General features: G+C 41.3%; 4 protein-coding genes across 12 annotated transcripts; 3 read left to right on the top strand and 1 right to left on the bottom strand.

The window, feature by feature from the left end:
• Nucleotides 1-11,479: 11,479 nt before the first annotated feature.
• dazap2 (DAZ associated protein 2) lies at nt 11,480-13,841 on the bottom strand. Of its 2 annotated transcripts, none has more exons than XM_024005676.2 (4): nt 13,675-13,841; nt 12,958-13,076; nt 12,585-12,827; nt 11,480-12,211 (listed from the first exon to the last, which is right to left on the bottom strand). In XM_024005676.2, exons 1-4 carry the CDS (start codon nt 13,685-13,687, stop codon nt 12,083-12,085), a joined length of 504 nt encoding a protein of 167 aa, XP_023861444.1. In that variant the 5' UTR covers nt 13,688-13,841; the 3' UTR covers nt 11,480-12,082. The 2 variants fall into 2 exon arrangements, with proteins under 2 accessions (XP_023861444.1, XP_023861445.1); XM_024005677.3 differs by having other exon boundaries at nt 13,482-13,833.
• A 1,062-nt stretch (nt 13,842-14,903) lies between these two features.
• pou6f1 (POU class 6 homeobox 1) lies at nt 14,904-24,467 on the top strand. Of its 7 annotated transcripts, none has more exons than XM_024006534.2 (11): nt 14,904-15,262; nt 16,404-16,499; nt 17,806-18,019; nt 18,153-18,298; nt 18,420-18,660; nt 18,804-19,012; nt 20,493-20,651; nt 20,881-21,123; nt 21,297-21,432; nt 21,625-21,793; nt 22,092-24,467. In XM_024006534.2, exons 2-11 carry the CDS (start codon nt 16,446-16,448, stop codon nt 22,438-22,440), a joined length of 1,920 nt encoding a protein of 639 aa, XP_023862302.1. In that variant the 5' UTR covers nt 14,904-15,262; nt 16,404-16,445; the 3' UTR covers nt 22,441-24,467. The 7 variants fall into 7 exon arrangements, with proteins under 7 accessions (XP_023862302.1, XP_023862301.1, XP_023862300.1 ...); XM_024006533.2 differs by having other exon boundaries at nt 14,905-15,262; nt 16,385-16,499; nt 18,801-19,012; XM_024006532.2 differs by having other exon boundaries at nt 14,905-15,262; nt 18,801-19,012.
• A 1,239-nt stretch (nt 24,468-25,706) lies between these two features.
• LOC111977038 (transcription factor CP2) lies at nt 25,707-43,566 on the top strand. 2 transcript variants are annotated; one of them, XM_024006296.2, is made up of 18 exons: nt 25,707-26,014; nt 26,459-26,692; nt 28,563-28,714; nt 34,520-34,596; nt 34,729-34,834; nt 35,057-35,163; nt 35,390-35,542; nt 35,648-35,758; nt 36,028-36,116; nt 36,333-36,381; nt 37,362-37,388; nt 38,583-38,627; nt 39,522-39,615; nt 39,734-39,824; nt 39,940-40,046; nt 40,957-41,099; nt 41,314-41,365; nt 41,486-43,566. In XM_024006296.2, exons 2-18 carry the CDS (start codon nt 26,571-26,573, stop codon nt 41,521-41,523), a joined length of 1,563 nt encoding a protein of 520 aa, XP_023862064.1. In that variant the 5' UTR covers nt 25,707-26,014; nt 26,459-26,570; the 3' UTR covers nt 41,524-43,566. The 2 variants fall into 2 exon arrangements, with proteins under 2 accessions (XP_023862064.1, XP_070304069.1); XM_070447968.1 differs by lacking the exon at nt 37,362-37,388.
• Nucleotides 43,567-44,422: 856 nt separating this feature from the next.
• Nucleotides 44,423-54,397, top strand: csrnp2 (cysteine-serine-rich nuclear protein 2). The gene is made up of 5 exons (XM_024006333.2): nt 44,423-45,112; nt 46,948-47,120; nt 48,688-48,950; nt 49,128-49,424; nt 52,801-54,397. The coding sequence occupies exons 2-5, from the start codon at nt 46,961-46,963 to the stop codon at nt 53,773-53,775; spliced, it is 1,695 nt and encodes a 564-aa protein (XP_023862101.1). The 5' UTR covers nt 44,423-45,112; nt 46,948-46,960; the 3' UTR covers nt 53,776-54,397.
• Nucleotides 54,398-71,424: the final 17,027 nt, after the last annotated feature.

Consider the following 71,424-nt stretch of genomic DNA (forward strand, 5'->3'; position numbering starts at 1 on the left):
AAATGTATTGATAGTGAGTGTGTTACTACAAATATCTGTACTACTCCCCTCACAGACCATAGGGCCATTTACATTGATATCAAAATATTTACCCATGATACTAACCTTGGCAGAGCATCCTACTGGAAGCTAAATAGCTCATTATTAAATAATGATATAGTTAAATTTTAGGTTAAAGATCTGCTCTCACACTTTTGGGAAAGGGCTTGTGAAGAAAAATCTTATTGCAAGAACTGGGAGCTCTTTAAATTTGAGGTGTCCAAATACCTTAGAAAATATGGTAGTAATCTTGCTAAGACCAGAAGAGCTGAGGAGGAAAAGGTGATCATTAAGATAACTTCCCTTTCTCAGAGGTTTATTAGATCTAGGAAAAAATGGATTGAGGAGGGAGAACAGAATTCATCCTATTTCTTTAGACTTGAGAATTTTCACTCTAAAAACAACACTATCCATAAATTAAACATTGATGGTGCAATTTTTACAGAAAATTGTATAGCTCTACGTACTGTCAGGAATCCACAGATATGTTTTTTAACTCACTGAATAATGTTAACTCTATCAGTGATATAGAATCTAAACAGTGTGATGAACCCATCAAAGTTGAAGAGATTATAGAGTCTATCAAACATCTAAAGAACAATAAATCACCAGGTGTTGATGGAATTACATCAGAATTTTACAAATTATTTTCTGAACAAATAGCTCCCTTCCTATTTGAAGTCTTTTTAGAGAGTATTAAAAACGATGTTCTACCTCCTACAATGAGTCAGGGGTTAATAACACTGATACCTAAGCCTAAAAAAGAAGTGCTGCTCATCGATAACTGGCGTCCAATTTGTCTTCTTAATAATGACTATAAGATATTAGCCTTACTACTTGCAAAAATAATTAAAGAAGTCCTTGATGCAATCATTGATGAAACACAGTCTGGCTTCATGAGGAACAGACATATTTCTAACAATGTCAGACTAGTATTAGACATACTTGACTACTCAGACCTAATAACTGAGGATAGCTTCATATTATTTTTAGATTTTTATAAAGCATTTGACACAGTAGAGCATCAGTTTCTCTTCCACTCCCTTGAGAGACTTGGCTTTGGGGATTTTTTCTGTAAGGCTATTAAGGCTATTAAGACTCTCTATGCAAATGGTAACAGCTCTATCAAATTGAAATACTCACCTAGATTTAAGTTAAAGAGAGGAATTAGGCAAGGTTGTCCTATCTCCCCGTACCTGTTTTTATTAATCACCCAACTTCTTGCAAATTCTTTAAATAATAGTCCTGTACAAGGTATTTCCATAGCTGGTAAAGAAATTATTATAAGCCAGCTGGCTGATGATACTACACTTTTTCTGAAAGACGCTAACCAAATTCCCATATCGATCAATGTGATACAATCCTTTTCCAAAGTGTCTGGTCTATACCTTAACATTAATAAATGTGAACTCATAGCTGTCAAAGATTGTGTGACACCTTCATATTATGGTATTCCAGTAAAAGAAGAACTTACATATTTAGGCATAACCATTACAAAGGATCAGAAGTCTAGAGGCGTACTAAATTTTAACCCTCTTATTAAAAATACCCAGAAGAAGCTGGCTACAGAGGGACTTATCTTTAAAAGGTAGAGTCCTAATAACCAAGGCCGAAGGTATCTCTAGACTAACATATGGCGCTCTATCTTTATATCTTGACAGTAAAATAAGCAAGGAGATAGACCAGATGCTTTTCAACTTTCTTTGGAGAAACCGTACCCATTAAATTAGGAAAACTGTTTTAATGAACACTTATGAGAATGGTGGACTGAATTTTCTGGACTTTACTACTTTAAATAATACTTTTAAGATCAAAAACAATTCCTAAGAAGACCCACTTCTATCTGGAATTTTATTCCTCATCATGTCTTCTCTACTTTTGGTGGCCTTAACTTCATGTTGTTTTGCAATTATAATATTGACAAAATTCCAGTGAAACTTTCTGCTTTTCATCGGCAGATTTTCTTGTCATGGTCCTTAATTTATAAATACAATTTTTCTCCACACAGATATTATATATGGAATAATCGGGATATATTGTATAAAAATACTTCTTTGTTTTTAGAATATTGGTTCCGAAATAATATCCTATTCTTGAGCCAACTGTTAAATGCAGAGGGTCTTTTACTCAGTTATAAGGAATTCTTATCACTTTACAAGGTCCCCGTAACACCTAAAGATTTTGCAATTGTTTTAGACGCCATTCCCTCAGGTGTTGCTCTGTTATTCAGGAACGTGTCAAGACCTGACCCTCAGAGCCTACCTTCTATTGACCCCTTTGACTCATCAGTAGGAAAGATTTGTTTCTCTTTTGGTCCATTCAACAACAGAGCGATTACGAACCTTGTTTCAGCAGGATGTTGTATCTATACCTTATGTCATGCCTTATTGGAATGGATTTATTGATAATATCTGTTGGAAAAAAGTTTGGATGTTGCCASACACATACCTACTTGTTAACAAAATTAAGGAKGTTTCCTTTAAWATTATTCATAAATATTATCCTGCCAACCACTATATGAAGAAGTTTAAGGAAAACATCAACTCAAATTGCTCCTTTTGTAATGACCACCCAGAAACAGTGTTGCATCTTTTTTGGCATTGTATTCATGTAAGAAAACTGTGGCAAGACATCAGTAGGTCTATAATTGAACACATTTATGAAGATTTTACACTATTGTGGAGAGATGTACTGCTTGGATTCTTTACATACGATAGAAATAAGCTGAAACATTTTTATGTAATTCATTTCACTATTCTTTTGGCCAAATTTCATATACACAAATGTAAATTTACAAACAAAAAAAACACATTTTCTTACCCTACAAAAAGAAATTGAACTGTATTTTAAAACAGTTAAATACGCTACTAACAAAACAGCTGTTAGAATTGTAAGTGTATGTATGTCCCTTAAGGTCCTTGTGTAATTGTAATGTGATATTGTACCCCCTAGCTCGATTGTCCATTGTATATAATCTATATATACTTATGTTCCCTTATGTACTTTCTGTATTGATTTGTTGTTAATAAAATAAAATAAAAATAATAATAATAATAATTTAAAAATATATATATAATATATATATATTTTTTTATATATATATATATTTTTTTATTTAAACAATTAAAAAAGTTTTAAAAAGCTCTACTTCCATCGGCTAAAGTAGCTTGGGAAACCTCAACTCCTTTCTCTTATATCGCCGTGGAGATTTGATGACTGGTCGCGCGATATGCTAGCAACATTGTGTCATTATCAGTCGATTCTTGTAAAAATGTCAATTCTGAAAATGCTTTCCTGTGCCTATGTGTGTCCTGTACAACAGCGGTCCCTTCCACGGGGTGCTGAAATTCATAATTTTAATTTTAAAATAATAGCTAATAAACCCACCAACTTTTTGCCCGTACTATGTAAACATGTTCAATTGGGTCCATGCTATCTGGGATCATTTGGGATGTCTCTACCCCATTGAAGTTGACACGTTAAATGGGTTAGGTAAGGTTTAGGGTAGGGACGTCCCAAGGATTCCAGATAACACGGACATAATTGAATCTGTTTACATACACAGCTGCATGACGAACAATGGCAGCATTAAAAGTGTGATGTACCCAACTAGCCAGTAAACATGCTGTTCCAGGCTACAGCTTGAATAAATACCTTGATTGATATGCAGAAATGATACCAATATTCTACCCTTTATTGTATTTTTTATTTCCCGGCTATGGCAGTAGCTAAGTCATTTTACCCTAGAGACGGTTCTTTATCTGCATCGACCACATCAAGACAATGACTCATTGCATTTCAGTATTTGCATCCGTTATTCTTATATGTTCTGATTTTGAAAATTGTATTTAACCCTTATTTAACCAGGTAGGCCAGTTGAGAACAAGTTCTCATTTACAACTGCAACCTGGCCAAGATAAAGCAAAGCAGTACGACAAAAAACAACACAGAGTTACACATAGGATAAACAAGAGTACAGTCAATAACACAATAGAACAATCTAGAACCTATTCAATAGATAGAACCTATTCAATAAATAGGCCATAGTAGCGAAGTAATTACAATTCAGCAAATTAACACTGAAGTGATAGATGTGCAGATGATGATGGGCAAGTAGAAATACTGGTGTGCAAAAAAAGTAAATAAAAACAATATGGGGATGAGGTAGGTAGTTGGGTGGGGCTATTTACAGATGGGCTATGTACAGCTGCAGCGATCGGTAAGCTGCTCAGATAGCTGATGCTTAAAGTTAGCGAGGGAGATATAAGTCTCCAACTTCAGCGATTTTTGCAATTCGTTCCAGTCATTGGCAGCAGAGAACTGGAAGGAAGGGCGGCCAACGTGGGTGTTATGTAACGGTTGTCGTCGGTGGAAGGAGAGGACCAAAGCGCAGCGTGGTTAGTGTTCATCTTATTTAATAATAATCCAAAACTGAACACTTCAAATACAAAACAACAAAGTGAAAACCGAAACAGTTCTGTCTGGTGCAGACACACAAAGACTGAAAATAACCACCCACAAAACCCAACAGAAAACAGGCTACCTAAATATGGTTCCCAATCAGGGACAACGATTGACAGCTGCCTCTGATTGAGAACCATATCAGGCCAAACACAGAAATAGAAAATCATAGAAAAACTAACATAGACAACCCACCCAACTCACGCCCTGACCATACTAAAACAAAAGACAAAACAAAGGAACTAAGGTCAGAACGTGACATGTTAGCTTTGGGGATGACCAGTGAGATATACCTGCTGGAGTGCGTGCTACAGGTGGGTGTTGTTATGGTGACCAGTGAGCTGAGATAAGGCGGGGCTTTACCTAGCAGAGACTTATAGATGACCTGGATCCAGTGGGTCTGGCGATGAATATGAAGCGAGGGCCAGCCGACGAGAGCATACATGTTTGGCAGCGTGAGTGAAGGAGGCTTTGTTGCGAAATAGGAAGCCGATTCTAGATTTCATTTTGGATTGGAGATGCTTAATGTGAGTCTGGAAGGAGAGTTTACAGTCTAACCAGACACCTAGGTATTTGTAATTGTACACATATTCTAAGTCAGAACCGTCCAGAGTAGTGATGCTAGTCGGGCGGGCAGGTGCGGACAGCGATCGGTTGAAGAGCATGCATTTAGTTTTACTAGCGTTTAAGAGCAGTTGGAGGCCACGGAAGGAGTGTTGTATGGCATTGAAGCTCGTTTGGAGGTTTGTTAACACAGTGTCCAAAGAAGGACCAGATGTATACAGAATGGTGTAGTCTGCGTACAGGTGGATCAAGGAATCACCAGCAGCAAGAGCGACATCATTGATATATATAGAGAAAAGAGTCGGCCCGAGAATTGAACCATGTGATACCCCCATAGAGACTGGCAGATAACCCATGATAATTGAATGAGATTCTATTCTTTGCAGTAAACTAAGGTTTTATATTTTGATAAATTACATAATAAAAGACAAATAGGTTTCAGTGAAGCCTGTTATTATGAGAAAGTGAGTGGGGGCTAGATATTTAATGAGACTGGTTTCCAGGCTTACCAGGTCTAGGCATATTTCTAGCCGATGCCTGAACTAGTCCAAACATTTTTCACAGGAAGAGAGGTGTTTGCCACATTTATCCAATAGGTGTCTCCATAATGACAATCTAAATAAAACTGGTAAAATTGCTTTACCTTGTTCTCAGCATTTCTCCCTTTATTGGTTCATCACACCAAATTATTTAATCTGAACTATAGAAGTGATTGATAGTGAATGGGTGGCAGGTAGTTTAGTGGTTAGAGCGTTGGACTAGTAACTGAAAGGTTGCAAGATCGAATCCCTGAGCTGACAAGGTAAAAATCTGTCGTTCTGCTCCTGAACAAGGCAGTTAACCCACTGTTCCTAGGCCGTCATTGAAAATAAGAATATGTTCTTAACTGACTTGCCTAGTTAAATGAAATGCTGTTAACACATTGTGAAATAGTGTTAATAGAAGTCACATTTCTCTAAAATAATCATATTTTCAATGAGTATAAAAATTGAAAAGCCCCCAAAGTTTTTGGCTTATTTTATTCCACAAAAATGTCAATTCGTGTGGCTGCAGCCTGATGTCCCAGTAATCCATCCCTCTGGAGCAAGATGGAAAGGAAAGAGAGAGGAGATCCATCATGAGTCCAGTACATCAAGAGTTTAATTTATTTTTCTTTAACCATTATTTAACTAGGTAAGTCAGTTAAGAACAAATTCTTGTTTACAATGATGGCCTACCCCAGCCAAACCCAGACGACGCTGGGACAATTGTGCGCCGCCCTATGGGACTCCCAATCACAGCCGGATGTGATACAGCCTAAAATCAAACCAGGGACTATAGTGACGCCTCTTGCACTGAGATGCAGTGGCCTAGACCACTGCGCCACTCGGGAGCCCGAGATTTAATGGCTAGTTTTATTCTACTATTAATCGCTACTATTATAATTTGATAGTCAGTAATGGAGTTAATCGGTTCCTCTCTGTGCCGTTGCGCACCACTCCTCTGACTTCAGCTTCCTGGCCAATGTTAGCTAGCTTGCTGCATACAGGGCTCGAGACTAACTTTTTTCATCACCGTCTCAGAATCATCCCGAAGTGAAGATGAACAGTCCCAAATTTAAAAAAATAAATATATTTTTTAAATGTTTTGATATGCCAACATGGGTCTACTCATAGGACCTACGTCATTCACAGTGATTTAAAATTCTAATAAGAGTAGCCTACTACTGAAATAGATAAATGGGTCTGTCAACTGAGTCAGAAATTCACATAAAACATTTCTTGCCTCTAAAAAAAGCCAACATTGGAATAATATTTAAAGTGGCAATATGTCACTTTTTGGGCGACCTGATAAATTCACATAGAAATGTGAGTTATAGATATCCTTCTCATTGAAAGCAAGTGTTAGAAGCGGTAGATCTGTTCTGTGCTCTATTTCTATGCTTCCGATTCTTAATGGAAAACTCCACCCAAAACTATATTTTGGTCTTTGTTTCTTTAGTCCATTGTTGACATAGTCCCAAAATGTTTTGCTTGTCAGCACTCAAGTTTTGAAGATATATAACTTTTAAAAAACAGAAATGATCCCGTATGAAGGATTTTGCATCATACGAGATGATTTCTGTAATTTGAAAGTTATATATCTTGAAAACTTGAGTAGTGTGTAGCTAGTTAGTACTACTTAATTAGTTCATTGTTCTCACATCACATGTCATGACTGCCTGCTGCAGCGCTCTCTCAACACCAATGACTGTGCTCAACACACACACACACCCCTTCTGCCCTCCCCACCAATCACTGACTCAGTCAGAAACAGCCTGCATCACTGACTGATAGTCAGAAGTAGCAGGTCACAGTGAAATTAATAAAACATTATAAAAATATAAAAAAAGTGGTGCCATTTAGATGTAGCAACCAATACACTTTCACCCGCAACATCGTTTTCAAAGTAGCCCAATTTCTGTCTTCTCATCTATGACTTCTACCACTGTAAATAGCTTACATGATTCAAACATTATTTTTTTCTACAAATCTCTACCCCGAATGATTGTAATGTTACCTGAATTTAGTACTGTTGGTTTGGAATACAGGGCTTTTTACTTATGAGTTTGTTTGTTGTGTAAACAATGACTTAGCTTGTGAATCTGACATCAATCACCATGACTTCTATTCCACCCATGACAGGTAAGTGGGACATGTCATTTTTGTGCTAGAGAGTTGCCATTTTATGTGGCACTTATTTCACAAAGACAAAATACATTTGGTGATATTTGAAGTCAGCGTGTCAATAAAATACTGTAGCCATATTTTCCTTCAGAGTTGATGATGCCCAACCCTTTTTTGTGATGGCTCTGTTGTTTACCTCTGATTATTAAGACATTGCATAATGTCATATAGATTTAGAAATTCAACTTCGGCATTACTTGAGGTTCTGGCATGTTTCAGTGTAGCCATTCATAAACAGATTTTTGTCATATCACAGTTCAGATTGCAGTGTCACAAGTTAATACTAGCACAGCCTACAGTATTAAACAGATTGTTTGTGCCAATGCTTTGTCTTCAGCAACAGAGATGAGTCCAACAACATCACTTCCCACACATACAGACTCTCCTGTCATTGGAGGTAGGACTCATTTATTTGGACAATTTTCTTTTTACTTCACTATGACAAAGAAAATAAAAAGAGAACTGGCAAAACCCTGTTTTAAATTATCTATCATTAGCTAAACTTCACAGTCCCTACTCTAAAAGCAGATGACTCTCTCCAGTGGTCATCGTAGTTGTACTGCTGATGCTAGCTGGCCTGGGTTTCCTTCTGCATCGGTACTTGTGCCACAACAAGGGTGCCTACAGAACCACAGGAGAACCTGCCCCGGTGGAAGACCCTGATCAGGCCCACGGTGAGATGGTAACTGACGAAAAGGAGTACTTCATTTGAACTTGATGAAAGGATGAAAAGGAGGAATGCGAGGAGAACTGTTTGTGGGTGTTAACAAAATGTTATGTGCCAAACTGAGAGGAAACAGGAAAATGATAACCATCTTTGAAGGCTATCTACAGTATTTCTGCAGTCTTGAGGAAAACCTACATAGATTTTACCCAAGAAAACACTCACTTATAGGCACATAAGCTGGACAGGAGATGAGATGCATTAGTTAAAGAGGTCTGTGTGCACACACTGATGGACTACGTAACAGTTGTGTGCACATAAGAGATCGTTGTGGAACACTGGTGGATGGAAGACTTCATGAGATTCTTGCAGGTAAATGTCTTAAGATGGCATCATAAATATGCCTCCATTTCAGTGTCATCACAATTCAGTTATACATCTGCTCCCCATGTCACCTCTGAAGGCTTTTAATTTTATGTTTAACTTTTTTAACTTTTTCTGTATTTAATGAGTATCTCTGGGTGCTAAATGGGGAATTGTATTTGGTGATCAGTAGAAGGCACTGATGAAATTGTATTATTCTTATGCCATTATCCATACTTTACCAGTTTGTCAAAACTGTAAGGATTTTACTATTGTCTATCTGGGCAGCAAAATGGGAAATGTTGTATTGAATCTGCTACTATTACCAGCTAGAAATTGTATGATCTTATTGAAGTATCTGCCAAAGGTAGTAAGTGACATGACAGACCTCAAGACTGCAGGTCAGATATGGCAATAAAGCTTTTTCCTTTTTTCAGTCATTGTTGAATGTCCTTACAGCTATAAGTGATGGGTGGATAGAACATTGAAGTGTCAATCTCACTCCGCGCAATGTGTATTTCATACATGGCTAGTTGTTCATTTTCATCACAGGGAAGGTATTTATGCACTGTAAAAATTTCTTAAACTCTTACGATTCATACAGAGCCACTTGAGCAGCTTGAGAGTCCTGATGCTTGTAAAAAAAAAAAATCTAAATGACGGAGAAGAACTCGGAACAGGTAGTATTTCAACTGTCCAAAATATATTTTACTCTATAAAAAAACATGAAGTGCACCAAAGTTCCTTTGCAAAGAGTTCTTTCTTCCCGACGCATGTTTCAGCAAACCAAAGTGACTCATCTCCTTAATCTTAAAAGAAAGTGTACCATAGACCATCAAGTCACTTTCATACATTTGTTAAGAGAATCCCTGAACAATAAATGTCCATAAATCCTTTGTTTACTCCACACTGGCTATGGTTGGCATGGCATCTACTGGTAAGCATTACAGTACATCATATTGCTGGGTCTAAGCCACCATTACGTTGCTACATTAAACAATAGCCAGGTCTTGGACAGAAAGAAAACAAAAAAAAATTGCATTTGAAGGAATATATTTTTGTGTTTACATTTTGAAAGCGGTGACAGTTTTTAAACGGTATGAAGCATCAGCGTGTATTTGGGAATGGGATACACATTTACAGCTGCGCAAAATATGAGTAACATGATAACCATGTTTGGAATGGTGGCTGGTCATGTGATCAGTGTTACCAAGAACAGATGCAGTCTGATAATACATGTGCAAACAGGTCGCATGCTTGGCTAGCAGTTTACCAGACAGCTGGTCAACTGACCAAAGTGACCTGGAATTCACATTTCAGTGAAGACTACATCTGTTTCCATGAGGGCTACAACTATCAAATCTAGTCTATTATGTCAGATACCCAGTGACATTAATTTATATCCGAACAGGAGGAAAAATAAAAACCTCAAGGAATCATGTTTCAACCAAAATATCAAATTATTGTATGCAGACATGGTCTCACAAACTAGATCAAACCTAGTGTTAGATATTTATTAAAGTTTATACAGTAGTTTAATTAGCAGCACAAGTGTATTGGAAAATAAACTGTGTCAACAGTTGTAAGCTCCACTGATGCAATGCATATTTTTATTTATAAGAAAATGTTCAGAAATAATGTGGCTTAACACTATATTAAACAAATTGGGAACCATAAGCAAGTGATTTTCTGCAGTCCTAAAACATTTAGGAACACCCCCCTTTTGGAGTGAAAGTACATTTAAATGAATTCTAAAAAAGTTGGACAGGAAAGAATAACATGCATAGCACTGTATTTGCAGGTTATTAGCATTTGTACTAAAAACAAGTAGCAAAATCTATTTCCAGCAGTGCACATAAATTAATGCTTGTGGTATTTCTATAAAAATTAGCAATGATACATCTTTACAAAAATCAAAATTGTACAGAGCAAAAGTGCAAAAAAGCATGCAGAACCACCTAGTCACATTCACATTAAACATTTAAGCACCCCATTAAAAAATACAGCAACAGCAATGCCAGATCGAAGGTCTTTAAGCACCATCAAACTCATCACTGCATCCTTAAATCTGATGTTTGCTTTTCAAAATGTGCCATATTTCAATTACTATAATTATAAGTCACAACCAAACATTTACTAGTGCAGTCTAGACCATTTCTTTGGTACAACCAGCTAATTGGTTATACTAACATTAACTAATAATTAATTCAAACAAATCACTAAGATGTGCCCGAAAGTGATAAATATTTAAAGTAAACAAACCGGTTACATTGTAATTGAACCCTCACAGTCCTTATAATGAAGGATTAAAGTAAAGTGTTTAACTCTTAATAACCTCCTGATCTTAGATGATTCTCGTTTACATGACAGTGCTTGTAAGTGTTTAAGAACAGGTGGGTGTCATTTTTTTACTTAAGGAAACCAAACACTGGGATGATGTACAAGTCTGGGTATCCGATTTAGGAGGAAAAAAACTAAAACGGCAAAAATTAAAACCAATAACTGCACAAATGTAAAGCCAACCAACCCTTTCGACGATCCAAATCTCAACTTCATTATAAGTATTTTAAGTTAATTTGCTTTTATTTAAGTGACGGTGCTCTTTGGGACGCCGATTATGTTCATCTACGGTTGCCCAAGAAGGTACAGTAAACCACCATGGCATGTTATAATCTGGTAATCATTTTGTGATCCATTCTTGTTTGGGTTCTTGTTGTTTAACATACCAGTATTCTATTATACTACAGCACGCGTCTATTTGATCCGATTGAAATTCATCCAGTGGTCGCAGAAACTGATTTTAGATAGGCCAACTGGGCCTATTCTACATGCCATGCAACGGCGAAAACTAAAGTATATATGATGCTCTACTTGGATCAGTAGCACTCTGTGAGGAAGACATTAGGCCAAGTCCAACGAGTGTTTATAAACATGAACATTAGTTATCAAGTACAAAATGGTGACAGTGTTAAGAGTGTAGATTGATGTCATGCATTAAAAAATTTAATATAACCAGTAACATGTGAAATGTGTTTTGACCGAAGACAGCAGCACTATACTTGTAAGGTCAGGGAACCAGTTCAGCAGCCCAAATTATGAATCAGTAATTAGAACTGTTTTGCTTCCAAAGTGGAGTACTGCACCTTTTATCAGGGCTTTAAAATATTACATTCCGTTAGATGATATCAGTATCCCCGAAAGGGGTTGGTGGATGGGACAGGAGAGGGCGTCATCATTTTGAATGAGGGAGAGGAGTAAGGGGAGAGGTTGCGGAAAACACTGGCTGTTACCAGATGGTGTACCCGCCATTGGAGCCACCCACAAAGAAGTTGTTCTTGCGCTGTGTCATCATGACGTTGGCACCCTGCATGGCGGCCAGCTGAGCTGCATTAGGCATGTGGCCAGGAGGTGGGGGCTGTGATGCGTTTAGGTGAGGGGGAAGAAATAGTCACATACATGAGTAACTTTACCAATATGTGTTAATCAATTACACAGGATATATATTTGGCTCCAGCACAATATGAACATTGATTTATGATATAACCACATGACATTGTGTAACATATAGGCCTGGGGTGTCAAACTCAATTCCTGGAAGGCTGAGTGTTGGCAGGTTTTCGCCCCTCCCTTGTACGTATTAAGGTAATTGATTACTTCCCCTCATCAGGTTGTCTAGGTCTTAATTGGACACGTATTAAAAGGAAATAACAAAAACCAGCAAATTCACTGTCTTCCAGGAATTGATTTTGACACCCCAGATATAGCCTAGGCATTTTGAGGATACTCACCGGGATGGAAGCACTGTTGCTTTGACCAAAGCGAGCACCAGCATCATATCCTCCCTCCAATAGCACAGTGGAGCCAGGGGGATACATGGCTCCCATGGGGTAGTACGCCATGGGGACGTTGTGGCCCATTGGTCCAACAGCCATGGACTGTGGCAGTTGCATGTACATCTGAGTGCCAGGGTACTGAGACATTTGCTGTAGCTGGCCAGCCTGAGATGGGTGCACATACCTGGGCTGATAGATCTTTGGCGTAATGGAGAACATATGAAAAGGGGAGAGTTAGAGACAGTCGGTCAGTGCGTTTGTATTGATATGATTGGGAATACTCTTCACGAAAGTAGATAACATGTTTATTCCAAGTATAAATGGCTACCTCAGAGTATGCAGGTGGGGCGTCTGAATAAGGTGGTGCCTGGGGAGACACTTGCATAGCAGGTGGGTAGATGGGTGCACTACTCTGCTGAGGGTACACAGCTTGCTGGGGATAGGAACCTGTGATACACAAAACAATATTCTACTATTATCAATACGCACACTTGCTTTGTTTTACTCAATCATCACACAATAGCAAAACATTATTGAGGGCTAACGTAGTTTGTTAATCTACTACCGACCGGTCTAATTAAATAAACGTATAGGTAGCTAACATAACATGCAGAAAATACTTAATTCATCAATCATGATTACAGTTAGCTAGCTAAGTTAATATTGTCACAACAAAACACTTACCCAACTGACAAAATAGTGACTATGACAAGTCCTAGAGCTAATTGCAAAAGCTAACTGGATAGTGGTATTGAGGTCAGAGTACACGGCTACAAGCTAAATAGCATGTAGTAACTACAGCAAGCCTTCTAACGTTACGTATTGGGTAACATTAGCTAGCCGGCTACTTACATGTCGACTCCATCACGATTTAGACAGCAGTATCTACCTTAGTGGTTGGGCTAATTTATAATGAAAAGGAAAATACGTCGGTCAAGTAAACATTTTAGTGTCGCTTGTTAGCTGGCTAACTAACCCTTAGCCGCTGTTGTTAGATACCTAGCATGTTAGCTAATACAATGGTTGTGGACGTTAGCTAAATTACCTTTGTTGTTCATTGTCCTGAATTAGTGTGTAGTTTAATGCGTCGAATACAATTATTCTGAAGTTAAAAGTATTTTATATAAGGACCGTTTGAATACTAAAAATTGAGATTACAGTTCAGAGTTACGTGACCGTTCACTTCCTTGTTTTTGTCTAGATTTGTGTTGTGATGGTTGATGCAATTACGTCATATGTACTTAGCCACTCCCATTCTAGGGGTGAAAGTGCGTGCGCTGTGTAAGTTTTTACATTACCTTACTGGTTCAATTTACTTTGTAGTTTTCTTTATATTTAATAAATGTTCCATGGCATTGAATGGGCACTGAAGGTGATCAACCAGACCTAGATATAAACTGTTGAATAACATTCAAGATAATTAAAATTAATATATTTGCTTTACGTTTCCGGCTGTTTATTCGGCTAGTCTTCAAATACTTCCTAGTCTAATAACCTATTTGACGTTGATCATTATAAAAAATAATTGGTTGCTTTTCTGATCCATAAGAAAACAATTGGGGTTACCTCACCACATCATCACTAAGGCGCACCAGGGTGATGATATGGAGGATGATATAGCAATTTGATTCAAAATCTTTTCATACACTATTCTGATCATTAAGTGACAGTTAGTAAATTCTTGGCAGGAATATTTCAGCTTCGATGATAGAGGACATTGTGATTGAACAGACAGTAGAGAGCACTTGCCATGGGGCTAATTAAAGATTCAAAAATCTCAGCTCTCCCTTTGAGCTCCATGGCAATGCACTACAAATGCATGCAAATGCCAGTGTCTGCCAGCTGGCAAGAAAAATAGAGCGAAAACACACCAAGGTCTATTCCTCCAAGAGAAATGCAGTGAAATATGGTGCTCAGCATAGTAGGTCATATATAATCAATCAATACTCTATACCAATGGTACATGTGATTTGTGACAACAGGTTACAATTATCTAATGAAAACAGAAATCCTTAGTATTTAGGGAAACAATTTATGCTCATGGGTGTGCCCCATCTGTCCAATGAAGTAATTACTTCTGGACAGTATTTCTAGACCAGAGGACCCTTTTTGACCTCCTGGGGGAAAAGTTCCACGTAGTCTCTTTGCTGCTACATTATATTCTGTACCACAGATAAAAAAATATAATTTAAAAAGCCAACGTGCTAAAAAACTATACTTTTAAAGATGCACTTTCCCTTTAAGGCAGCCATGGCTCCTCTCAAGTCGAGGCCGACATTTTTCAATGCAAGATATCCCTTGCATAAATTATGTTCATGACGTAGGGCAAAAGGCCAGATTTGTTGTAATATTGGTGGTATTTTCCATTGGTCTTTACAGCAGAAGTCGATTTTAGATGGTGTCTTGAGGAATATAGGTCATCTGAATTGTAGTACCGAAGGGACCGTCATTAAATATTAAGAAAGAAAGGATCTTCACGTTGCCAACCCTCCTTATCAATGCAAATGCCTCTTGTGTGCAGCCATAGCGCCTATCTGGAGCGGTGATATGCATTTTTTATTATATGTGACTAAAACAAACTGTGGCAAAGATTTTTAAAAGAGGAGAACCTCAGAAAATAAGACACATTTACGGTAAGTTGCTTTGCTTTGCTTTCAGTTTAAGACTTCCATCCGCTATAGCGCGACGAAATGGCGAGAGGAAATTCGTTTTTTTGTTAATATGCAATGCTCTTAATTAGCATAATTTATATATTTATGATAAAGAGAGGGAAATACATAAAATTCAGACCCCAGGCATTGAATAGCGGGTGGTTTTTGTCGCGGCATATTTTATGGGTAACATCGTGTCCTCAAATAAGTATATGGCGATACTTTTATTGCGGCTAGATTGGGGGTGGTGTACGGGGATCATCACCTGCTGAAGTTCTGATAGATCTATAACTTCTGTGTTGAAGTGTGCTGCGCAACACTGATCTTTTTGATATTACGTTAAAATATTTGATAATTGAATAGTCATTTTTCAGCTGTTATCATTCTAGAAAGCTAGTTGTTTTGGGCGGACATACTGTAGGAGGGCCTCTCTTCTAGGGCTAGGCCACCTATTATCAAGAAGCTGCCTATTCTTGGTGCATTATTCATATGTTTAATTTGACACAGACTGCCTTTATGAAAAATCAAGTCATAAAGTATATTATTACTGTGTGTGTGTGCACCCCTGTAGTCCCCAGTACACGTAGGCCTACACTGTGTCCAGACTAAATCTCCTAGTTGTGACTTCTATTTCTAGTGCTGTCACTTTTGAAGCATCATATGGTTAGTTGTTTTTATACTCTTTAACTTACGAATGGGCAACTTTGATGGGGGTGGGGGCCACAAAAAATTGGAACTCATCATGAGGGGCCACAGTGGCTAGCGGGTCTGTGTACCGACATCCATACACATGCCGGCAGGGCCTTTTTGGGGCCCGAAGCTAAATATCCTAACTCAACAGTAAGTTGAGACCCCGACTGTCTCCCCACCCCCAACCCAAAATAAATATACATACAGTACCAGTCAAAAGTTTGGACAAACCTACTCATTCAAGTGTTTTTCTTTATTTTTACTATTTCATACATTGTAGAATAATAGTGAAGATATCAAAACTATGACATAACACATATGGATTTATGTAGTTACCAAAAAAGTGTTAAACAAATCAAAATCTATTTTATATTTGAGATTCCTCAAAGTAGCCACCCTTTGATTTGATGACAGCTTCTTTCTCCTTTCTTAGAATGTCAAGACAGTGACTGCTTGGTGGTGAGATTACTGAACCATGGACCTTCAGGATCTCCCTGCTGCTGACACACCCCTCACTGTCAATGAACAGGTACCACTAACCTCAATGTCAACACTACCTGATATCACGTTAGTAACACACCCCTGCCCAACTTTAAAAATCTGTGTTGCCTCTCCTTCATAGTCCTCTGTCATAAGCTGTTGCCGCCTCCATGTCACCATGTATTCCCAATTCCCAATCTGGCCCTCAACCATCAAGGTCACCTAATAATCCCCAGTTTACAATTGGCTCATTCATCCCCCTCCTCTCCCCTGTAACTATTCCCCAGGTCGTTGCTGCAAATGAGAACGTGTTCTCAGTCAACTTAACGGTTCTCAGTCAAATAACGGTTAAATAAAAAATAAAAAAATAAAAATGTATTAACCCCACACGGTCATCTTGAGGTTGATATACTGTATGTTCACTCCGGCTGTGTCCTTTACACTCATAGTCAGCAAACTAAAGCAATTTATATTTTTTTGTTACGAGGGGAGCTCTCAGAAAGCATTGCTTGAGATGCTTGTTGGCTGATGCTCATTGTTGTAGTTTTGTTGTACTGATGTTTTTTTTCTCCATTTGTGGGCTTTTGTCTTGGTTCATTGTGTCCTAACGTGTGTGTGCTTGGCCTCTCTGTTGTTCTCCTTAGCCATTCACTGTCTGACTGCAGACATTTTTCAGCCATTAGGTTCCTGCACATTGAAATTCCTTACCAAAAACAACCAGGTATGATTGCAGTCTCTCTGTCTGCACCTTGCCCTCCAGCTCAGGTTTTCTGTGCCTCTCCTTTACATCTTTCATGGCTGCATCCACGCATGTATCATGTCTTTGCTTTGTTATATTTACTAATAATATACAATTTGGATTATTAGTATAAGGAAATGGATAGGGAGTAGCTGACCACCATTGTTGACAAAAACGATGACAGGTTATGCTCCTATGGCATGGTTTTGCACGTGTAAACTCATGTTCTGTTCTACAAGTAACCAATAGACATTGTCCTCTACCTGGGTTGTCTCAGTAGATAGAGACCGACTGGTATGGCAACATCTGATCATTTGAATGGAGTAACACTGAGCCTAGCCTGGATGTATATGCCTTATAATTATATTATTACTACATAATGAAAAATATTCCTGGTCATGGCTCAGAGCATGAGTCATTTATTGTGTAGTTGCGTGACTTGTGCTTGTATTCCAATTAAGCTTATCTCAGCAGGAGTGCTGATCTTCGACCAGGCCTCTCATTTCCATGTAGTCTTATTCATATGATCTAAAAGGCGAAACTGATCCTAGATCAGCACCCCTACTCTGAGACACTTTTTAAAATATGAGCCCTGGTCTTGTGTTCTGCTGCACAGGTGATAGTGATGTCTGGTCATGAGACGATCCGTGTTCTGGAAGTGGAGGTAGATCAAGCCTCTCTTCCATCCTCAATGCCTGATGGGAGGACTGATTCGGGGGGTGAGGATGTGAGTAATCAGGCTAAGCAACCTGAGGCAGGAACACAGGACAGCCCGCCAGCACCCCACAACACTGGGGGAGTAGGTGAGCCCTTTGTAGGATACCGATACGGTAGGTTAGACTCCATGCAATACAGGTTAAACGGCATCTTGTTTAATGCTGCTGTGTAAAAATGTTTTAAGAGTGATGTGTGGTATGTGCTGATGGTAGACAAACACAGTGTGTTCTCTCTCTGTGCTGTCAGTGCTGGGGGACCAGGTGGTGGCTGTCGATTCTGCAGCCTCTGCTGTCCAGACTCTTGCTCAGACTGCAGTTCCCATCAGTGTCTCCCTGTCGCAACCACAGGCCACCATGCCCATCACTGTGCAGAGCTTGCAGGGCTGTCAACAGGTGAGAACAATTAAACAAACAAAATAATTGTGTCATGTGTGGTTCCTTCATCTGCCAATAATTTTGATCCTATTTATTTCTCACCCCTCTTCCTAATAAACCCCATCCTCCTTCCCTGTAGGTCCTGACCCAGGATGGTCTGGCCACTCTGATGACAGGGATGATGGCCCAGACAGGCTCCCTGGGCCAGCCCCTGCTCATCCCCCTCAGCATGGCAGGGTCCATGGGGGGCCAAGGCCTGGCTGTCCTCACCTTCCCCACCAGCAACGTAGCCACACTCCCTGGCCTTTCAGCTGCCAGCCAGTCCGGAGGCCTCCTCAAACTACCCTTTGCCGGCTTGCAAGGCTTACAAGGCTTGCAAAGTAAGACGGCAGAGATACACACTTCACAGAATGTGAATCTCTGCATTAATCCACATTGAATCAACAGTCAATAGTTTTTTGGCTACCACATGGGGGACAGTGATGCTTTATCTGTATGTGTTTGGGTTCTTCTTTCCCAGCAGCCACTGTGCTAAACCCTGTCCAGACCCAGCAGGCGGTTTTCCAGTCTCAGACAGCATCACTACAGCAGGTCCAGGCAGCTATGCAGCAGGCTCAGCAGAACACGCAGGTGGCTGCAGCACAACTGACCCAGGCCATGCCGTCCGCCTCTCAGCCCAGTGTGTCTGTGTCAACACTCCAGTCTGCAGGCCTCTCCATCAACCCTGCCATTGTAAGAATGTGTTTCTGTATTGTCGTGTATGTGAGTTAACCCTTTACACTCGTGGAAATTGGCCTACAGCATATGGATGGGGCTAAATTGAAATGTTTCTTAGAGAATAAATATGAAAAGTGTGGGAACAATTTGGAGACAATGGGACAATTATTAGACCTAAGTTGAGGACACAACAGTTCACCTGACACAAGACTGAATTCAAACATTACACTGGTCATTTTATGTGTATTTCCTATGTAATTTCAATGCACTTTCAGGACTCTTAAGAAGAGTCTTCAACAATAAGGTGCTTTTTTTAATCTCTCCTAGCTGTGGCTTTGAGGAACTAGAGCAAGCACACTTGAACACAACACTGCATCCCCGCCATTACCGTTGTTGTTTACACAATCCAAAGACAGCCTATTGTAAATCGCAGTCTGGGTCAGGTGGGCATCATTTGAAAGCTTGTTCTATTGCCAACATGACTGAGTTATAAAATACGATCTTACAGTGTAAGGCTTTCACAGGGCAATTCAGAGAAATGGATGGTAATTTTGGTGCGCATAGAAAGGAGTCGTATGCATTCAGGTGCGTGTTCTGCAGCAAATTTTCTTCACAATAGACTAACTGGATCATTCTATTCAGAACAACCCAGGGTATGACACCATGTCATCTTGTAACTGTACATCAAACATAACAGTTGTCACTGTATATGACATGAGTTTTACACTCTTAGAAGAAAAGGGGCTATATGAAATTTTAAAGGGTTATTCGGCTGTCCCCCTAGGAGAACCCTTTGAATAACCCTTTTTGGTTGCAGGTGGAACCTATATTGTAGATCTCTTTCTACAGAGGGATCTACATGGAACCCAAAAGGGTTCTATCTGGAACCAATGAGGGTTCTCCTCATTGGTTCATCAAACTGTTTTGGAACCCATTTTTCTAAGAGTGTATGATATGAAAATGTGAAGCGCTCATTTGGACTCATGGGTGTTTGGCTTGCTTGTATGACATCAAAGTGGTATTTATTATAATCCTCAATGTCTCATCTTTCAAAATGCATTGAGTCCTCTTAATTTACAGCATTTCCCAAAAAATGTGTAAAAGTTGCCCAATTAGCGGTAGGATGGGGGCAACTTCTTGTCGCAAGTTCAAAACGGCTTTCAAAACCCATATAGGGCTGTGAAGCGCAGAGCCTGAACTCTGACGTAATTTATAGCATGTTACTGTACAGCTACTGCATTATAATTTAGGCGCTTGTCAGTGCCCAAATCTGCCATTTACAACCTGTATACAGGTACGCGTGTAAAGGGTTAACGTGAAGTGCGTGTATTTTTTCTGACCTACACGTGTGTTTTGGATTGCTGATCAGCAAGCCATGTTTTTTACTTTAAAGGTTGTATAACTTGAGCAGATGGTTTAAAATGTCCTTGTTGTTCATCCACACTGTTGAATATATTGTACCTTGTATTCAAAATTATGACATTATCGATAGTAGAACAATATGTTCTGGATGCCTCCGTTTCTCTCCTCTCAGATCAGTGCTGCGTCTCTAGGGGCTCAGCCTCAGTTCATCAGCTCCCTCACTTCCACTCCCATCATCACCAGTGCCATGTCTGGAATCACCAGCCAGATCATCACCAACGCACAGGGACAGGTGGGTTATAGTGCAAACATACTCACTATTTTTCAAGGATCAAAATAACAATCACACAATTTCAACTAATGTGTTATGACTGTTATTATAGATTTATAAACTTGTATTTATTTTAAAGTTTATAGTATTATGATAATCAGTTAATAAAGAACTTATCAAATATTTATAAATTATTTTGTATAGTGTTACTAAAAAATACATTCCCTAATTCTCTAAATGTGGCATCCAGGTGATTGGAACCATCCCCCTGATGCTGAACCCTGCCTCACTGACAGGAGGGGCTGCTACTCAGGCTCTGAATCTCCAGGGCTTTCAAGGCCTGCAGGTTCAGACAGTCCAGCCACAGCTGGTTCTGAACAACCAGGGCCAGATCATTGCTACCATAGGAAATGGACCTGCTACAGTCCCCACTTCTGCTGCTGTTATTCCCAAGCATAATGTTCCTGTGCCATTCTCGAAGCCCAGCACCCAGGTACCCCTCTCCACCAATTTTGACCTAATGAGTGCTCCATCAGAATGTCAGAAAAATTGGAAATGCTGTTTTTATGTGGTGTTGGTTGAAATTGGTTTAATGTGAGAATGGTGAGTCTTTTTCATCTTTTGGATGTTACCATTAATCCATTGCTGACAGAAATTTCCCCTCAGGCTCAGGTAACAACTGTTACGCAATCACCTGTGGTCATCGCCCCACAACCATTTGCAATGAAGACAGTCACTCCAATCTCCTCCTCAGTCCCGATCACCTGTGGAGACACACCCACCGTGGGCCAGCTCGTCAGCAGTACGTGGTTCACATTATTATTTATTTTTTATGAATTAAATCCTATATTTAACCAGGGAAGTCACATTGAGGTTTACATATTTTTCAAGTGAACCCGGCCAAGGAAAAGCAGCAGCTTCTCTCGAAACATAAAAATATCGACCTACCTACTTGTAAAAAATATCTATCTGCTTTGTCTATTCCCATTTTTAGAGCCACAGCAAGGGTGCACAGATGAAGAGGGCATTAATCTGGAAGAGATTCGAGAGTTTGCCAAGAACTTCAAGATCCGCCGGCTGTCCCTGGGGCTGACGCAGACACAAGTGGGACAGGCCCTCACGGCTACAGAGGGCCCGGCCTACAGCCAGTCTGCCATCTGCAGGTAAACTCCTCTGGTCTACTGGGTGGGGGTGGTTGCAGGCATCACAGTAGAAGGTTTCTGAAATCCATTCTATCAAATATGATACATAGTGTACGTTGGTGTGCTATGGACATTGTAGTTCAAGGGTTATATTTTGAAAGTGTTGAAACTATAGTAGGAATGTTACAGGATAGTAGCTCTGACACTTAAATAAAGATGAACTGGGGTTCAGGTATTATTTGAAAGAGTAGATGTGGGTTTCAATCTGGTTGATCAGAGGCTACTGTGTTATTAGTTTATAAGTTGTTGCTTCTTGCAGGTTTGAGAAGCTGGACATTACACCCAAGAGTGCTCAGAAACTGAAGCCCGTGCTGGAGCGGTGGCTGGCCGAAGCAGAACTATGGAACCAAAAGGGTCAGCAGAATTTGATGGAATTTGTGGGTGGTGAGCCGTCCAAGAAACGCAAGCGTCGCACCAGCTTCACCCCGCAGGCCATCGAAGTGCTCAACACCTACTTTGAGAAGAATGCCCTGCCAACGGGCCAGGAGATTACGGAAATCGCTAAGGAGCTCAACTACGACCGTGAGGTTGTCCGTGTATGGTTCTGCAACAGGCGGCAGACACTGAAAAACACCAGCAAGATCAATGTGTTTCAAGTTCAGCCTTAAGCCTGTGCAGTAAGCGGCCCTTGACTAGTAGGAAACTTGGAAGGACAGCATAATCAGCTCAAGAAAAACGTTTTGTAAAGACCGTAACACAGTCAACCTTAGTAAGTAAAAAATTATATGGACTTTGGGAAGGAAAAGGACACTGAATGACACTTGAACTGAGTCTTACTATATGGACATCGAAAACTCAGTTATCTCCTTTTGTTTTGATGTGTGGGGGAGTGAAAGAAAGACATTGCATGTGAAACGTGATTGGGTTAATGTTCACAGACCCTCTATTGTCAGTTTGACAACCTCTTGTTTCATTTATTGATATATCATGCCATTTGATAGAATTTTGATACACCTGGTTTTATACACTTACCATACAGTTTTGTAAGTGGCTGTCTATGAATTTTATAGCAATGGCCTCGAAAGATATTGGCTTACAGTTGTACAACATCCAATCAAGCTGTTCTGATATTATGCGGGTGCCACCAAAAATATAGGTTTGGAACTGGTACGTACAATATTTGTGCGTCTAACTTTCTCACTCATCATTATTCACGATTCATTCAGGATTATCCGTAATCATGGTAGAAGTGTTTAGAAACATATTATTTTCTTATTTACAATAACAGTTACTCCAAAATGAAACAATACATTATTTACCATTAATTTCTATTTGGCATAAAATAATCTGAAACACAACCAAAACATAAACAGCAAATGCATCCAAAAGCAATGCCCCTTAGTTTACCATAGTGAAGGTTGTCATTTTGGATTAGTTCATCTATAAAGCCACACATATATTATTTCAAATAGTTAACAGATGTCAGCCCTGCATGGTCCATCAGCAGACGTCACACAATGAAGAGTTTAAAACATTGCCTGTCTCAATTGAGTCAGGCGTCAGTGTGGTTGAATGTGTACTGTATATTGAGAATACTTACATGACAAAAATAATTATCTAATTAATCAAATTGATTGAATAATAAAACTTGACTATGTGAATTAATTGATTCATAGGTTGTAGTTTTTGATTGTTATTATTAATGTATATGAAATATCGATTCTTAGCTAAAAGGAATGGTATTTTAGGGACAAACAAAATTGAAGGAACTAATGGCTTCCCTGCTCTTTTCTATAACCTCGTAATTGTTTGCACTTTAGAGATAACTTATCTCAAACAAGATAACTAATGAACAGCCTTGATTGCAGATGAGTGCAGTCAACTGCAATGGAAAGGATACAGCTTTGTAGGCTGGCAAAAGATAAATTAAGTTTATTACATTTGGAAATCTATAATGTTTATTGTTCTAGAAAATGTTGAGTCTTCATTGGTTTTTATGTCTGGTCTATCCAACATATTTGAAAATGTAGCAAATGACAATTGGTTACCCAGCATATTTAAGTGGTTGATAATGTTTTGCTTGACATACATACGCTAACAATTTTTAATGGTCAAACTTCTATGCGTAATGAGCATCAATTTTGTAAGGTTATCTTAAGCCAGTATGGTACATGACCGAATGAGAATAAACTACAATACTTGGTCCTTTGTGGTCCCAAATGAATATCATTCATATTCTGATGTTTGTCTATGTCTGTGATATGCCATGCTGAACCATGTAATTCATTTGTTCCCCATAATTGCCTTTTAAGATTGATATTATGTTTTCAGAGAGGAAGAAAATAACTGCTATATGAATCATGTGTTATGTTACACAACTGCCATTTCCGAGGTAGCTATAACCTAAAATGTTTTTTAGGATTCTCCCCAGTGAATTGTCTTTTGTCTGAATAATTTTGAGATGACAGAATGCAAATGCAAATCGAATGTCAACACAGTTTAATAGTGTAGTTTTCAGATTTTAACTATATCACACATTTTGTTGATGTTGGGCATAACAAATATTATTTACACTTGTTGTATAAGGTGTGCAGTATAGAACCAGCAATACATCTGAATAGATGAGGTCATGAGAGTGACTTATGTGATTTTTGATCTGGGCATTCTCTGCCAAATAAAGGCTTACTGAACACTGTCTGGGTCTTTTATTGTCTTGACTTGTGACTTAAAAAAATAGGTCTAAATCACACAATAACAATCCCTTGTCCTTTCTCTAGACCTTAACCCCTTGCTTTTGACATCTCTAGTAAAAATGATTTGTGGCTCTAGCCTTTCAAAGGGATTCTGTCATATTTCACACTTATCCAGTCTCTTCAGAGCCACAAATACCATAGAGAATGATAGAGGACTCTTCTTTGTATCTGTCTCATTATGGCGTCTGTAAGCACCAATGATGTGTATATAAACCAATGATCCACTCAACAAAAATATAAACGCAACATGTAAAGTGTTGGTCCTGTGTTTCATGAGCTGAAATAAAAGATCCCAGAAATGTTCCATATGCACAAAAAGCTTATTTCTCTCAAATTTTTGCACAAATTTGTTTACATCCCTGTGAGTGAGCGTTTCTCCTTTGCCAAGGTAATCCATCCACCTGACAGGTGTGGCATATCAAGAAGTTGATAAAAAAAGGGGCATGATAATTACATAGGTGCACCTTGTGCTGGGGATAATAAAAGGCCACTAAAATGTGCAGTTTTGTCACACAACACTGCCACAGATATCTCATGTTGAGGGAGTGTGCAAATAGCATGCAGAGCAGTTGGCAGAGAATTTAATGTTAATTTCTCTACCATAAGCTGCCACCAACGTCATTTTAGAGAATTTGGCTGTACCTCCAACCGGCCTCACAACCGCAGACCACGAGTAACCACGCCAGCCCAGGACCTCCATATCTGGCTTCTTCGCCTGCGGGATGGTCTCAGACCAGCCACCCGACAGCTGATAAAACTGAAGAGTATTTCTGTCTGTAATAAAGCTCTTTTCAGGGGAAAAACTCACTCTGACTGGCTGGGCCTGGCTCCCCAGTTGGTGGGCCTGGCCCCCAAGTGGGTGAGCCTATGCCCTCCCAGGCCCATCCAGGGCCTAATGAATTCATTTAAATTGACTGATTTCCTTATAAGAACTGTAACTCAGTAAAATCATTGAATGATGCGTTTATAATTTTGTTCAGTGTAGATAAAGTTGAATGGGTTGGGGGGCTTGAAAGGGGTTTAATTTATTATTTTAAAAATGGGGGGGGGGGGGGGGTAGAAGTTAGTCGGGATTCATTATAATTATTATATTTTGTATTATTTTATTTATTATTTAAAAAAAATCTTAGTAGTATAGAATTAGGCAGACCAGCACAGTAGGTGGCGGCATGCACCTTAAATGTTTGTTTGCGGACCGCCATGATATCATAGAAGAAGAATAAGCTTTCTAGCCGAGTAGATAAACAAACTTATTATTAGGTTTGTATAGCGATTAATGGAGATTTAATTAACTACCATATACAACTCAATTAGTTCTCGTTTCGTTATATTCAAATAATCAGTGTTCGCATCATCGTTTCCCTGAAGAGTAGTAGCGCATGTTGGAGATAACCAACGTTAGCCAACTATCTCAATATGGAGAGAACGCGGGAGCAACATGGCATGCAATGGTCACAGGGTTAGCTAGTCAACTTACTTGGTTTCAAAGGTAAGTTCGATAGCTATTTACGTACTAGCTAGAAGTGCTATCATAATTTAACTTCATATTAACACGACAAACCACGTTGAGTTGTAACGTTAGCAAGGTAACGTTAAAACATTCATCCACAATCATTGAAGTTCCCCAGGTAACGTTATTTACGTTACATTAGTGAGTTAGCAAGTAGTTAACGTTAGCATAGTAACATTATGCCATATGGCAAAGCTTTTCATTTTGTACATTCGCTAGTTACTACACACAGCATTTAACTTACCAGTCATTCTAGCTTAAATATCTTTAATGTGGGATACTGCAATACCTGCCAGCTGTGATGACATTTTGTGGTCCATACAATCTGGAATTTCTTGTCAATTCGTTTGCTAGGCCTATATTAAACCAATAGTCTTTACACTGGTACTGAACTGTGTATGTTTCATGGCATTTCTCTTCCAGTTTGGTAGCAAAAGACATCTATCAGGCTGTAAGAAATTTGCAGTTTGGAATTTTGTGACCAGGGATCGAGAATTTGAGACAAGTTCGACTGCAATCAGATCCACGCGTCGTCATGGCTTGGGCTCTGAAGTTGCCACTCACTGATGAGGTGATTGAATCAGGTCTGGTCCACGACTTTGATGCCAGTCTTTCTGGCATTGGACAAGAGCTTGGAGCTGGGGCGTACAGTATGAGGTATGAATCATAATTGAATAATAATTTCATCTATTGAAATGTTAATGTCAAGACTTTGTACTTTTACATAGAAAATCAGTATCTGTCAGTGAAAAAAATATATACTGTTTTATCTATTCAAGAGTAGGCCCTATCATCTGTATCAGTTAGCCTATAATGAGTTGGTGGCCGTCGCTCTCTAGTAATTTGTCCTTTTGCATGGTGCTGTTTTAAATGTTAGGAGTGTGTGTTTTCAGTTCAGAGAGAGCGTCGGCCAAAGAACCTATGAATAGTGAAGCTGTAAAGTAGTTTGTTATGGAACGCATACCTCAAGTGGAAACGACCCTCTAAATCTAGGCTACTGTTTACTTTCAGTATATTCCATTCTAGAATGGAATGCATTTAGAATGTATCCTATTCTCAATGTTGCTAAATTGTCTCTCCCAAGCTATAGTTTACTGTTCGCTTACTATTTGTGTTGGTGGATAAGACAGCTTCTCAAAATACTTATGTTTTCGGTGGTGTGTATGTCAAAATTAGTTTGTTTTGTTAAACACATTACACGCCCATTTTATAGTGATTTTACAGAAAAAGCTTTTTTTTGCCAGTAATTCACGATTTAGCTCATTCATAGACGCTAACTACAGAGTATCTTCTGGCCGGGGGAGTTTTATTAAGAGCTGCAACGCTGCTCTAAACATTAACACGCATTGCTTGCGGGACTGTTTTGGAAACATAAGGAATGTATTTTTCATATCAGGGAGAAATAATAATAATAATAAATAAAATGTAAAAAAATTACAACACACCTTTGTGTAAACAGAAGATGGACACCATGAACATGATGTCACGGGAACATACTGTCGGTAACAGTGTTTAAAACAGTGTACAGTAAGTGTAAATTATTTTGATGTGATATGTAAGTAAAGGGCTTCATGTTGCACTCCCGAGTGGCACAGCGCTCTAAGGCACTACATATCAGTGCAAGAGGCGTTACTACAGTCCCTGGTTCGAATCCAGGCTGTATCACATCTGGTCGTGATTGGGAGTCCCAAAGGGCGTCGCACAATTGGCCAAGCGTTGTCCAGGTTTGGCCGGGGTAGGTCGTCATTGTAAATAAGAATTTGTTCTTAACTGACTTGCCTAGTTAAATATATATTTTAACGTGTTTCTAGAACCGTACTGCAATTGAGCTTCGATTCACGTTTAGATGGAGCATTTGCCTGCCAGAACCAATTTGCCTCTAAACTGAACATGTAAGGTTCTTGGACTATAAGGTGTAACGTTAGGCTCCTTTAGTCCATTATTGGGCTAGCATAGGCCTAACCTTCCATCAGTACTCTCTTGAGGATCGTTCTTATGCCAGAAAAGAGGCCTTAATCTGTCAGAATTGGGATTTTTACTGTGTCAGGAACAGTTTGTGTGTAAGGGATACATCCCTCTCTTTCTGACTGCTCTTTTGTTAGTATTGTAAGTGTTCTGTTACATGATACTAAAGTGCCTCATTGTCAGTATAATTCTTATGTTGAGAGGGAGGATGAGATACCTAGGCTGCATACCAAGGTAGTTGATTGCACAAGTTTTTACTATCGTAACTAATGAACTGTGAAGAAAGTTTGTTATAAATCACTTGTTCTTTTCCAGTGGCTTCTAGTAATAGTAATTTCATTTACATTTATTGGGTGGGTAACAGAATTTCCTCACGTTTTTAATTTGGAAAACTTTTGTAAGAGTTGAGCTTACCTTTTCAGTCTGTCTCGTATTCTGGAGGTACAAGTTCTGTTGAGTTGTTGTTTCAGACAGTTCTTGATACTATGCCAATGTCATGTGCTTGTAAAAGACCTTGGCTTGCCAGTTCATTGACCATGTTGTCTTGTGGTTCTTTCTCCAGCGACGTGCTGGCCCTCCCCATCTTTAAGCAGGAGGAGTCTAACCTGCCGCCTGACAGTGAGAACAAGATTCTTCCTTTCCAGTATGTTCTGTGTGCAGCGACCTCGCCTGCTATCAAACTGCACGATGAAACACTTACCTACCTCAACCAAGGTTAGCATCTCTGTTTTACATTACATGCTTTTCTTTTGAATTTGATGCCAATTTGAAAGTAATAGCCAGATTTTGTGTGTGTGTACATACATACATACATACTTACACAGTGCATTTGTAAAGTACTCAGACCCCTTGACTTTTTCCACATTTTGTTACTTTACAGCCTCATTTTAAAATGGATTTAAATTCTACACACAATACCCCACAATGAAAAAGCAAAAACAGGTTTTTATAAGTTTTTGCAAATGTATAAAAAAAAAAACTACTGAAATATCACATCTACATAAGTATTCAGACCCTTTACTTTGTTGAAGCACCTTTGGCAGTGATTACAGCCCAGAGTCTTCTTGGGTATGACGCTACAAGCTTGACACACCTGTATTTGGAGAGTTTCTCCCATTCTTCTTTGCAGATCCTCTCAAGTTCTGTCAGGTTGGATACGGAGCGTCGCTGCACAGCTATTTTCAGGTCTCACCAGAGATGACCGATCGTGTTCAAGTCCGGGCTCTGGCTGGGCCACTCAAGGACATTCAGACTATTTATTTATTTATTACCACTTTCTCTCCCCAATTTCGTGGTATCCAATTGGTAGTTTCAGTCTTGTCCCTTCGCAGCAACGGACTCGGGAGTGGCGAAGGTCGAGTTCCGTGCGACCTCCGAAACACAAGCCAGCCAAGCTGCACTGCTTCTTGTACACAATGCCTGCTTAACCTGGAAGCCAGCCGCACCAATGTGTTGGAGGAAACACCGTACTCCTGGCGACTGTCAGCGTGCACTGCGCCCGGCCCGCCCCAGGAGTTGCTAAAGTGTGATGGGACAAACCCCGGCCAAACCCTCCCCTAACCCGGATGACGCTGGGCCAAGTGTGCGCCGCCACATGGGTCTCCCGGCTGCGACAGAGCCTGGACTCGAACCAGGATCTCTAGTGACACAGCTAGCACTGCGAGGCTTTGCCTTAGACCACTGCGCCACTCAGGAGGCCGACATTCAGAGACTTGTCCCGAAGGCACTCCTGCATTGTTTTGGTTGTGTACTTGGGGTCTTTGTCCTGTTGGAAGGTGAACCTTCGCTCCAGTCTGAAGTCCTGAGCGTTCCAGAGCAGGTTTTCATCAATGATTCTCTGTACTTTGCTCTGTTCATCTTTCCCTTGATCCTGACTAGTCTCCCAGTCCCAGTCCACAGCATGATGCATCAAACTATGAAATTACACATGGAATCATGTAGTAACCAAAAAAGGGTTAAACAAATCAAAATATATTTGATAGTCTTCGAAGTAGCCACTCTTTGCCTTGATGACAGCTTTGCACACTCTTGGCATTATCTCAACTAGCTCCATGAGGTCGTCACCTGCAATGCATTTCAATTAACAGGTGTGCCTTGTTTATTTGTGAAATTGCTTTCCTTCTTAATGCGTTTGGGCTAATCAGTTGTCTTGTGACAAGGTAGGGGTGGTATTCAGAAGATAGCCCTACTTGGTAAGAGACCAAGTCTATATTATGGCAAGAACAGCTCAAATGAGCAAAGAGAAACGTCAGTCCATCATTACTTTAAGACATGTCAGTCAATGTGTAAAATTTCAAGAATTTTCTTCAAGGGAAGTTGCAAAAACCATCAAACGCTATTATGAAACTGGCTCTCATTAGGACCTCCACAGGAAAGGAAGTGCCAAATCAAATTTGTCACATACAGATGGTTAGCAGATGTTAATGCGAGTGTAGCGAAATGCTTGTGCTTCCAGTTCCGACAATGCAGTAATAACCAACGAGTAATCTAACCTAACAATTCCACAACTACTACCTTATACACACACGTGTAAAGGGATAAAGAATATGTACACAAAGATATATGAACGAGTGATGGTACAGAACGGCATAGGCAAAATGCAGTAGATGGTATCGAGTACAGTATATACATATGAGATGAGTAATGTAGTGTATGTAAACATAAAAGTGCATAGTTTAAAGTGGCTAGTGATACATGTATTACATAAAGATGGCAAGATGCAGTAGATGATATAGAGTACAGTATATACATATACATTATATTAAGTAGCATTGTTTAAAGTGGCTAGTGATACATTTTTGATCAATTTCCATCAATTCCATTATTAAAGTGAGCTGGAGTTGAGTCAGTATATTGGCAGCAGCCACTCGATGTTAGTGGTGGCTGTTTAACAGTCTGTGGCCTTGAGATAGAAGCTGTTTTTCAGTCTCTCGGTCCCTGCTTTGATGCAGCTGTACTGACCTCGCCTTCTGGATGATAGCGGGGTGAACAGGCAGTGGCTTGGGTGGTTGTTGTCCTTGATGATCTTTATGGCCTTCCTGTGACATCGGGTGGTGTAGGTGTCCTGGAGGGCAGGTAGTTTGCCCCCAGTGATGCGTTGTGCAGACCTCACTACCCTCTGGAGAGCCTTACGGTTGTGGGCGGAGCAGTTGCCATACCAGGCGGTGATACAGCCCGACAGGATGCTCTCGATTGTGCATCTGTAGAAGTTTGTGAGTGCTTTTGGTGACAAGKCAAATTTCTTCAGCCTCCTGAGGTTGAAGAAGGCGCAGCAGCGCCTCTTCACAACGCTGTTTGTGTGGGTGGACCAATTCAGTTTGTCCGTGATGTGTACGCCGAGGAACTTAAAACTTACTACCCTCTCCACTACTGTCCCGTCGATGTGGATAGGGGGGTGCTCCCTCTGCTGTTTCCTGAAGTCCACAATCATCTCCTTTGTTTTGTTGACGTTGAGTGTGAGGTTATTTCCTGACACCACACTCCGAGGMCCCTCACCTCCTCCCTGTAGGCCGTCTCGTCGTTGTTGGTAATCAAGCCTACCACTGTAGTGTCGTCCGCATACTTGATGATTGAGTTGGAGGCGTGCATGGCCACGCAGTCGTGGGTGAACAGGGAGTACAGGAGAGGGCTCATAACGCACCCTTGTGGGGCCCCAGTGTTGAGGATCAGCGGGGTGGAGATGTTGTTACCTACCCTCACCACCTGGGGGCGGCCCGTCAGGAAGTCCAGTACCCAGTTGCACAGGGCGGCGTCGAGACCCAGGGTCTCGAGCTTGATGACGAGTTTGGAGGGTACTATGGTGTTAAATGCTGAGCTGTAGTCGATGAACAGCATTCTCACATAGGTATTCCTCTTGTGCAGATGGGTTAGGGCAGTGTGGTTGCGATTGCGTCGTCTGTGGATCTATTGGGGCGGTAAGCAAATTGGAGTGGGTCTAGGGTGTCAGGTAGGGTGGAGGTGATATGGTCCTTGACTAGTCTCTCAAAGCACTTCATGATGACGGAAGTGAGTGCTACGGGGCGGTAGTCATTTAGCTCAGTTACCTGAGCTAAATTTAGTTACCTAGCTCAGGAACAGGAACAATGGTGGCCCACTTGAAGCATGTGGGAACAGCAGACTGGGATAAGAATTGATTGAATATGTCTGTAAACACACCAGCCAGCTGGTCTGCGCATGCTCTGAGGACGCGGCTGGGGATGTCGTCTGGGCTTAGCTTGTTTGATTGCCTTGCGGAGGGAATAGCTACACTGTTTGTATTCGGTCATGTTTCCGGTCACCTTGCCCTGGTTAAAAGCAGTGGTTCGCGCTTTCAGTTTTGCGCGAATGCTGCCATTAATCCACGGTTTCTGGTTTGGGAATGTTTTAATAGTTGTTGAGGGTACGACATCGCCAATGCACTTTCTAATGAACTCGATCACCGAATCAGCGTATTTGTCAATGTTGTTGTTGGACGCAATGCGGAACATATCCCAATCCACGTGATCGAAGCAGTCTTGAAGCGTGGAATCAGATTGGTCGGACCAGCGTTGAACAGACCTGAGCGCGGGAGCTTCTTGTTTTAGTGTCTGTCTGTAGGCTGGAAGCAACAAAATGGAGTCGTGGTCAGCTTTTCCGAAAGGAGAGCGGGGGAGGGCCTTATATGCGTCGCGGAAGTTAGAATAACAATGATCCAGGGTTTTACCAGCCCTGGTTGCGCAATCGATATGCTGATAGAATTTAGGGAGTCTTGTTTTCAGATTAGCCTTGTTAAAATCCCCAACTACAATGAATGCAGCCTCAGGATATGTGCTTTCCAGTTTACATAGAGTCAAATAAAGTTCGTTCAGGGCCATCGATGTGTCTGCTTGGGGGGGAATATATACGGCTGTGATTATAATCGAAGAGTTACCACTGATGCATAGGACAAGTTCATTAGAGTTAGTTACCAGGCTCGGAATTTGCAGCCTAAATAAATAATAATATGGACTTTGTGTTTTTATATAAATAAATAAATAAATATCTCTTTCTTAAACATACACTCAGTGCCCTCAAAGTTGACTTATTCTACATTTTGTTGTAACAGCCTGAATTTTTTTTTATTGAATGTATTTTTTCCCCTAACCCATCTACACACACACACAATACCCCATAATGCCAAAGTGAATACATGTTTTTAGAAATGTTTGCAAATTTATTGAAACTTATATACAGAAATTTCACATTTACGTAAGTGTTCACACCCCTTAAGTCAATACATGTTATAATCACCTATGGCGGCGATTACAGCTGGTAGTCTTTGTGAGTAAGTTGCTTAGAGCTTTGCACACCTGCATTGTACAATATTTGCACATTTATTATTTTTAAAATTCTTCAAGCTCTGAAGTTGGTTGTTAATCATTGCTTGACAGCCATTTAAGTCTTGCCAATTTAAGTCAAAACCGTAACTAGGCTACTCAGGAACATTCCATATTGTCTCGTAAGAAACCCATGTGTTTTAGGTTATTGTCCTGCTGAAAGGTGAATTTGTCTCCCAGTGTGTTGGAAAGCAGTCAGCTAGGATTTCCCCTGTGCTTAGCTCTATTTTGTTTATTTTTATCCTTAAAAAGTCCCTAGTCTTTGCTGATGACAAGCATACCCATAACATGATGCAGCCACATGCTTGAAAATATAAAGAGTGGTACTCAGTGATATGTTGGATTCTCAGGACAAAGTTAATTTTGACATTGTTTGCAGTTTTACTTTCGTGCCTTTTTGCAAATATGTTTTTATTCTGTACAGTCTACTTTTCACTCTGTCATTTGGTTAGTATTGTGGAGTAACTACAATGTTGATCCATCCTCAGTTTTCTCCTATCACAGCCATTAAAACCCTGTAACTGCTTCAAAGGCCTCATTGGTCTCATGGTGAAATCCCTGCACGGTTTCCTTCCTCTCTGGGAACGGAGTTAGGAAGGACGCCTGTGTCCTTGTAGTTACTGGGTATGTCGATACACTTTGGATGGTGTAACTTCACCATGCTCAAAGGGATATTCAATGTTTGCTTTTTTCCTTTTTTTTACCAATAGGTGCCCTTTGCGAGGCATTGGAAAATCTCCCTGGTCTTTGTTGTTGAATCTGTGTTTGAAATTCACTGCTCGACTGAGAGACCTTACAATTATCTGTATGTATGGGGTACAGAGATGAGGTAGTCATGAAAATCCTGTTAAACACTTATTGCACACAGAGTGAGTCAATGCAACTTATGTGACTTGTTAGGCACATTTCTACTCCGGAACATATTTAGGCTTGCCATAACAAAGGGGCTGATTACTTATTTACTCAGGACATTTCAGCTTTTCACTTTAAAAAATTTGTAAAAATTTCTAAACATAATTCCACTTTGACATTTATGTGATATTGTGTGTAGGCCAGTGACAAAAAAATCTAAATTGAATCAATTTTAAGCTGTAAAACAACAAAATGTGGGATGTCAAGGGGTGTGAATACTTTCTGAAGGCACTGTGTGTGTTCCATCTATCTAAAGATTCTGTTTCGATTTCAGGACAGTCTTATGAAATTCGAATGCTTGACAATCGGAAATTGGGTGAACTCCCAGAAATCACTGGCAAAATGGTGAAGGTAAGATGAACAAGAACCCTGAGTCGTGAGTAAGTGATTGCATGGGTCTGTTCCAATGAGAATGTCCCATGTGGTCTATCAGTCATGTAGGTACTTCATAGTTCCTCAGTGCTGTTTTCTGTGTGCCCACAGAGCATCATCCGCGTGGTCTTCCATGACCGGCGTCTTCAGTACACAGAGCACCAGCAGCTGGAGGGCTGGCGCTGGAACAGGCCTGGAGACCGCATCCTCGACCTGGGTAAGCTGTCTGTCCGTCATGGGTGGTGGCCTACTCTGGGTGAAGAAGGATAGGAGGGTGCTGCTTTTAAGACTTTAGCTGCTGTGGCACTGACATGGTTTCAAATAACACTGCGTTGTTTCTTCAGTGAAATAAATGATGGTTGACAACAGGCTGTATAACATAAAGACTGAGTGCTCACACAATCCTTCTGATAACTTGTCTCGTGTTGCTCCATTGTAGATATCCCCATGTCAGTTGGCATGGTCGATCCCAGGGCTAACCCTACTCAGCTTAACACTGTGGAGTTCCTGTGGGACCCTTCAAAAAGAACCTCGGTTTTTATCCAGGTAGCATGATAAACACAACCACATGGTTGTTTTCATAATGCTGGTCCTAGCTTATCTTCTAACGTCAGTCCAAGACTATCTGAATGGAGTGGAAACAAATGGGTTTTCAAGCCAAATAGAGCTCTCACCATGTTTGTACTGAATTAAACTAATAGTTTTGTCCTAATATGACAACTTTAGCAAAATCCTTCTGTTTTCAAATAGGCATGCTGATTCCTTGTTTTAGGTTCACTGCATCAGCACAGAGTTCACTATGCGGAAGCACGGGGGAGAGAAGGGCGTGCCTTTCCGCATCCAGATCGACACTTTCAAAGAGAATGATGGCGAAGAGTATACAGAGCACTTGCATTCTGCCAGCTGTCAGGTCAAAGTCTTCAAGGTGAGAAGAAAGTCTGACCAAAGACATTTACTGTTGCCATAAAGCGTCATTTGATCCTGATCACGGTACTGTCCATTATAAACAACTTTACCTCACCTGTGGCAGCCTAAAGGTGCAGACAGGAAGCAGAAGACAGACCGAGAGAAGATGGAAAAGAGGGCGCCTCAGGAGAAGGAGAAATACCAGCCCTCGTATGAAACCACCATCCTAACAGAGGTTAGAGTCAGTGTATTGAGTGAATGGGATGGAGGAAAATGTTGGATATGGAGAGGAAGATGTGGTAGCAGTCAGTATGAAGTCTAAGGAATGAAGAAACATGAGCAAAATGATGCATCCTTTTAATTATTTGTGTCAGTAATATCATAATGCATAGAAATTCTGTACACAGGTTTTCTTCATGAAGTAATAACTTGCATCTGGAATGCTGGATTATGTAAAGAGCCTAGGTCCCTCCCTACTAGAATAACAGAAATGTTCTCTTGCAGTGCTCTCCCTGGCCAGAGGTCACCTATGTAAATAACTCTCCATCGCCTGGCTTCAACAGCTCACACAACAGTTTTCCAGTGGCAGAGGGGTAGGTATCAGGACATAAACATGCAGCCTGCACTGAACCACACTGCTTGCGTTACAAATTGTTTATTTTGTTTGATATGTACATTTATAAAAGATTATGTGGGGATGCAATGTAATGTCTAATACCTCTGTTCTTTGGGAATGTCTGTCTATTTTCCTTCTATTCCCAGAATGTACATCTCAACCTTTTCATGTTCCTTTTCTCTGTCCCTCCCAGCAATGGATCCCCCAGTCACCAGCCAGAGCTAGTTGATCAGGTAGCAGATGTAAGTGCCTGTGTCCCTTCCCTTTGTGTGTCCAAAACCCACCTATGGGTCACAGTCTCCTGCACCATCCCTTCCCATGTCACCAACCCCCACATCTACATGTTTAAAGTCCAGCTTTTTTCACATAACTGAAGTTGGCACATTGTGGTCATGCTTTAAGTTCACATTTTGCCTTTTGCTTTTGGCAGCAGCACTAGTGAAATACTGTAGGAAATTGTCAGTAGTGGGCTATTTAAACTGAAGTGTAAGAATGACGGCTGAGGAGACTGGCTATGTAACTTTGCAATCAGTACGTTATTTTATTTTCAAAGCAGCACGACTTTACATCTTGTTTTCACATGATAGATGTCAGTTTTTTTTACCCTTTCTCCATTGATCACATTTGCATGTAGTCGAATATATTTACAAAAATAATGAATAATGAATATGTCAAAACTGTTTTGTACTTTGCTGAAATGGTTTTCTGTCTGGAAATGATTTGCAACAGTTGGGAAAAGCAAAGGCTATGCATTGATAAATCTCAGGTTTAGAATACCTGACTAATTTTATAAGAACCTGCAGAATGAGAAATGTAATGAAAAAAAACTAAAATGTGGATACGTCCCTTTGCTTTCAACAGTTTTATTAATTTGTGCGAACATTGAATTAGTGCAGTGCTTATATTGAATTGTTCTTCTCTTGTGACTCCCTCTGTTTTCCCATTTATCGATACATAGAACCAAGCCAGTTATTAATACATGGGTAAAACATGCCCTTTGTTTTTGGGTCCATCAAAGCAACCATTTAACTACTGTAGTAGACTGTCCTCCATAAAGAATCTGTTGTATCACGTGCATCCAAATGATTTAATATGGTTGATGGATGGAAACAGACCTTGAAATGAGCCTAGATAGCCATGTCCGTGCACCTGTCAGTTCAGTTTTATAAAGGGTGTGTACACCTTTTCTCCCTTCTTTCTCCTGCATTATTATCCAATATAGATTGAGAGCTGTCTGACTGATACAATTGTAAGTTTCCAACCTTTTCTAAACGTCTGACTCTGATTTAAGATGCAGACTTCACGGTTTAGACCGACTCAAACAGAATGTGCAATATTCACTAATAATATATCTTTAAACGATTGATTGCACTTATTAACCCTATTACTTGCCGTCTGATAATGATAAGTGTGTATCCAGTTGTTTTGGGTAGTTTAATCATTTGTAGGCAGCAACATCTGTCTTAACTCTCCCAAAGGCCTGCTTGAATTTTTTACATGAAAAAAAAGGTGCAGTTTGTGTCGAATGACACTAATATTTGCCTGAGTGCCAGTCTGTTTGTGCCATCATGCAACCTCCTTGTCACTCATTGTCATGCCAATCATTGGCAATAGAGTTGGCCAGAGCACAAACAGATCTGGAACCAGCCTGCTGTAATACTCCCATTACTTGTACCAGCATTTATTACAATGCTTCTACATGATGTACGTAATAGTCATGTAACCATTGCATTTCAAACGCCGAGTGTGTGTATATGGCAATAGGATGTAAAGTGCATTTGGAAAGTATTCAGACCCCTTCACTTTTTCCACATTTTGTTACGTTACAGCCTTATTAAAAAAAATAAAAATCCCTCAACAATCTACACACAATATGTGGGAACTCCTTCAAGACTGTTGGTAAAGCATTCCAGGTGAAGCTGGTTGAAATAATGCCAAGAGTGTGCAAACGGTGGCTACTTTGAAGAATCTCAAATATAAAATATATTTTGATTTGTTTAACACTTTGTTTTTGGTTATTACATGATTCCATATATGTTATTTCATAGTTTTGATGTATTCACTATTCTATAATATAGAAAATAGTACAAATAAAGAAACACTGGAATGAGGTGTGTCAAATTTTGACTGGTACTCTATGTAAATAAGGTATTTCAGTTTTGCTTTTAAATTTGCAAACATTTCTAAAAAACAGTTTTTCACTTTGTCGTTGTGGGGTATTGTGTGTGATTTTCTTTTAGAGTAAAGCTGTAACATAAACGTTAAGGGGTCTGAATACTTTCTGAATACACTGTATTTTGACAACGTTGCTGTTTGCAAAATATCACTCCTTGTGTTTTACCCCCATTTATAGACAGAAATACATGAGCAAAGTTTTTGGGGGATTGGGGAGGTTTTGAAATATGACGATACAATTTTAAAATTGAGACATTCTGCTTTACAGTTGCCATCCCATCTACTTACAAGAGACGGTGAAAGTATCCATCAGGTATATATGAATTTATTTGATGGTTTCTAGTTTGAATGTCATTTTTTGGGCTTTCAAAGCAAAAGTGAGATACAGGTAACTGTCAAAATGAAGGAACAGTGTCTGAATAGGCCGTTAGGCCACCACGTGCCAGAACAGCTTCAATGCAGCTTGGCATAGTTTCTACAAGTGTCTGGAACTCTATTGGAGGGAACTTTCATCATGTTTCGTTGATGGTGCTGGAAAACGCTGTCTCGGGCGCCGCTCCTGAATCTCTCATAAGTGTTCAATTGGGTTGAGATCTGGTGAACTGAGACACACACACCCTTTAAACCCCTTATGTTCCTTTGAGACACCTCTTTCAAAGTGAGATCTCTTCTAGACATGGTAGCCAAAATAATGGACATCTGGGCATTTTTTATACATCACCCTAAGCATGATGGGATGTTAATTGCATAATTAACTCAGCCACACCTGTGTGGAAGCATCTGCTTTCAATATACTTTCTATCCTTCATTTACTCACGTTTCCTGTATTTTGGCAGTTACTTGTACATTGCATGTCATCTCTGACCAGGCTCCCAGCATAAATGTTTGCGTGTGTGTAGAACAACCAAGACCATAACTATTTATTTATGTGTGCAGATGTGGATGACTGCTACAGTGGTCTACGGTAATTTTTGTGTGTACTGTAAACCTCTTAGAACACAATTTGAATCTACTCTGACATTGTAATGGGTCTGTATTCCTCCATGTAACATGTTCTGGGATGGGTTAGCTCAGATAAACTGCTCATACCTGGCTGTATACATCTGACCTTACAGTGGAATTGATTGTTTTTAAAAGTGTACAATCCAGAAGTGAATTAACATTTGGATTGCGTTTGCTCCACCTGTCTCTCTTTTGGAACAAACAGAACCTGTTACCCACGGCAACACCACAGGATGCACAGCAGTGGCTCCATAGAAACCGCTTTTCACCGTTCTGTCGGCTCTTCACTAATTTCTCAGGTAAGAAGGTATATATATATTCTCAACACATATATATATATATATATTGCAGTGAATTTATATTCTCAACATTGTCATGTTGTGGAAGTCAGTCTAAAAGTAGGCTGATTTGTTCCAGGAGCTGATCTGTTGAAGCTGACCAGGGAAGATGTCATTCAGATATGTGGGCCAGCAGATGGTATTAGGCTCTTCAACGCGTTGAAAGGACGGTTAGTCTTCTTTCTTATCACTACTTCCATATTGCAGCATTCAAATGCCTATTGAATTTTATCACAATTTTTTTTAAAGTGAGAAGTTTGTCAGCTTATTTCGGTGTGTGTGCAGGGTGGTACGTCCCAGGCTGACGGTGTATGTGTGCCAGGAATCCCAGCAGGCTCGGGAACAGCAGCAGAAACACGAGAACGGAGACGCAGCTAGCAGCACTTTTTTCGGTATGTGTTCTGTGTTCTACTCTGAATATACCAAATATTAAGAACACCTTAATATTGAGTTGCACCCCCCCCCTTTGCCTTTAGAACAGCCTCAATTCGTCAGGGCATAGGTATCGAAAGTGTTCCACAGGGATGCTGGCCTATGTTGACTCCAATGCTTCCCACAGTTGTCAAGTTGGCTGGATGTCCTTTGGGGGGGTAGACCTTACTTGATACACACATGGGAAACTGAGCGTGAAAAACCCAGCAATGTTGCAGTTCTTGACACAAATTGGTGTGCCTGGCACCTACTACTGTACCCCGTTCAAAGGCACTTAAATCTTTTGTCTTGCCCATTCACCCTCTGAATGGTACACATACAACATCCATGTCTCAAGGCTTAAAAATCCTTCTTTAACCTGTCTTCTCCCCTTCATCTACACTGATTTTTGAAGTGTACATCAATAAGGGATCATAGCTTTCGCCTGGATTCACCTGGTTAGTCTGTCATGGAAAGAGCAGGTGTTCTTAATGTTTTGTATACTCAGTGTATAAAGCATTCATAACGCATGCTTACCTACTTGCTGATGGCGGTGCAAAGCATCATATGGCATAATGATAGCTCTCTGTTTGTTACGGCATACCACACTGTTTCATGTTTTACTTGTGGTATGTACAGGATACACATGGTATACACCGTCCAACGAAATACTTACTTGCAGGTTCCTTCTCGACAATGCAACAACAATAAGAAATAATATAAGAATATGAACATAAAGTAAATGGCAGAAGAATAGAATAAACATTTAAGCATAAGTTTTAATACAGGAAGGCACTATTTATAGTCCAATATTTACACATGGATTGGGGGACAAGGTGCTACGACAATTATTGATAATGTATTCCTGTACACGTCTGTTTTCTTCTGCAGTGTACCATGCCATCTACCTGGAGGACTTGACAGCAGTTGAGCTGACAGAGAAGATCGCTCAGCTCTTCAACATCTCACCCAGACAGATCAGTCAGATCTTTAAACAGGGACCCACTGGTATACATGTCCTGGTCAGTGACGAGGTAAGGCTTTCTTTAGTCTACCTTTTGTGTTGTCCGAAAAGGCACCCTATTCCTATGTTGTGCCCTAGTTTTGCTCAGAGTCCCAAAAGGGGTGAGCTACACAATAGGGTCTGATTTTAGACGCAGCCTTTGTCTCTGGCTCAGTCTGCCTTAAGGCTGTCCTAATGTATACAACGTTATTGGCCTCTAAGACGGAATCTCTCGTTTCTCACAGATGATTCAAAACTTCCAGGATGAAGTATGTTTTGTTTTGGATACAATGAAAGGTGAGTGCCATCCAGTTGTTTTCTTTTACCACAAATATTGGAGGGTGGAGAAGTGTCTGTGGTAGCTACGCTTGTAAAATCACCCTTCATGATATAGGCGCTGTTTTTGTTAATCCTCAGCCGAGACGAACGACGGCTACCACATCATCCTGAAATGAAAACTGTCTGGGGGATTGTCTAGCCCCCGCTCTCTCCTGACACCCAACCCTGCCAGCCCCTCTACAGCCTCAGCCCTTGATGTACCTGGACCGTGCTGAAGATGACCCGATCGTTTCGCTCAACGATTCTCTAGAGGCTGCTCGCTACAGGGAACATTTTGACTGAAGCACCTTGCCCATCCTCGATACCTTATTGTCTTATTTTAAAGGAGTGACACTATTTGAGCTGCCATATTGATGCAACTCTCCAGTCTCCTCCCATACTAAAACCCCTTTTTAAATGGTTGCGTTTTCCTGCTTTGTTGCTCATATGTTTGAAAAAGAGAATCGACTGCTTCAGAATCAACGACTTTGCTGTCTTGTTTTTAGAATTCAGTGTTGCATGGAAAGGGATCCACAACAAGAGATGCAGAGTGCGTATGGTCTCCGGTCTCCATCTCCTCCTCCTACTAGGCTGCTGGACATCAAGGAGTCGTTTTGTGAGGACCGTGGTCATGGTTAAGTAGCTACGGCAACAAAGCTTGCACAGGATATAAAATCTTAACTAGGTTAAAGATACAAAAGGGTTCTAATATCCCATAATTCTTTGCATAAATGCGGAAGCATTCTAGAACACGGGACCAGCAATGTGAGCGAAAATGACTGGAAGCAGTACAGAAAGTGTAAAAATAAAAACAATTGTAGATAATTTACTCAGCAAGCATATAGCATAACTGTTTTATTCATTTATAGGTTTTTCAAATGATCTACAGCCATTTTATTACTTGGATTTCCTGACCGCTGATCATGTCATGCCAGCAGCATACCACCCTGCATACCACTGCTGGCTTGCTTCTGAAGCTAAGCAGGGTTGGTCCTGGTCAGTCCCTGGATGGGAGACCAGATGCTGCTGGAAGTGGTGTTGGAGGGCCAGTAAGAGGCACTCTTTCCTCTGGTCTAAAAAATATCCCAATGCCCCAGGGCAGCGATTGGGGACACTGCCCTGTGTAGGGTGCCGTCTTTCGGGTGGGATGTTAAAATGGGTGTCCTGACTCTCTGAGGTCATTAAAGATCCCATGGCACTTATCGTAAGAGTAGGGGTGTTAACCCTGGTGTCCTGGCTAAATTCCCAATCTGGCCCTCAAAATCATCATGGCCACCTAATAAAACCCCAGTTTACAATTGGCTCATTCATCCCCTCCTCTCCCCTGTAACTATTCCCCAGGTCGTTGCTGTAAATGAGAACGTGTTCTCAGTCAACTTACCTGGTAAAATAAAGGATAAAATAAAAAATGTTTTCAATGCTGATCCTGTGGAATCCAACATGAATTTGCTGGTCCCATGAATTTGTTTATTTGGAATTATCCAGGTTAGGACAAAGTAATATCTTCAACCTAAAATCTTAACAGGAAGTCATAATGGAAAATGAAAGGGACACCTGTAGCATATATGAGATCCCCTCTGTTCTCCCAGTGAGCGCTGTGCTCCTGTGAAAGCCCACATCTGTCAAGTAGTATTTTTCGTCCATCTGTGCAGCTTTTCTAGGTCTTTAATCACTGTCAAGTCTGTGTCAGTATACTGTTCTGTTCATGCCTCCCCCTTATTCATTAAACCGATTGACATCACTTTCTTTATTGACCACACACCGTGGCAACACCAGCAACCTACTAGTCTCTGTCTTGCCCGCTATCCCTATTTACCGTTATACTGTATTTATCACTTTACAGTGTCATTAAGATGGTTTTGGACAATTTGTTAACTTTTTTTTGTAGTAGATGGTTGTTTAAAAGTGTGAATTTTGAATCATGTTTTACTTTGACTGTTTTTATAAATGTGTAAACAGACTTGTGTTTCTACCTTGTTTAAAGAGAAGCAGTCTACATTGTTTTGGGATATTACCACTATCAAGTATTAATATATAGTAGTGGGTTGTTCAGGGTATACCACAGCTGCATGTGGAAAGCTAGAGTTGGTTCCCATTCAATAAGGTTCTACTGAACGCTAGATGTTGCCCACCTTTGCCCCTCATCCAAGTCATCAGAACGATTAAACTACTTACCCATACATTGCCTGTTTTGTATTTTTCTCTGCCTCGTTTTGGATGGGCACCATTGAGAAAATGTTTTAGACGCCCCGCCACTGATTTGGTCATCTTGGTTAACCCAAAACTTAAGTCTCGCATAATTTGGTCAGATACTCGATTTACGTAATGTTACGACAATAAATGACGGGAGTTGGTAAACAGCTGAGGGATGGGGCTGGAGAAATGTAACCACTCTCAAGCTCATGGACAGAGCTTTGCATACAGGACTGACCATCCATGATATAATAATCTACAGTGTTTAACATTCCCTTTATTTACAAATGTGTTAAACAGCTTATTTTTGGTTCTGATGGAGTAAGACAGTTAAACTATGCTCATGAGGCATCTAGAAGTTACCAGTAGCCTATATTCTTCAATAAACAATGGGTAAATATGAAATGAATTCTAAAAATGGATGGCAAGATTCAGAGGCAGATTCATATTGGCCAAATATATATATATATATATATATATATATATACTAAATGAGTTTGGACTCCTTGTTGGACACAATAGCTGGTTAAAGATAACACCATGTCAAGAAATACTCGTATTCATTGTATTTTCTACATTTGATAAAATAGTTTGCTATGGCAATTTTGCCTTTTTGATACGAGGGAACACCGTGAGAGGATGGTGTGAAATATATTCATATATTTCAAACTATGATTTCAAAATCAAGTCATTCGTGTGGTCCGTGATATTGTGTATTGCTTATTACAAAATTGGAATTCTGGAATGCATGATCGCAGAGAATGGACAAAGAGCTCATTATGACTACAATTCCCAGCGTACGTGGCGCATAGTACGTTTGTGATGTCACAATGAGTATACGGTTACACTAGCATTCCTTACTCTATTGTTACTTTGTAACAAACCGGGGCAGAGGCGAGGAAAAGGAGGACGTCAATCTGGCAAAAAATTCCGTAACATTTTGACATTACTGTACCAACAAGGCGAAGAACGTAACGGTACTTGAAGAAAAACTGCATCGATCCGATTGAAACCACCATTGCAAAGAAAGGATAATCGAAACAGATGTCAGCGGATTGCTCTTCCAATGCAAGCATTTAAAGGCTCAAACCAGGAAGATAAGTCATCCAGCAGATATCTCAAATTGTAACGTCTTAAACGAAACGGATAATGTCAGTAGGCTAATAAATTTCAACTAAACTGTTTGACGTCCTTCTTTCCCACCGCCTGCCCCGGCTTTAGGATTGCTACGTCAAAGTTAAATGGAACATGCACTCCTGGAAGCGACCATAAAATATATGTCCTTTATGTAGTCAGTTAGTTCGTTACACTATTTCTGGATTAGTAGTCTGACTATCACATAAATAAGTATTCATACTGAATAAATTAACAATTCATTTTACTGTAAAAAGCTTTAGCCTACAACTAGAGAGAAGCTAAAACTGTCTGGGGAAAAATCTAAATAGGGCGTTACAAGATCCAAGAACAATCCTCGGTGAATAAAAGGAACGTTCAGCGTTTTGATCGGGAGAAGAGGGTCCTTTTCTGCCGAAGGTAAGGGGCACTTGGGGGTTTATTAACGTTTTACATGGCAGTTTGCCATTGCCAAGGGGGGTGACATGGTATGCTGGAGAAACGGGACCGGTCGAGGCTCCTGTGTCTGGCAGTTAGATTTACATTATTTCCTACTGCACCCAGTCATTCGATCGTCCTTTCACGAAATCTAGTTTGTTGTCGTTTGCGGCGGTTTGAGGCACTCGGTCGTTGAAAGGTTTATTATCAGCAAGTAGCCTACACTGTGCGTAGTTTTAGGACTGTCGGAGCTCCTCTGATTGTCATACAGTATTGTCCTCCTTTATTGTAAATGTATACTATTGAGTCTAGCCTATGTAAAGTATTGCAATTCTAATAACATAGTATAGGATACTGGCTACTCTAATTTGTTTCAACTAAATTAGGTCATCGTCATGGAATGTGTTTCATTGAGTTCTCCCGATAGCCATTTGTAATGTCTAATGCTTTGCTGAAGAATATAGAAATGTAACAGATTTTGTATTCTACAAAGCCTACCAGCTCACAGTATGAGAACCAAGGCCTGATACATTGTCCTTTGTATGTAATAGTCTAATCATGAACTGATTTTGGCTGTCTGGGCCTCTTGGTTGTGGACAGTATCACATGATGAACCTGCATGCTTGTAATCATATCAGTCAAATCTTTTAGTGACGTTTAGGAACTTTTCTGCAATAACTCCACTATGTTTTGTGTAGGAGATTGTTGCGGCCTCCTGAAAGGTCATTCTGTAATAAGGATCATACATAACGTGCATTATATTTTTCCTCTGTAAAAAAACAACGGAGACACATTTACTTGCAATGCCATCTCTATAGTAGTAATCAATAGGCTGTATTCTAGTGAAACTTCAACAGACAAGCAATAAGTTGCAGTCCCTCATTTTCCATAGGGCTATACCATCACATTTGAATTCTGAGGGTTGGTTTCACCTCATGGGATGGAAAGGGAGATACCTAGTCAATTGTACAACTGAGTGCTTTCAACTGAAATGTGACTTCTGCATTTAACCCAACCCCCTCTGAATCAAAGAGGTGCGGAGGGCTGGGGATGCTATTTATGTGGATGTGAAGATCATTGAAACCACGAAGGGGCACACATATGGCTTACAGTAGGCCTACACAGGGGTATAGAGAGGGAGTCTATTCAAAAGTCTCAGCATGGCCCTTATTTGACCCTCTGGTGTTGCCGGAGTGACCTGTCTCTGGCATCCAAATCCCGTGCTATTGAAGGGTCCTGCGCTTTGTTTTTAAAGGAAAAGCTAAAGGGACATAAGGCTATCTATCTACAGAACAGTTCGTTTTTTCTAAGCCATTCATATAAACCCCTGGCTGCTTTCCTAGTTGCCATGGTGACGTTTCCCAGACTCAATGATTTTGGAGCAGGATTTTCATGCGAGACAGAAAGAGAGGGAGTGATGGGTTAGGAATACAGATGAAAGGAGAGTGAGGCTATAGCAAAAAGCTGATGTCACCTCGGTGTGGTATCAGGAATTGATCCAGATTTGATTTAATTAATAGATGTTTATAAACAGTTACAGTTAAATAATATACTATTTTGTTATTCAGATGGGCCCATAGGATACATGTATTATTACTACGTCTGCTGTGTCTTATTCTCATGCCTTGGCTTGATGAAAGTTCATTTTGGTGTAAAATGTCTAGATATGCCTCCATGGCCTTCACTATTGTATTCATTCATTCATTCCAATTGTGTACCTACGCATATGTGCCAGGCTGATACTCTATCTCTGTCTGTGACGGCTGCATACCATCTGTCTGTCTCTGAACATAATTTGTCTGTTTCTCCACCTTCAGACATCAAGTTTCCATGGAGGCAGTTTCGTCTCTCAGCCTCAAGCGAAGATTTGAGGAGGTGGACAGTGGCTCTCCCTACTCTACACCAAAGGACTCTGACGATGAAATCTCCAGCAGTGACAGTGCTGACAGCTGTGATAGCCTTAACCCCCCCTCCAGCACTGCACTCACACGTAAGGGCTATGCTACACCGAAAATGGTTCTCAAATGGTTCTTCCTCAGCTCTTCAGGTTCCTTGGAGAACTCTTGCCCGATAAAGAACCTTTTGAGTTATTCAAGAACCTTCAGAATTCTAAAAGGTTCTTGAAATGTTTGGAAGCCTGCAGATGTGTCCCTTTCATAGCACACAGCAAATTGTCCAGTGTTAACTAGTGTTGATATTTAATTGTAACATTTCTAGTGTTGATTCGAGTTAAATTAACACTTGGTGATGTAAAATAACTCCAGTGTTGGTGTTAATAACCAGAGTTGAACCAAAACCACGCCCTTCAGTATCATATTTCTCAGCATGCTCTAATGCAAGTTTTATTTTTTTATTTTTAGAATTGTTTGTGTCAATATTTTTATGTTTAATTGATTAATTAAGCTTATGCTACTCAAATATAAATAACATACATTTTCTAAACTATTCCAATCTGTTACTTGGACTTATTGCTACCGTTACTGAAATGCTTGTTCCAGTTGAGATGTTTAAGGTAGTCTCATATTGTATCTTATGCTGTGTTTACATGGTACGCGGTAGACACTAGACGGCAAACCGGATGTCATTGTTTTCAATGAGAGCACAACGGTAAAATGCTGTTGAGGCTGACGGTGAATGACGTCAGCGGCCAAGGTAGACGGGACTTTCCGCCAGAGTTAAACTATTTCACCTTTGCCGTCTACGGAATGTTGATTTGCACGGTTTGTTTACTGAAATCACCATAGCAACACATACAGTCATGCTGGCTTGCTTTTGACGTAACAGTATTTTTTGTGCTGATATGCTGACTTGTTTGACAGTTTTTGCGTCCCTCGTCTAAATGCAGCATTAGTCTTCCCAACCGTGGCAGTGGTTCTGAATGCAGGTTGCGGATGAATTAAAATTCCAAATGTTGGATATCCCCACTCTGGCTGGATTCCAATAGGAATTACACATCACTTTGCAAGCCAGCATAATGTGACATGCAGTCCTGATGTGGCCTGTAAACTACAAGTTTCAGGACACTATATTAGCTTATAACTAGGCCCTCAAAAGAAGGCCTTATGAAATATTTATTGTATTGGCTCTAAAATTCTCTCGAAAGGAACTCTGGGAAATATGCAAAAAGTTTTAAAACCTCACGGCAGGGCTTTTCAATTCCTGTGCTGGAGGGCCGAAACATTTCTGGTTTGGGATTTTTGTATGGTTCTTCAAAGAACCGTACCATTTTGGTTCTTCAGATCACTCTCAAGAACCTTATTTGGTTCCAACTTGCACCTTTATTTTTAAGTGTGTACGGTACAACCAGCATTACTTGTCGGCTAAGTTTGTTACCAATTAGACTGATGCATGACTACTCTAGGCAGCTCGTTCGTGAAGTAAAAGGATAATTTCAAGTCTGTCTAAAAATAGGCTTGGCATTAAAGTGTATGATGGATTGTTACTCTGTAATAACCCTTATACTATCTGTGGTAATAACCAGTCTATGGAAACTGTTCACCCATTCTTACCCCTTTCTCCTCCCTGCTCTTTTCTCCACCTCCCTCCGCCCTCTCCAGCAACCTCCATCCTAAGACGGCACAAGCCCTCTCCAGGCCGGAAGCGGGTGCGGTTCGATGTGGTGACGGTGTACTACTTCCCCAGACGGCAGGGCTTTACCAGCGTGCCCAGCCAGGGGGGCAGCTCCCTAGGCATGGCACGCCACCACTGCTCCATCCGTCGATACACACTGGGAGAGTTCGTCCGCGAGCAGGAGACCAGTCACCGCCACGCCCTGCGCCAACACCTCCGCCAGGAGAAGCTCAATGCTCGCAAGATCAAGGTGAGGTCAAGCATTGGTCGTTCCGAGAGACCTGAAAGTGTTATGGTTTTAATTTCAGGACCTCCTGAGGATTAAATAGGGGAATCCCTGTTCAGCGCTAGTTACACAAGCATATCTTAAGTTAACAATCAGGTTTTAGTGAGGAACATATATGTATAACATCCACCCCCTCTCTAGCTGACGCGTAACGGTATGGTGGAGTGTGCCCAGGCTGACCTGCTGACCCTGGAGGACGTGTCAGACGACGACTTGGATGTAGAGGGTGTGGAGGTGGATGACTGCTTCTTCCTGCAGCCGCTTCCCACAAAGCGGCGTCGGGCACTGCTTAGGGCCTCTGGTATCGCCCGTATAGATGCCCGGGAGAAGGCTGAGCTACGGACCATCAGGCTTTCCAGGGAGGAATGTGGCTGTGACTGCCGTTTCTACTGTGACCCCCGTCACTGTGGCTGCAGCCAGGCTGGCATCAAGTGCCAGGTGTGTTAAGTCAAATGAAATGCTTGCTTACGAGTCCTTCCCAACGATGCAGTTTAATAAATAAAACAGTAACACATGACGAATAAAATAAAATATGGAACTATATACATATGGAACTATATACAATTGAAGTCGGAAGTTTACATACACCTTAGCCAAATACATTTCAACTCAGTTTTTCACAATTCCTGACATTTAATCCTAGTAAAAATTCCCTGTTTTAGGTCAGTTAGGATCACCACTTTATTTTAAGAATGTGAAATGTCAGAATAATAGTAGAGAGAATTATTTTTTTCAGCTTTTATTTTTTTCATCACATTCCCAGTGGGTCAGAAGTTTACTTACACTCAATTAGTATTTGGTAGCATTGCCTTTAAATTGTTTAACTTGTGTCAAATGTTTCGGGTAGCCTTCCACAAGCTTCCCACAATAAGTTGGGTGATTTTTGGCCCGTTCCTCCTGACAGAGCTGGTGTAACTGAGTCAGGTTTGTAGGCCTCTTTGCTCGGACACGCTTTTTCAATTCTGCCCACAAATTTTGTATGGGATTGATGTCAGGGCTTTGTGATGGCCACTCCCAATACCTTGACTTTGTTGTCCTTAAGCCATTTTGCCACAACTTTGGAAGTATGCTTTGGGTCATTGTCCATTTGGAAGACCCATTTGCGACCAAGCTTTAACTTTCTGACTGATGTCTTGAGATGTTGCTTCAATATATCCACATAATTTTCCCTCCTCGTGATGCCATCTATTTTGTGAAGTGCACCAGTCCCTCCTGCAGCAAAGCACCCCCACAACATGATACTGCCACCCCCGTGTTTCACGGTTGGGATGGTGTTCATCGGGTTGCAAGCCTCCCCATTTTTCCTCCTAACATAACGATGGTCATTATGGCCAAACAGTTCTATTTTTGTTTCATCAGACCAGAGGATATTTCTCCAAAAAGTACAATCTTTGTCCCCAGGTGCAGTTGCAAACCGTAGTCTGGCTTTTTTATGGCWGTTTTGGAGCAGTGGCTTCTTCCTTGCTGAGCGGCCTTTCAGGTTATGTCGATATCAGGTTATGACTCGTTTTACTGTGGATATAGATACTTTTGTACCTGTTTCCTCCAGCATCTTCACAGGGTCCTTTGCTGTTCTGGGATTGATTTGCACTTTTCACACCAAAGTACGTTCATCTCTAGGAGACAGAACGTGTCCCCTTCCTGAGCGGGATGATGGCTGTGTGATCCTGTGGTGTTTATACTTGCATACTATTGTTTGTACAGATGAACATGGTACCTTCAGGCATTTGGAAATTGCTCCCAAGGATGAACCAGACTTGTGGAGGTCTACAATTTTATTCATGAGGTCTTGGCTGATTTCTTTTGATTTTTTTATGATGTCAAGCAAAGAGGCACTGAGTTTGAAGGTAGGCCTTGAAATACATTCACAGGTACACCTCCAATTGACTCAAATTATGTCAATTAGCCTATCAGAAGCTTCTAAAGCCATGACAAATCATTTTCTGGAATTTTCCAAGCTGTTTAAAGGCACAGTCAACTTAGCGCATGTTAACTTCTGACCCACTGGAATTGTGATACAGTGAATTATAAGTGAAATAATCTGTCTGTAAACAATTGTTGGAAAAATGCCTTGTGTCATGCACAAACTAGATGTCCTAACTGACTTGCCAAAATTCTAGTTTGTTAACAGGAAATTTGTGGAGTGGTTGAAAAACGAGTTTTAATGACTCCTACCTAAGTGTATGTAAACTTCCGACTTCAACTTTACATGAAGTGACTAGGCATCAGGATAGATAATAGTAAGGTTTTTGAGGTAGATATGTACATGAAGGCAGGGTACAGTGACTAGGCATCAGGATAGATAATAATAAGGTATTTGAGGTAGATATGTACATGAAGGCAGGGTTAAGTGACTTGGTATCCGGATAGATAATAATAAGGTATTTGAGGTAGATATGTACATGAAGGCAGGGTAATGTGACTAGGTATCCGGATAGATAATAATAAGGTATTTGAGGTAGATATGCACATTAAGGCAGGGTAAAGTGACTAGGCATCAGGATAGATAATAATAAGGTATTTGAGGTAGATATGTACATGAAGGCTGGGTAAAGTAACTAGGCTTCAGGATAGATAATAATAAGGTATTTGAGGTAGATATGTACATGAAGGCAGGGTAATGTGAGTAGGTATCCGGATAGATAATAATAAGGTATTTGAGGTATATATGTACATTAAGGCAGGGTAAAGTGACTAGGCATCAGGATACATAATAATAAGGTATTTGAGGTAGATATGTACATGAAGGCAGGGTAATGTGCCTAGGTATCTGGATAGATAATAATGTATTTGAGGTAGATATGTACATGAAGGCAGGGTAAAGTGACTAGGCACCAGGATAGATAATAATAAGGTATTTGAGGTAGATATGTACATGAAGGCAGGGTAATGTGCCTAGGTATCCGGATAGATAATAATAATGTATTTGAGGTAGATATGTACATGAAGGCAGGGTAAAGTGACTAGGTATCTGGATAGATAATAATGTATTTGAGGTAGATATGTACATGAAGGCAGGGTAAAGTGACTAGACATCAGGATAGATAATAATAAGGTATTTGAGGTAGATATGTACATGAAGGCAGGGTAAAGTGACTAGGCATCAGGATAGGTAATAATAAGGTATTTGAGGTAGATATGTACATGAAGGCAGGGTAAAGTGACTAGGCATCAGGATAGATAATAATAATCTATTTGAGGTAGATATGTACATGAAGGCAGGGTAAAGTAACTAGGCATCAGGATACATAATAATAAGAGTAAAATAAAGAACAGAGTAGTAGCAGCATTTGATGAGTGTAAAAGTGTATGTGTGTGTGTAATATGTATGTGTGTGTGTTTGTGTTGTGTCAGTATGCGTGTGTGTGGGTTTTGTGTGGGAGTCTGCCCCAGCAGGGGTCATTGTCCATTTGTGTGTGTTTGTGTATCTGTTCAGCACTCAGTACATATTAGGGCTGTGATGATACCAGTATCACAATATTTTTACCAATGCAAAAATGAAAACACGAAGAAGACAAATCTTTTGTCAACCTGCTCAACCTGCTGTATGTAAAATATTGTGTGCTATAGCTTGGAAAACACTCTGGATGTTTCCAACATTAGGGCTGTTTTCCTAAAGAGATTACATCCGCTTCATGTTTTGTTTCCTTTCCACGATACTAATGAGTATTGCGATACTGGTATCGTCCCGGCCCTAGTACATTTGGCAGAATTAGTATAAAGATGAACAGCAAATCAATGTCTTACAGACAAACTGTCTTTGCTGATTATTTTATGACTGTATATATTCTCTCAAATGTTGTTCTCTTTCCAGGTGGACAGGATGTCTTTTCCCTGTGGCTGCTCTCGTGATGGCTGTGGGAACTCGGCAGGCCGCATCGAGTTCAACCCTCTCCGCGTGCGAACACACTACATGCACACCATCATGAAGCTGGACCTGGAGAAGAGGAGGCTGCTGGGGCAGAAGGCAGGGGTCGGGGGGGAACAGTATGCAGAGTCTGACCTGCTCACCTCCCCTTCCTCCACCAGGCCTCCCTCCCCAGACCTTGACCTGTCCACAGGGGCCCATGGCCTGGACTCTGAGTTAGAGACAGAGGAGAGAGAGGTCCAGATGGTCCTAGAGGCTCAGGACCTCCTGACTGACCAGGCCTGCCTCGAGCGGGAGAACGAGACCGCTGTGCTCCACCTGCAAAGTGCAGAGGAGCAGGAGAGGATGAGGGAGGAAGAGGAGGAGGAGGAGGCGCAGCGGGGCAGGGGGGGAGCAGGGGGCCTGGGGGAGCAGGCTTTGTGCCTTCTGCCTGGGGCCCTGCAGGGGGAGATGCCTGGGGACACAGGGGTTGGGGTGGAGGGGGTCCCTATCTCCCTCCTCCAGGGCCCATTCCTCACTGGGGCTACCCTGCTCTGCATCACAGAGAACCAGGAGGGAGATGGGGAGGGGGACAACCCCTGTGGTGGCCTCAAAGACCCGGCCTCCTCCCTGCTCTACTACCAGATAGGTCCCATGGAGAACGAGACGTTTCACAAGTCTCTGCCTGGGCAGGAGGAGGCGTGTGTAGAGCGAGAACCAGGGGGAGGAGAGCAGCGAGGGAGGGATGAGCATGGAGGCAATACCTGCGGGCAGGATGAGGGTGAGTTTTCGCCCCCGGTGGCTCTGTGCTCAGAGAATGGCGTGGGTGCTAAGGAGTTACCATTCAGCCCCCAGCAAAGCTCCTTAGAAGGGCAGTGTCAGGAGGAGGCCTGCCTGGCCACAGAAGGAGAGTTGTACCCACCACTGCCCCCTGAGGTTTAGTACTAGCACCTCTGTCAATGTTTTGCACAATAGCTTAATTTTGAGCTGAATAAAGCCTACACTACATGGATAGACAATGACTATGATGTTACAGTTTAGAATTCATATTAGTAACCGTCATTACTAGAAAAATCTATTTGGAAGAAATGAGCTTGTCCATTAAAATAAAGTGAAGGAGGGAAAATCATCCTGAAAGCACACCCAGATCTTTCCCCTGCAGTAGTACTGTCAGTTCAGTTGTAAGTCAGTGAAAGGCTCTCATTCTAACGGGGCTGGAGATCATGGGGCCTGTCCCAATGGCACGCTAATCCCTATATAGTGCACTACTTTTGTCCAGGGCCCATAGGACTCTGGTCAAAAGTAGTGCACTATGTAGGGAATAGGGTGCCATTTGGGACGTTGCCTGGTTGGCATTAACAAAAGAAATGACTGTAACTCAGTAACTGAGAACTAAGTAGTGTTGTTTTTAGTTCCCGGCACCACTAAGAGACGGTGTGGTGGTGTGAGTGTTAACATTTGCTCTTGGAGACGTTGGTCAAGGGAGCATTTCAGAATCATTCATAGGATACAAGTGGCTTGATTAAAACAAGAAGGTGGGGTCAAGAAGAACATGTGCTCTGTTGTATACCTGTCTCTTATACACATCTAGATGTGTATAAGAGACAGTCCCGACTGCGAATAGACCTAACAAACAATCCTGGAAATACTTGTTTTGGTGTACTGTATAAGTGTTTGAAATGGGAAAGGCAGAGCTGAAAGAGCTGCTTGTTTGATCTTCATGTTGTGGTCTGTCTAGGAACTGGGTGATATGTGCCACTCGCTGCATTGGGGCAAAATGGTCAAACATTTGTAAAGATCAGAAGGTTTGCACCGGTTCCTCTTTCTAAATAGCGTCTCTCCGGGTCTACCTACCTTAGACCTCTCATGCAAACACATTTTATTTATTAAAATACAAGTTTACCCTATAATAGTGACCATTACAATGTTATGATGTTATTACACTTCTTTTAACTACGTGTCTTTGGAAAATTGGGATGCTGTTGATATTGAGCAACAACAGAAGTCTATGTGATCTCTGTTTAATCAATGAATGAAAGAAACCTGTCTTTGTTTTTTAGTTAGCATGTCAGATGATCGTACAGGTGGTCAGAGTCCATGTGAAGTGGACCATGTAATGCTGAAGGGACAAAATAGACCTGCTTTGTCCGTCACGTCTTCACGTCATATAATGAGTCTATAGGGGGATTCTCTATGAAACACAGCTATTTTAAGTCATACGACATCATTTAAAAAATATAATTTAAAGACTTAAAACAAACTGAGAGCCTAAAGCTGTTTGAAGTAGTAATACAGAAATACAGAATAATGATGTGATGTTGCTAAATTATGTAAAGAGGATATGACAAAACCTTAATTGCATTAGTTTTTGTTGAGTGTGTATGGATGTGTGTGCACGTTGTTTGATTGTCTTTGTGTGTGTTTGAGTTTGTTGGGGGGTGGGGCGTGCATACAATTAGTCATATTTCCTAAAAGGTGCTGTGATAGGTTAAAACATGTGTAACTTTTTCTGAAGTTACGAGAAATATATAATTTCAAGGACTACATGTATCTTGATGGACATTGAATCACGAACATTTCTGATCGAAAGTTTGATCAGAAATCCACAGAAATGGCATTGTAACCAACTATTTCTGTGGCGAGGGAAGCGTTACATTAAGCCCTCTGACACAGGGATGCAATGGCTGTGGCACACTGTCTGCAAATTACGATACTTGCTTTGAATGACATACTGTATAGGTTGTCAGTATATGTAAATGCAATCCTATAACATATTTTGGTCTTTTAAATGTATTTTTGTGCTGTGTCTGTTTGTACTGGCCTATGTATGTGAGTGTGCCGACTCATCATGCACAGTCTTCATCCTCGCTTGACTGATCTATTTTAAAGCTTGCTGCCATCTTGCCCAGTGTATCATGTACTGTATTATGGGCCTAACTAACACAGGATGAGATGCTGTGCATGAGGTTTCTGATATGTCTTTTTGCCTTCATTTGTTGTATTAGCAATATGATAATGCTTAAGAGTTGCACCAAAGCAGTGGTTTCAAACCTGATTCATTGCTGTCATCATGCACCAGTTTCTAGAAGATTCAATAGGAGTCTCCAGCTCTGATTCATGTTGAAGACTTGTGGTGATCTTCTCAATCAAATAGATGTATTTTCCACCATTGCTTACCTTGACACAGTTCCAGCTTCTAAGTAATTGGTGAGTGAAACTGAAAAGCTGCCTATTGTTGAGTCCTCGTCTTTGGCTTCCTATGAATAGATTTAGGTTTGGGACCACTGCACTAAATGAGCTCCAACCCACTATGTGATTATATGATTATTATGTTTGTATGTGTCTGTGTGTAAGAGCAGAGGTGTGTGTGTGACTGAAAAGATGGACTGAGGTTTGGTTGGACTTCATCTCAAAGCTGTGATAATTACTCTTATGCTAACTGTTGCCTAAAGTGGACAAAAATGTTTTATACAAAAAAAATGTAAATGAAAAGATACATAAAAAAAATAAAACACAAACTCTGTTTTTGATTCTGTGATGTCCTACTTTTTTAAAATGGACTATTTGTTGTGTGTTATATTACCGACTCCTTGTCTCTCCCAGGTGGCATACATGAGCTGTAAAAAGGACAGAATGTCGTCAACAACTTCAGAAGCCATTCGTACTGAACATTCACTAGAGACTTCAATCTGTTACCTGGATAAGATCCAGGGTGAAGACTTTCTGCAGGGGCTGGCCAGCACCAGATTGGCGAGTTAAGATTCACTGCCGCATATAAACTGAAATGTAGATGATACTTTTGGAAAAAGTGAGTTTAATCTCTTGATGATCTCTCCAGTGCCAAAGGGAAACAGCTGAATTTGGATAAAGTTAACCACAACCAATTCTTTCAAAAAAGGAGTAGGTTCACTCTATGCCATTTCAGCACTAAACTGACCCCTATGTGAGAAGAGAGTTCTACCACTTGTAAAACTATAATCATGGGTTACCGTGTTAAATTATATGACCACTAGAGTGCAGCATTGATTAATTTTTAAAGTGTTGCCCATGTCAAAAGGCTGTCTATATTTTGGGTTAAACACAACCTTTTGTTTTGAACTGACAATGTATACATTTCATGTTTTTGTTTCTACAAGTCTCTCCTCTCACCCTTATCTTCCTTTGGACCCAGAGATAAATCTGCACTGGCAGCAGATTTTCGAAAGCCCTACATTTCTCTGTTTATCAGAAGAATGTGCTGTGAAGCCATGTCTCTTCCAAAGGTCTCCATCGCAATTTGATGGAGTACCAAAAAGACAAGGCATATTGACAGTCTACTGCAGCCGGGCCTCAGAGTGATCCCTATAGTTTACTTACACATCAGACACACACTGGGAGAAGAACACTCAGCTACCACCAGACCAAAGCCCTGGCTGATAACACACCCACTCTGTGTCATGTTCTCCTGCTGCTAGCCATTCATTAATGTACTCAAAAGGCAATTAACTATGTCAACTTCAACTCTTCTTATTTCTATCCCGGGACAAGAAATACTCTTACTTTTTCACATTTCTAAGAACAATGCAACAGAAGTTCTACCCGTCAGTGATGCTAAATGCTCAGGCTAAATGCTTTTGCTTGGGAAACTCATATTTTCCCCTTTCGCTTCAATGGCAGGAAGCTACTTGCTGGGAAAAGTCACACAATGTCTCTCTTCTATTTCCCATGAGTGCCGCTGGGTAGAAGTGACTTCCTGTCAGTTGACGCTTGCTGCCAATGCAGGCAAATAACAGACATTGGCGTTCTCAGCTTGCTATGAGGTCCAGGATTAGGATGCACACAGAAGCCTTGTTTACACTATCTGCTAACATGTGAGTTTTGTGATCCAATCACTATCTGATCAAGGTTTGTTGCGTCTACACATTGTATTAAAATGTGTCTTATCCATCCACTCTGTACGCACTGTGACCAGATTAGCTGGCGCCTCTCTGTATGCAAATTAAAATAATATTTATTTATTTTAAAGACAATTACTGATGCCATAAATCAATGGTGCAACTTGTCAAGGATTTTAGAGGCTGGTATATTGATTTAAATGGTTTGACCATCCAGATCTGTTTACAATTGATTGATATCCAGACACAATGGGTGCCTGACTACCTTTGAAGGTGGTCAGGAAGGTTTGATCACAATCAGTAATGTACTGTTAAACGAAAGTTTTTCTGGAATTTACAGTAACCTACTTTTTTTTACAGTAACTTACTGGCAGCCTTTTTTTTTTTTTTTTTTACAGTGTACTGTAAGTACAGTGCCTTCAGAAAGTATTCATACCCCTTGACTTATTCCACATTTAGTTACAGCCTGAATTCAAAATCTCACCCATCTACACACAATACCCCATAATAACAAAGTGAAAACATTCTTGAAAATTAAATACAGAAATATCAAATTTACATAAGTACCATATTCACATCCCTGATTCAATACTTGTTAGAATCACCTTCGGCAGCGATTACAACAGAGAGTCTTTCTAGGTACGTTTCTAAGAACTTCGCACACCTGGATTGTACAATATTTCCACATGACTATTTAGAAAATTCTTCAAGCTCTGTCAAGTTGGTTGTTGATCATTGCTAAACAGCCATGTTTGAAAGCAGACTGAACCAGGTTGTCCTCTAGGATTTTGCCTGTGCTTAGCTCTATTCTGTTTATTTTTATCCCCCAAAAATTCCTAGTCCTTGCCAATGACAATCATAGCCGTAACATGACGCAGCCACTACCATATGAAGAGTGGTACTCAGTGTTGTGTTGTGTTGGATTTGACCCCAAACATAACGCTTTGTATTCAGGACATAAAGTTTATTTTTTTGCCACATTTTTTGCAATTGTACTTTAGTGCTTTATTGCAAACAGGAAGCATGTTTTGTAATATTTTTATTATTATTAAAATAAGTTATGTATAACTTATTTTGTACATAACGTTTCTGCCACAATCTCTGACCGAAAAGAGATTCTGGATATCAGGACAGCGATTACTCACCTCATACTGGACAAAGATTTTTCTTTAACGAGTCAGACGATAAGGATTTACTTCAGGTACCCGACAAGGCCAACATCACCATCATTCGCAGGAGAAGGAGACGGAGATATCGGAGACGTAGGTCGGGGTGCATTGTAAGGATCCGACGGTGAGTGGGTAATCTGACTCTACCATCAGTCCTATTAGCCAACGTACAATCATTGGATAACAAAGTAGACGAGCTACGATCACGAATATCCTACCGACAGGACATTAAAAACTGGAATATCTTATGTTTCACCGAGTCGTGGCTGAAGGACGACATGGATAAAATACAGCTGACGGGTTTTATGCTGCATCGGGAAGATAGAACAGCTGCCTCCGGTAAGACAAGGGGTAGCAGTCTGTGTATATTTGTTAACAACAGCTGGCACACAAAATGTTATATTAAGGAAGTCTCAAGGTTTTGCTAGCCTGAGGTAGAGTATCTCATGATAAGCTGTAGACCACACTATTTACCAAGAGAGCTTTCATATATATTTTTCATAGCTGTCTATTTACCACCAAAAACCGATGCTGGCACTAAGTCCGCACTCAATGAGCTGTATAAGAACATAAGCAAACAGGAAAACGCTCATCCAGAGGCGGTGCTCCTAGTGGCCGGGGACTTTAATGCAGGGAAACTTAAATCCTTTTTTCCTAATTTCTACCAGCATGTTAAATGTGCAACCAGAGGGAAAAAAACTCTAGACCATCTTTACTCCACACACGGAGACGCGTACAAAGCTCTCCCTTGCCCTCCATTTGGCAAATCTGACCATAGTTATATCCTCCTGATCCCTGCTTACAAGAAAAACAAAAGCAGGAAGTACCAGTGACTTGGTCAATAAAGAAGTGGTCAGATGACACAGATGCTAAGCTACAGGACTGTTTTGCTAGCAAGACTGCAATATGTTCTGGGATTCTTCCAACGGCATTGAGGATTACACCACATCAGTCACTGGCTTCATCAATAAGTGCATCAATGACGTCGTCCCCACCGTGACCGTACGTACATACCCCAACCAGAAGCCATAGATTACAGGCAACATTCACACTGAGCTAAAGGGTAGAGCTGTCACTTTCAAGGAGTGGGACTCGTACTACACCGGCTCCAATGCTTGTTGGATGTGGCACGGCGTGCAAGCTATTACAGACTACAAAGGGAAGCACAGCTGTGAGCTGCCCAGTCACATGAGCCTACCAGACGAGCTAAATTACTTCTATGCTCGCTTCGAGGTAAGCAACACTGAAGCATGCATGAGAGCTGTTCCGGACGACTGTGTGATCACTCTCTCTGTAGCCGATATGAGTAAGACCTTTAAACAAGTCAACATTCACCAGGCCGCGGGGCCAGATGGATTACCAGGACATGTCAGCATGCGCTGACCAACTGGCAAGTGTCTTCACTGACATTTTCAACCTCTCCCTGTCCGGGTCTGTAATACCAACATGTCTCAAGCAGACCACCATAGTCCCTGTGCCCAAGAATACAAAGGTAACCTGCCTAAATTACTACCGACACGTAGCACTCACGTTTATAGCCATGAAGTGCTTTGAAAGGCTGGTCATGGCTCACATCAACACCATTGTCCCAGAAACCCTAGACCCACTCCAATTTGCATACCGCCCCAACAGATCCACAGATGATGCAATCTCTATTGCACTTCACACTTTCCCACCTGGACAAAAGGAACACCTACGTGAGAATGCTATTCATTGACTACAGCTCAGCGTTCAACACCATAGTGCCCTCAAAGCTCATCACTAAGCTAAGGACCCAAGGACAAACACCTCCCTCTGCAACTGAATCCTGAACTTCCTGATGGCCGCCCCCAGGTGGTAAGGGTAGGTAACAACACATCTGCCACGCTGATCCTCAACACTGGGGCCCCTCAGGGGTGCGTGCTCAATCCCCTCCTGTACTCCCTGTTCACCCATGAAAGCATGGCCAGGCACGACTCCAACACCTTCATTAAGTTTGCAGACGACACAACAGTTGTAGGCCTGATCACTGACAACGATGAGACAGCCTATAGGGAGGAGGTCAGAGACTTGGTCCTGTGGTGCCAGGACAACAACCTCTCCCTCAATGTGATCAAGACAAAATAGCTTATTGTGGACTACAGGAGAAGGAGGACCGAGCACGCCCCCATTCTCATCAACAGGGTTTTAATGGAGCAGGTTCAGAGCTCAAGTTCCTTGGCGTCCACATCACCAACAAACTATCATGGTCCAAGCACACCAAGACAGTCGTGAAGAGGGCACGACAAAGCCTATTCCCCCTCAGGAGACTGAAAAGATTTGGCATGGGTCCTGTTGGGTGGTCCTTTGCATGGGGTGATGTAAGTTTCCTTCAACAATTAGTCTTCCAGATAGATGACACAGACACAGGAATCTTGGTATAAAACTCTTTAGTAATAAAATGAAATTGCAAACAGAGATTCACATACAGAGTACCTCAGTGGTCTATAGTAAAGATCTATGTGGTGAAACAGGAGACAACGCTCTTTATACTTAGTTGGTGTGGACAACCTACTGTCAATCATTCCTTAACATTGTTGCGTTGGATTAGATACAAAGTATCTAAGATGAGAAAAACATGTCTAGACTGTGGTTTCTCACTCTACTATCTCGGCCTTGAGGCTGCGTGACTATAAGCAGGTGCTTTAGTTCTCAGCCTGAGAACTAAAGCATTACATCCCCATTACCCAGTATTTTTCCATCATTGCGCATTGCAAGCATACAAAGGTTATCACATATATACAGTAATCATGGCATTGGTGTAGCCCCACACCCGACCCCCAGGGTAACCCCCAACAGTCCTCAGATCCTCAAAAAGTTCTACAGCTGCACCATCGAGAGCATCCTGACTGGTTGCATCTCTGCCTGATATGGCAACTGCTCGGCCGTCCGACCACAAGGCACTACAGAGTGTAGTGAGTAAGGCCCAGTACATCACTGGGGACAAGCTTCCTGCCATCCAGGACCTCTATAACAGGCAGGGTCAGAGGAAGGCCCTAAAGACTCCAGCCACCCCTAGTCATAGACTGTTCTCTCTGCTACCGCACGGCAAGCGGTGCCGGAGTAACAAGTCTAGGTTCAAAAGGATTCTTAACATCTTCTAACCCCAAGCCATAAGACTCCCGAACAGCTAATCAAATGGCAACTCAGACCCACTATTTTATGCTGCTGCTACTCTCTGGTTATTATCTATGCATAGTCACTTTAACTCTACCTACATGTACATATTACTTCAATTACCCTTGACTAACCTGTGCCCCTGCACATTGACTCTGTACCGGTACCCCCTGTATATAGCCTCGCTACTGTTATTTTACTGCTGCTCTTTAACTATGAGTTATTTTTATTGAAATGTTTTACTTATCTATTTCATTTAAAAAAAATACTTAACACTTATTTTTCTTAAAACTTTATTGTTGGTTAAGGGCTTGTAAGTAAGCATGTTATAAATATAATTTGATTTGATTTAATATATGCAGGTGTGTGCGTTTCCAAATCATGTCCAATCAATTGAATTTACCACAGGTTGACTCCAATCAAGTTGTAGAAACATCTCAAGGATGATCAATGAAAGCAGGATGCACCTGAGCTCAATTTTGAATCTCATAGCTAAGGATCTGAATACTGTAAATATGTAAATAAGGTATTTCTGTTTTTGAATTTTATAAATTTGCAAAAATTGCAAAAAAACTGTTTTCACTTCATCGTTATGGGGTATTGTGTGTAGATTTCGGAGAAAAAAATTATATGTAATCCATTTTAGTATAAGGATGTAACGTAACAAAATGTGGAAAAAGTCAAGGGATCTGAATGCTTTCCAAATGCACTGTGTAATTGTAGGTGTGAGGTACAGATATGAGGTAATCATTCCAAAATGTTTTTAAACCCCGAATTAGTCCATGCAACTTATTATGTGACTTGTTAAACACATTTTTATTCCTGAAATTATTTAGGCTTCCCATAACAAAGTGGTTGAATACTTATTGACTCAGGATATTTTAGCTTACATTTTTTAATGAATTTGTAACATTTTCTTAAAACATAATTCCACTTTGACATTATGGGTTATTGTGAGTAGGCCAGTTACACAACATCTCAATTTAATCCATTCTAAATTCAGACTGTAACACAACAAAATGTGGAAAAAGTCAAGGGGTGTGAATACTTTTTGAAGGCACTGTAATGGTCAGAGAGCTGGAGAGAACTGAGTGGAGGGGTGCCACACCACACAGCTCCAGTCCACCAATCTGCAAACTGTGCTTCAGGGCCTGGAAAGAATGTGCTCCCTCTGTGAGTGACGCCAGTGCTATGCCATCATTAGGGTTTCATTGAGCTCAATCTCTCTTAAATGGTACTATTTATAAATTGTTGCCCATGGCTATTTCCCTCCTCTCTCACATGCTAGTGGAACTGAGAGTTATAGAAGAATATCAAGACCCTCCACCATTGAGTTAAGACTCTGGTAGTTCAGTTGACAGCAGCAGACTCAGATGCCTCCCAAAAGGCCTCGAAGAAAGAAAGACAATGAGGCAATGTGGTGCTGAAAATGTGGTGACGATATCTGACGTGGAGAATCTGATTAGTGTGGAAACCACAACCTAGGGAATAAAGAGTCTTTAGTCACTTTAAAAGGTTAAAAGTAATTGGTTTTCATATCACTCATCTGCCAGTCATACCCAGAACAATTGGCGAAGGCGGGGGCTCATGAGTTTGGGGTCCCCCAGGAGGTCGGTCCCCCCAGATAGCGTATGAAGACGTCATAAACCATGAAAGAAATGTTTAGAATGACAGGAAATTTGCTTTAAAACGACACAGTTTTCTCTCAGCCTCATGGCAAAATGTGTAGAATAGCAGGAAATTAGTTCAGAGATTCTTGAAAGTCAGGACAATCCTTGTCCAGCAGGAAAACATTATTTTTATAGTAAAAAAATAATACGATTTTGTTGCATTATTTGAGCTTAAAATGTACATTTAGGGGAATTTCATAAGTGAAAATATTTGTTTTTGGAATTTTCAAAATGCTTTGCTTGGACCGTGAAACTGCAGTACACCACTGCCTTCTACAGCAACTGAAAAAACAAATCACTTCAGAGAAAACATGCTGTATGTTTCTCCGTGTGTGTGTTAATATTGGACATCATTCTATTTGTATGACAGCTGCTAATTCCCCTATGCCAAAAGTGAGTGAGCCAAAAGCCATAGACATACCATTCAAGTACCTCAACCATACTCAAAAAGTCCAATAGCTTTTTTTCTGACTGGGCCCTACATTTCACAATACAGTCCCCTTTCAGTGATACACAGAGTCAGACTGCCATAAGCACAGTATCTTGGGGACCAGTTTAATAGCACACACTTAACTTCAACCGAGGATAACTCATTTTCCATTGCTCACAAGGTCTGTTGAGCAATAGCATTAAACTATATTGCCCTACAAAGGCAAAACGCTGTAACTACGCCAACAGTGAAACTGAGATTTTTTTTTTTGCTATCCAGCCAAATAAGTGATAACCCACTGATGTATCATCTAATTATGAAGTAATTTTTATGCATATCAACCATGACCACTGATTTGACCTATGACCCCTAAAATGCAGATACTGCAGTCTGCCTTTGTATGACCTTAAACAACTATATGGGTAATGCAAATGCAAAGTGCAGTATCTCCAATCTCAATGTGTTGATCCAAATTTCTTGTTGTTTTTCTGTTTTGATGGAAATATTTAAGAGTTCTAACTACATTCCAACTATATTTAATGGTTTTACATAGTCACGTTTCCATGTTTTGAATGTTGTGTTGTAGCATTTATTTCGCCATAAGGTAAGGACTATTTCATCACGCAGAATGTTTATACTTTAAAAAAACATTTAACTTTGTGCAGTATCTACAATCTAAATGTGCTTATCCAACTTTCTTGTTGTTTTCCTGTTTGACTTTGTATGGTCATTTATTTGACTTTTAGGGATCATAGGTCAAATCAGTGGTCATGGTTGATATGCATAAAACATTACTTCATAATAAGATGATAAATCAGTACATTATAATTTATCTACCTACAACATATTTGGCTGGAGAGCAAATAAACTTCAAAGCCATTTTTCTCAGTTTCACTGCTGGCATAGTCACTTCTCTTTGCCTATGTATGGCGGAGCGGGTACCTGCAGTCATAACATGGTGGAACAAAGCCAAAGTGCAGTGACTTCAGTTACTGCTGTTTGCCTTGATTTTTAATTGTATTTTGTAGTTACTGCAAATTTCACAATCCATTTTCTCTGAAACAGAACATAACTGAACCAGGACACTTTGTCACAATATAAAACAGATATTAGAAAGCCTGATTTCAATCTTAACAACATTTTGACCAAAAGTGTAGTTAGTGTGTTTTGCCTTTTTAGGCCAGTATAATGACCTTGGGATCCCGCCGTCCCGTCTCAACCCACCCACACCCACAATCACCCGCCCACCCTTCCACCCTCCCACTGTTCCATGATTTGATCTATAACTTTTCTGAGAGTTATGGACTGTTATTTGGGCACGACTGGGCCGAAACCAGATGATTTTGACAATGTCATTGACTCAAGGGGTAAGGGACGAAGATGCCAAAACTAGTGAAAAGAAGGGAAATAAACAAAGGCAAAAACATGATGGCATTGTCGTGCTGTGGCCTGGGGAGCAGGAAAAACAGTGGTGTGTTGGCTGAAAAACGGTTGGCCATGCTTTCCCTGTTCTGTCTCTGTCCCTATGGAGAACTTCGTCAACTCTAACATCCAACTTCCCTAACGGGCTGCAGTCGGCATGCAGTCTGTTTCTGGAACATACACAACATAGAAAAACAGTTTGGACAGAAATTTCTCTGTAGTTTTTCCTGTGTTTTTTTATCAAACAAATTGTTATTACTCAGTTATTGATTTTTAATCATACAAATTCTCACTACTCAGTTCGTGTTTCTATCAATAGTGTCTGCTTCTGTAATATAACCATCCAGACCATTAGCTAAGCAGTTGGCTCTATGCCAAGTTTCCCCTAAGATGTTTGAATGTCTATAGGTTTGCATAGTTTCTTTACGACAATCAGGGATCACCTCATTTGAGTACTTTCTGTCGTACACAAACATTAATACCACAGATGTCTGGGGAAAGTCGATGTTGGGGCATGTGGCAATGTAGGACTGTTTGATCTAAAGCCATTTTATGATGATGCATTTGCTGAGTGTGAACAAGTAGGATTTCACTTCAGACTTTACTTTAACTAAATTGATATTTGGTGTAAAATAGCCTTTTATTGGTTTTGGGATATTCCCATGTTCCCTTTTACTTTGCTGTGATTGGACACTGCGGATCCAGACACAGGGCTCTTCAGTATCAAATGTCATGTCTGGGATTACTTATACCAGATAATGGTAATGCAATGGGGGCTGGTGATGCTGGTAAAATCATCACCCTCATATTGTAGCATTATGCCGTTGCATTATAAAGACAGAGTTACTGAAGTCATAATAATGACCTCAAACTTAAAACTCGCATCCAGCATTCGAGCGGGAAATAAAGAACCCACCGTACATGTAAAGCACAGTATTATTACTGTAATATTATTATCTACCAATTCCACAGAGGATTCCGACACAGTATGCAAGTGTTCTCAAAGTATTCAAGGTATGACTGAGACTGATCTCTCACTCATTCAGGTCAACACTCTGATTCTGTATCTGGACCTTTTTGAAGGGTGTGAATCCGTGACGAGAAACAGACTAAAAACCAAAGAAGAAATTATTCACATTTTCGCAACCTGGTCTCTCATGTCAGTCACACTCATCGGACGAGCGAAGCCTTGAACTAGTGAACTGGTGAGACAAATGACTGATTCTGTGAGAGGTTCTTTATCTCTATAATGTACCACCGCCTTCAGAATGGGCTGCTGTGATGTGCCAAGGAGTTACCCAATTTTGTTTTCTCCTTGTTCTCTTTTTCCAGTCTCCACTGTGCAGAGCTCATCTTGAGTAACGCATCATTATAGGACGCCAGATAATAGGGAATGTTTCTCTCTCTCTCTGTGTGTGTGTGTGTGTGTGTGCGTGCGTGCGTGCGTGCGTGCGTGCGTGCGTGCGTGCGTGCGCGCGCGCGCGCGTGTGTGTGTGTGTGTGTGTTTCTTGGGAAAACTGACTCAGCTAGAGCCCCTGAATGTTGTATGTTTGTTTGTCTGACTGTCTGTCTGTTGGCTTTGTTCAGGATGTAGTGAGGCGATCTGCCAGGGCAAAACCATGCTCTTTCTGCATCTCCTGTTGTGTCCATTGCTGCTGGACTGTGCTGTGCTCCACACGTTCAGAATGTTCAGAGAGTGGAACGTCAACTATAATGAAAGTTAAGACCAGACAGAGGCAGCATACAGGAGCTCTACAAGACGTGATGTTATTCTTGACAGGCAACCAGCATCTCAATTATCTCACGTGACACACACCAATTTATAGGGACTCGTCAGGCATTACTAATCAATCACTAACATCCAATTCCCATCTTTACACTACTCTTGCCTCATCTGTCCATTTTCCTCTTCTCTCCATGTGCCTCTTGTGGCCATTGCCACTGGATGCTGCCTTCTCTTGCCAACACTGCCATTTTCTGGCCTCTCTAGACTCTTGCCAGCTGCTTTATCCCACTTTCTATACCCTCTACAATGCTGCTTCTCTCCCACTGCATCTTTTGCCACTTCATATTGTTCCTGACCTTGACCTGGACCCTGCCCTGGACCCCGGAAAGTCAAGAGGGACTCTTTAGAGCGTGGAGGAGGAAGATGTTTACATTTGATTACATAGTGGTGGAAATCTGAGGGGGCATATTTGATTGTAAAGCTGGGAAAGGAAGGACGTACACTTCCTTTCTGAGTATCCTATTCCCTACTGAATAAGTTAATCATCATCAGATGCAACAGTTCTTGTTTATGGCAAATCTCAAACTTTGAGCCGGCTGGCCAGTTGACTTCACAAGGTAAAACCCTTGACTGTTTCTACTTTCTTTCGGTTTCTGTCTTGCACATTTGAAAGGAGTAATGCGACTTGTATCCAGCAGGAGACAAACTGAACTGCTGTTCACGGAGGTTTCAGTAGCAGTCACATTTATTGATCCCTGTTTCTACTTTCCAATGACATAACTTCCTGTTACACAGTGGCACAAGAGGCTACCTGTGAAGACAAAGCTTTGCCCTGTCTTTCTCCACTGAGTTTCCACGCACTGTGCTTGGCTTGGTTTTTTTCTCTGATGGTGTCATGGAAATGTTTATCTCGATGCAGGGCTTTTGCTTTAGGAGGGGGTTCTTTCCACTAGTGGAATGATCGGGGACGAGTAGGGTTGAGACAGGGCAATGTAGAAGATAGTTTTTCTTTATCATGTTTGGATAAGAGCATATGCTGTAAGCTGCTGTATGTCATTGAGGACTACCTTGTTTATGTCTTTTGACTATTTATTGGAAAGATTCCACTTGACAATTACCTCTTGTAGGATACCTTTTGAGGGAGTTCCCCCGTGTCATTTGTTTCTTGTGTAATTGCTCCCACTGTGAGCTTGTACATAGGAGGTTGTAAATCAGCCCATCCTGTCAGTGGTAGAGTGATTCAATTTCCCATCCATTAACTTGTTTTAGAATGATCTGCTTGGGCAGTGTCACCACAGGGGGCTGATGTCATAATAAAGTTTGCTTCCTGTTTTGGAGGGATCTGCTTGGGTGGGGACATAATGTACAGCTAATGAGGGGAATTCTTTCAAAGGAACTTTGGCATTAACAGGTTCATTAGATGGACGAAAGTAAGACACCAGAAACGAATAGAGAGAAGCAAAGGGAAGGGATGGATTTTATTTTCCTGTTTAAAGCACTGTTTTGTCTGGTATCTCTGTTATTCCTGGCCACGCACTCTACTCCCCTAAAATCCAATCTCAGATTACTGCTGTGAAAACAGAACTAGTAGGAGTCCAACAGGTGATGGAGGGGTGGAAGAAGAGATGGAAGGAGGGGGCTAGCTGTCATAATACCCCAGGCTCCTCTTCACCAGGGAACTACGACTCACATTAATGACCATTTGTGATGACATCACTGGGATATTTATATCTCTGGGGGATTTAACCCTGTGAGACCCCCGTTTGCAAAAATGCAACAGGTCCTAAAGCCAGGTCAAACACTACATAGTTCATATCTTTAGACCCAGATGTATCTCTTAGTAGCAGTTGTTGTGTGCCCTGTCTTCTCTAAGATGTAGTGATTATGTAGAAAAAAAATAAACAGAGAAGAAAACATTCTGAGGCAGAGCTAGGGCGATTTTACTGGTGTTGGGAAAACACCATTTTGCAAAAATAGGTCTCACTTAAAAGGGAAAGGGGATCTCCTCATTGAGAATTTTATTATCCAGAACTCTGCTCCACTCTAAGAATAAAATTGAATAACAATTCTTCTCCTAAACTGATATTTTACTGCCAAACGATGTGAAATGTGTGTGTGCCCTGTTAAGCTGCCGTTAGGCTTTCTATTGCGTAACAGTGTGTGGGTGTAATGATTCTCATCTGGTGAAGGAGAAGAGGACCAAAATGCAGCGTGGTAAGTGTTCGTCATAATTTAATTGAAAACTGAACTCTACACAAAATAACAACGAGGAGAAAACGAAACCGTTCTGCAAGGTGAACAGACACTACACAGAAAATAAACACCCACAACCAAAATGGGGAAAACAGGCTACCTAAGTATGATTTTCAATCAGAGACAACGATCGACAGCTGCCTCTGAGAACCATACCAGGCCAAACACAGAAATATAACATAGAAAAAAGAACATAGACTACCCACCCCAACTCATGCCCTGACCAACCTAACACAAAGACATAAAAAAGGAACTAAGGTCAGAACGTGACAGTACCCCCCCCCCAAAGGTGCGGACTCCGGCCGCAAAACTTGAACCTATAGGGAGGGTCTGGGTGGGCATCTGTCCGCGGTGGCGGCACTGGCGCGGGACGTGGACCCCACTCCACATAGTCTTTGCCCGCTTAAGTGGTGCCTTTGGAGCGGCGACCCTCGCCGCCGACCTCAGACTGGGACCCTTGCAGCGGGCCCCGAATAGATGGGAGACTCCGGCAGCGCCGGACAGGCAGGAGACTCTGGCTGCTCCAGACCGGAGGGCGTCCCTGGACCCTCCGGACCAGAGGGCGTCGCTGGAGGTTCCGGACCAGAGGGCGACGCTGGACGCTCCGATAGAGGGCGTCGCTGGAGGCTCCGGACTAGAAGGCAACGCTGGAGGCTCCGGACGAGAGGCGTCGCTGAGGCTCGGACAGAGGGCGACGCTGGAGGCTACGGACTGACGTTCTTCGTTGGAGGCCTCATGCCATGGATCCTCACCGGAGCTTCGTGCCATGGATCATCACAGGAGGCTTCGTGCCATGATCATCACAGGACGCTTCGTGCCATGGATCATCACAGGAGGCTTCGTGCCATGGATCACCACTGGAGGCTTCTTGCCATGGATCATCACTGGAGGCTTCCTTGCCCTGGACCATCACTGGAGGCTTCGTGCCATGGATCATCACTGGAGGCTTCTTGCCATGGATCACACTGGAGGCTTCTTGCCATGGATCATCACTGGAGGCTTCGTGCCATGGATTATCACTGGAGGCTTCTTGCCATGGATCACACTGGAGGCTTCGTGCCATGGATCACCACTGGAGGCTTCGTGCCATGGGTTATTACTGGAGGCTTCTTGCCATGGATCATCACTGGAGGCTTGCCTCTGGGAAAAGGCACAGGACTCACCAGGCTGGGGAGACATGCAGGTGGCCTTGTCCTTGGCGAGGCACCGGATGCACTGGACCGTGGAGGCGCACTGGCGGTCTCGAGTGCAGAGCTAGCACCACTCGTCCTGGCTGGATCTCCCCTGTAGCCCGGCAAGTATCGGGGAGTTGGAACAGGCCGCACTGGGCTGTGCTGGCGAACTGGAGACACCGTGCGTAGGGCTGGTGCAGTATACCCCGGGCCGAGGAGAGGCACTGGAGACCAGATGCGCTGAGCAGGCATCATCCCTCCTGGCTCGATGCCACTCTAGCCCGGCCGATTCGAGGAGCTGCGATGTAGTGCACCGGGCTATGCGTGCGCACTGGGGACACCGTCGCTTCACCGCATAATACGGTGCCTGCCCAGTCACTCTCTCGCCACGGTAAGCACGGGGAGTTGGCTCAGGTCTCCTACCTGAGTCCGCCAATCTACCCGTGTCCCCCCCCAAACAAAATTCTGGGCTGCCTCTCGTGCCCGTTACCTCGCGCCAATTCCTCGTAGTGGCGCCGCTCCGCTCTAGCTGCCTCCAGCTCCTCTTTCGGACGGCGATACTCCCCCTGCGTGCCCAGGGTCCTTTGCCGTCCAAAATGTCCTCCCATGTCCAGGAGTCCATGTTCCCACGCTGCTTGGTCCTTTGTTGGTGGGTGTTTCTGTAACGATTCTCGTCTGGTGAAGGAGAAGAGGACCAAAATGCAGCGTGGGAAGTGTTCGTCAAATTAATTGAAAACTGA

The sequence above is a fragment of the Salvelinus sp. IW2-2015 genome, linkage group LG17 (assembly GCF_002910315.2).
Source record: "Salvelinus sp. IW2-2015 linkage group LG17, ASM291031v2, whole genome shotgun sequence".
Taxonomy (NCBI): Eukaryota; Metazoa; Chordata; class Actinopteri; order Salmoniformes; family Salmonidae; genus Salvelinus; species Salvelinus sp. IW2-2015.

Excerpts from the sequence above, each read along its gene's own strand:
- dazap2 (XM_024005676.2), bottom strand. Across the intron at positions 12,828-12,957 it reads CCCCACCTGCATACTCTGAG|ATCTATCAGCCCAGGTATGT; the intron begins GTAGCCATTTAT and ends ATTACGCCAAAG. Across the intron at positions 12,212-12,584 it reads GCAACAGTGCTTCCATCCCG|CCCCCACCTCCTGGCCACAT; the intron begins GTGAGTATCCTC and ends AACGCATCACAG.
- pou6f1 (XM_024006533.2), top strand. The coding sequence starts at position 16,446 with ATGGACCTTCAGGATCTCCCTGCTGCTGACACACCCCTCACTGTCAAT. Across the intron at positions 20,652-20,880 it reads TCACCAACGCACAGGGACAG|GTGATTGGAACCATCCCCCT; the intron begins GTGGGTTATAGT and ends TGTGGCATCCAG. Across the intron at positions 21,124-21,296 it reads TCTCGAAGCCCAGCACCCAG|GCTCAGGTAACAACTGTTAC; the intron begins GTACCCCTCTCC and ends ATTTCCCCTCAG.
- LOC111977038 (XM_024006296.2), top strand. The coding sequence starts at position 26,571 with ATGGCTTGGGCTCTGAAGTTGCCACTCACTGATGAGGTGATTGAATCA. Across the intron at positions 37,389-38,582 it reads GCTGTCTGACTGATACAATT|TTGCCATCCCATCTACTTAC; the intron begins GTAAGTTTCCAA and ends TCTGCTTTACAG. Across the intron at positions 38,628-39,521 it reads ACGGTGAAAGTATCCATCAG|AACCTGTTACCCACGGCAAC; the intron begins GTATATATGAAT and ends TGGAACAAACAG.
- csrnp2 (XM_024006333.2), top strand. The coding sequence starts at position 46,961 with ATGGAGGCAGTTTCGTCTCTCAGCCTCAAGCGAAGATTTGAGGAGGTG. Across the intron at positions 47,121-48,687 it reads CTCCAGCACTGCACTCACAC|CAACCTCCATCCTAAGACGG; the intron begins GTAAGGGCTATG and ends CGCCCTCTCCAG. Across the intron at positions 48,951-49,127 it reads TCAATGCTCGCAAGATCAAG|CTGACGCGTAACGGTATGGT; the intron begins GTGAGGTCAAGC and ends CCCCCTCTCTAG.